Here is a 72,089-nt window from a genome sequence, read left to right on the forward strand (position 1 = left end):
CTCTACCATGTCAGCATGACCAACCTCTATATATATATACTGATGATCCTCCTCTACCATGTCAGCATGACCAACATCTCTATATACTGATGATCCTCCTCTACCATGTCAGCATGACCAACCTCTATATACTGATGATCCTCCTCTACCATGTCAGCATGACCAACCTCTCCATATACTGATGATCATCCTCTACCAGCATGACCAACCTCTCCATATACTGATGATCCTCCTCTACCATGTCAGCATGACCAACATCTCTATACTGATGATCCTCCTCTACCATGTCAGCCTGACCAACCTCTCCATATACTGATGATCCTCTACCAGCCAGCATGACCAACCTCCATATACTGATGATCCTCCTCTTCCATGTCAGCATGAACAACCTCTCCATATACTGATGATCCTCCTCTACCATGTCAGCATGACCAACCTCTCCATATACTGATGATCCTCCTCTACCATGTCAGCATGACCAACCTCTCTATATACTGATGATCCTCTACCAGCCAGCATGACCAACCTCCATATACTGATGATCCTCCTCTACTGTACCATCATGACCAACCTCTCCATATACTGATGATCCTCCTCTACCAGCATGATCAACCTCTCCATATACTGATGATCCTCCTCTACCATGTCAGCATGACCAACCTCTCTATATACTGGTGACCCTCCTCTACCATGTCAGCATGACCAACCTCTATACTGATGATCCTCATCTACCAGCATGACCAACCTCTCTATATACTGGTGATCATCCTCTACCAGCATGACCAACCTCTCAATATACTGATGATCCTCCTCTACCATGTCAGCATGACCAACCTCTATATACTGATGATCCTCATATACCATGTCAGCATGACAAACCTCTCCAGATACCTCGACCACGGCACTGGCACCATAACCACGGCACTGGCACTGCAAGCTAATACATGTGTCCAAACTGGCTGAGTCTCTGGACTCAGAGTAGTGCAGCATTAGGCTGGGATACTATGACTTTTCTGGGGATGACTGTGCCAGCGCTTTCAATGGAAAGAGACAGGTGAATCCGTTGAATAATCTGCAGAAGAACCATAGAAGGCTTTTATTCAGCTTGTTTTTGTTGCTGGTAACAGATGAGCTCCAACAGGAGAGGGAGTCCTTCACATGCATTATGGATGGCCATGGTTGGATGAAGTCAGTTGATGCTGTGTGAGCCAAGATGCTGCAGAAAATTATGGGTGCTGATAAAGTCCTGGGCCCTCATTCATCAACGTGACTTACGCACAGATATGTGCTTAACCTGCGCGTACGACCATTTCTAAGCAAAGTGTGGGATTCATCAATTTCAACTTGAACTTGACTTCGTGCTTATATTTACGCACAGCTCGGAGCATGCGTAGCTGACGCCCAGTGGTAGAATATGGGGACTGCAGACTGACGGCATAGATCAGTTGCATGCATTAGTTTCAACGCGGAAATAATCTTGACTGACGTGTTCTGTATGACCCCCGTAATTCATTATAGTTCATTGTGAAATAGCGATATTAGTGTAATTATTGTCAAACCCTAAATAGCATGTGGAATAGGTCTTTCTCTCCGAATGAATGCAGGTTTATATATATAGCGTTATCGGGTGCACTGACTGCGCTCGCTCGCAGGAACTGTTTTCAGAGATAGCATCAGATAGGGATGAATGAATGAATGAGGGGCAGTCTAATTGCAGAGAGAACATAATATTAACTAGAGTCCACTACCCGAGACACCTCCTTCATTTGTACCGCAATTTGGGACCCAAATTGGAGCTATGAGCTTAAAAGCTTTTCCGTGCTTATTTGAGAAGGTCCAGCTGCAGAGCCGGAGAGACAGACAGCAGAGAGACAGACAGACAGACAGATAGACACTGTTCCACAGTGTGTGTGTGTGTGACCACTAGTCTCCTAGTAGAGACCCCCCCCCCTCTGGACCACCTCCCAGTAGAGACCCCCCCCCCCTGGACCACCTCCTAGTAGAGACAAGTTTTCTGAAATGTATGTTTATATATGCAAATGAGGCACTTCCCCATTAAATATGTGGACATTTATGGATGCAATAAGGAAAAATGAAGTAAAATGAACAACTAAATGTGTGTTATTGACGTTTTATTGTCACTAGTTTCATAGAAGACATGTTTAGGAAGCAAAATATAACAAAATCTCAAAATCAACAAAAAAAGTATATTTGCCTATATTCACCTGCAGTGTCTCGCCTTAATCCTCATCTTCGTCTTCTTCCTAGAGAAGTCTCTATAGGAGGTGGTCCAGAGGGGGGGTGGCTGAGTCTCTACCATTAGACTAGTAGTCACACACACACGCATGCACGCACACACACACACACACACACACACACACACACACACACACACACACACACACACACACACACACACACACACACACACACACACACACACACACACACACACACACACACACACACACACACACACACACACACACACACACACACACACACACACACACTGTGGAACAGTGTCTGTCTGTCTGTCTGTCTGTCTCTCTGCTGTCTGTCTCTCTGCTGTCTCTCTCAAAATAGTATAAGTGCTATCTTGGCCCTGAGAGTTGCTCTCCGGCTCTGCAGCTGGACCCTTCTCAAATCAGCACGAAAAAAGCTATAAGCTTATAAAACGATTTAATATGCTAAACTTCGTTTTAAATTCCTTAATTCACTTTTGTTTATTTCATAAAGATTTTCCCGACATAATGCTACCTGCCCCGACCAGATCCGTGACTCTGTTGCGATACAGATGAATTATCTACTCAGAAAGCTTATAAAACGATTTAATATGCTAAACTTTGTTTTTAAATTCTTTAATTCACTTTTGTTTATTTCATTAGGATTTTCCCGACATAATGCTACCTGCCCCGACCAGATCCGTGACTCTGTTGCGATACAGATGAATTATCTATTCAGAATAGTATTATAAAGTGGCTATCTTTTATGCTGTTGATCACTGCTGGTATGTGCGTGCAGAACCTTTATTTCAGCGGGGACTGTAGTATTTATTTGACGTTACTGTACAATATATGTGTATTAAAAGACGGAGCTGTCTTTTATTGTATTATAATAATTATTAATATTAAAAATAAATTAAGAAAGGCATTCTTATTCCAGCATGCATTAATGACACTAACGGGCAACGGCAAAACAGTGGTTAATGGTCTTTATTAGTGTTTGCGGTGTCCAGGCAGCAATGGTCTTTTAGAAAGTTAATAGATATAATATCCGACAGTGTACAACACCCTCGGTTTAGTCCATTCTTCCACATTTCATGGGGGTGTCCATTACCGTATATGGTTAATCGGGGCGGTTTTGGTATGCAAATACGTGAAAATGTGCACGAGCCTCGGCGCAGGGCCAAGGTGATATTTATCATGACAGGTGTGCGTAGAACCTGCGTATGCACGTGTGGTAAATCGTTTCTTTTGTGCGTGCACGCATTCTAAATTCTGTGCTTACGTGTGGAAATAGAACATTTTCTACGTCACGTTGATGAATGAGGGCCCTGGGCCCTCATTTATCAACAATTCTTAGAAAGTGTTCTATTTTTGTTTTTAAGCACATAATTTAGAATGTGTGTACGTACAGAAAAATCGGGATTTATCACACGTGCATACACAGGTTCTACGCACACTCTTTTTTCACACACGGTTTTACGTATTTGCATATAGCACCGCCCGTAATTAACCATATATGGTCATGAAACACCCCCATGAAATGTGGAAACGTGGACTAAGCCGAGCGAATGCCTGGGACAGGCTGACAGACATCTATTAACTTCCTAAAGATCATTGCTGCCTGGCAGCGCAAACACTAATAAAGACCGTTAACCACTGTTTGCCATTGGTGTCATTAATAACCATGCTGGAATATTACTGCTTTTTCTTTGTTTCCTTCGATTAATACCCAGGGATTAAAGTTCTCCGTCAATTTCATTCCAAATCACAACGGATTTTCCGTAAATTTTCTACCTGCATATGATTTGTAGAGGCATACAATCTATTTTGATGTCGGTATTAGGTAGCCTATATAAATCATAATACGAGAGCATATACAAGAACCTTTCTATTCACATAACTGCATTTGTGATGGAGCTTAGACAGCTATGGGTGGTACAGTAACAGTCTATTGCTCGATCCATCTCCAATATCACGATGGACCGTGCCGGTGGCCAAAGAGTCAGACCCGAGGGTATAGCGCACTCTTAATATTTTTTATGTTCTGTCGGCAATTAGACTGCCCCTCATGCATTAATTCATTCCTATCTGCTATCTCTGAAAACAGTTCCCCGTGGAGCCCAGTCAGTGCACCCCATAGTATACCGATAACGCTATATATAAACCATGCTGCATTCATTCGGAAAGAAAGACTTATTCCAACTGCTATATTTATAGGGTTTGACAATAATTACACTACTGTCGCTATTTTCCAATTAACTATAATGAATTACGGGTCATATACAGAACACGCCAGTGTTGAAACAAATGCACGGAAGCTTATTTCCACGTTGCAATAATAATATTCTACCACCGGGCGCCAGGTACGCACGGTCGGAGCTGTACACTTTGCTTAGAAATTATCGTACGCACGGGTTACGCACATATCTGTGCGTATGCACCATTGATAAATGAGGGCCCTGGATGCAAACTCCAAAGTAGACATTGAACGCCTGCCTCCCCCCAAGGTCTGTCTCATCCCACATGTACAGCGAGCCAACTTCAGAGTTGCCTGCTACAAAAGAGCAGAACAGCCAATATGCAAGAGGCCCAAAGCCTATGATCAAAGTATGGACTGGGAAAAACAATGGGTGAGGAGGTGTTAGAACCTGTCTGGACGGTTGGACCCATCCTCCGTCCTTCTCTTGCTGAGGTACTGGCCCTGAAAGTGGAGACAGAAGAGCGAGAAGCTCTTGATAAGGAGGCAGATTACGCAAAAAATAACATGGATGAGGAGGATGGAGAGTACAAGTGTGATGAGGCGGAGGAAGAGATGGAGATCGAAGAGATAGACTTTGACAATTGTTTTAGTGATGATGATGATTAGTAGTTTAGGGCACAAAATACAAATAGAAAAAAATACTTGAATGTTGTGACAAAAGATATCCAGTCCATGATATCCAGTGCATATGAAAACATATAGTTTGAACCTTAACAATAACTAAATCACTGATCAAAATCGCATGGGAAAATGTGTCAATTTGTCTCTATAGAATTGTTTATGCAAAACTATAATATTTAGGGCATAACAGCATGGAGACAATCTTTATTATAATATTATTTCAAATGTTAACCTAAATCGATCTCGTCCAATGCACTACATTTTAGAAAAAAGGGAAAATAGAGATGTGATATACATTTTCTTTCAGTGTTTTTTGCTTTTTCTGTCCTGAAATTTAATCAAGATGTGTTTGAATCTTAAAAATAACAATTGTACTGAATTCATTGGGTCAAACTTGTTTGGGAAAATGTTTTAATTTGTTTCTATATGTTGTTAACTTCAAAAGTGATGCTGTTTTTTTTTCTTATTTTTCAGATTTCCGTTCAGGATAGGTGTAATAAACGGTTAAAAATAAACCCCATGGGACATTATTTCAACCTGTTACCTGTTAAAATCTTAAAATAGACACTTCAAGGATTAAGAAAAAACAGGTGGCAGAAAAATCCAGACTATGCAGGTGGACCTATGTTTCCATCTAGACTATACTGGCTTGACGAGCTATTTTACTCAAGTGGAAGGATTCTGCCCCTCCTTCTCACTCACGTTTGAAAGTAGAGAAAATCCCCTAGGAACAAAATGTAGAGCTTTTTCTTTTTGAGAGACACACTACATTAATCTTTGAATAGGATCCCTCTTTTATTTTTTTAATTATTATTATGATTTATTATTGTTATTTTCCCCCCTCCTGTTTTATCCACGTATCTTTTCTTATTATTTCTTGACTTATTTACTCATTTACTATCAATGTATATGATACGCATTTTCTCTGTAATGTTGTTTATAATTTTTATCTTAACTCATTGGCTGCCAGCTATTAGCCTTATCCTGTGGTAGCTACCTTGTTTGTAGAGCTAAATCTATATTCTATATTATAGCTATGGATACAATACTATAGTCATTTGACATTGAGTTTCTTCCGCAAAAAAGAGATAATTTTTCCATCCATACAGTAGAAGCCCTCGAGAATCACGTCCCCACTGCCACTCATCTACCACTCCAATGTCACTTTAGAACTCACTCAGGTGTTAATTTTCGGGGGCTGGTACTTAATTTAAGTGCTTCCCCAGGGAGGGGGTCGGGGGCTACTGCCCTCAGACCCCCAAGATAATTTTTATATGGGCAGTCTGACTTGGCGTACTGACCATATATTAGTGTTGCAATGCATGATAAATAAACAGTGAAAAAATCTAAGAAATCGGATGGGGCTGGGACATTTGGGACGAATAAAAATGTACGATGAAAATCTCCCCAGCCGTGGAGGTGTGAAATCTGGCCCGGTCGAGAACAATAGGAGTCACAAAATCAGAGTGGTGAAGTAGTGGCAGAGTAGCAGTAAATGCCTGACTTCTAAGGGCTTCTACTGTACGTTCCCGTGTTATGAAATGCTTAGTTATGGCAGTATACGTTGATTCGATTGTACACATTGCCATGTCTTGCCTGTATACGCTATTATCCCGAAATCAAATCTAGATCATAGCTATTATGTTCCATCATGAATGCATGAAAGGGGAGGGGGGGTTGTTTCTGATTATTTGATTGTGAGTAACGGCATTCGCATTGAACACTAAAAACGGTTATCAGCAATCGGTGTAAAAGCATTGCAGGATCAAGCTAAAATTGACGTCAAATCGCCCTTACCTGTGGCCGGGAGTAATCCAAAAAGAAAAAGGAGAGAGAGAGAGAGAGAGAGAGAGAGAGAGAGAGAGAGAGAGAGAGAGAGAGAGAGAGAGAGAGAGAGAGAGAGAGAGAGAGAGAGAGAGAGAGAGAGAGAGAGAGAGAGAGAGATAGAGATACCACACTCACCTAACACACTCCATGACTTTGTACAATTTATTTATTTAAATATCAATATATTTAAACCTTGTTTGATGTGTGGTCTCAACTACTGAGTCAGAGCCAAGAGCCACATGGAAGAGGAGGAGGAGGAGGAGCAGGTATTCTTGTTTACCAGAGAGGAGATCCGGTACAAGAATCTAGTTTGTTGGTTGACTTTTTTTATTACATTGGATGCCATTTTGTCACAGGAAAGATTTGCCTCTAGGATGGAACCTATGTATGTAATTTCATCTTTCCTTGTGACAATATTGGCACCCACTGTAACTGAGAAGCCGTCGGTCTTGCTGAATTAGCTTTTTGAACAGAAGAGAATGGACTCTGCTTTACCCAAGTAATGATAGTTTGTTATCAGCAAGCCAGGTGCAGATTTTGCCTAGTTCAGAGCTGAGGGTTTTTTCAACCTGTAACTTGTTCTTGTCAGAGACCAGCAGGGCTGAGTCGTCCGCAAACAGGAACAAGTTGCAGTCACAAGCTGACGACATGACATTTGCATAAATTAGGAACAGTAGCGGTCCTAGTATGCTTCCTTGTGGAACACCACAGCTCACTGTGAGGGGGGGGGGGGGGGTAGGGTACAGTTTACCTCCACCATGTTCAGGTTACAAATTTCAGAACTATCCCTTTAAGACAACATTTTGTGAAACATCCCATATCCCTCAGGATCTCAATCACTCACTCACTCACTCACTCTTAACCAACTAATCAGGGTTAGAAAATTCTAAATGATCCCATTCACCTGTTAAGCCCTAGCCCCATTTTCTGAAAATCCACCAATAAATCCACACCTAAGTAAACGGACGATTGCTCCACTTGTACAAGGTCCATTTGCATGTTCTTGGTATCTAGGGACATCTATGGATCTCATGGAATGTATTCCCAGTGTCCGAAATATTGTGTATGTTACTAGGCTTGAGTAAATTGTGATGAAACAAAGGAGAATATAAATTATGATTTTATATTATGAAACTGTCACTGAGCTTGTTCAGCACCTTCTTGAGATCATGTGTACAAAAACTCTAAGCAAATGAATAAAGGGAAGATGATTAAACAGAATGTTTTGTACAGTACTGAATTCTACCATCCGGACACATGCAATTTGAAATATTATTATAGAATATAGAATATCAGGCCTATAAATTACCTTATTATAGCCAAATTGCACATCTACAGTATGGATCGGGCCAAATCTACTTGTTCCAATGGCAGAGTTTGGATTTAGTATCACCAGGCATGCAGCAAGAACTGTGAATGAAATCTACTGTAAATACAGTCCGTTTTATTTGTATATTATTATTATTATTATTATTATTATTATTATTATTATTATTATTATTATTATTATTATTATTATTATTATTATTATTATTATTATTATTATTATTATTATTATTATTTTATTATTATTATTATTATTATTATTATTATTATTATTATTATTATTATTATTATTATTATTATTATTATTATTATTATTATTATTATTATTATTATTATTATTATTATTATTATTATTATTATTATTATTATTATTATTATTATTATTACTATTATTATTATTATTATTATTATTATTATTATTATTATTATTATTATTATTATTATTATTATTATTATTATTATTATTATTATTATTATTATTATTATTATTATTATTATTATTATTATTATTATTATTATTATTATTATTATTATTATTATTATTATTATTATTATTATTATTATTATTATTATTATTATTATTATTATTATTATTATTATTATTATTATTATTATTATTATTATTATTATTATTATTATTATTATTATTATTATTATTATTATTATTATTATTATTATTATTATTATTATTATTATATTATTTTATTATTATTATATTATTTTACAATCGGATTGCAACACGGATGGTTGCTAAACGTTCACAGAAGGTAGACAAACTAACTGCACTCCAATCTATGCCAATAACGTTCAGTTGTGTGGTAGATAAACCCGAAAATTAAGAGAAATAAAGAAAATGCATACACGAAATGTCAATGCTCTGGACGTCCTCTCCTCATATGACTACAAACCAAATTGTGACGCAAATTCAAAATGGCGGATGATCGTTAAATTATGAACACATTCCATGAACTAAAATCACACTAATAACACTTGAACCTATTGGTAAACAAACCTATTTTTGAAAATATACACTATGATGCTGTTTTGACAGGATTAGGGTCTTCACTCTTGGCTACATTTGAAAACGCAACATTATGTCATACAGTCTGGAGAGATTGATTTATGACGTGATGTCATAGGGCTAAAAAGGTTAAGAGTAACAACAGATGAGGTACTCAAAAAACTGAGCGCCCTCCAACCTAACAAGGCCACTGGCCATGACAACATCCCCTCCAAATTCCTCAGAGACTCAGCAGCCGCCATCACCCCAGTCATCACACACATAATAAACCTCTCCATAAAACAGGGACACGTCCCCAAGAACTTCAAAATTGCGAGAGTGACCCCTCTGCACAAAAAAGGCAGTAAATTAGACCCAGGCAACTACCGCCCTGTTTCTATCCTTACCTCCATCTCGAAAGTCATGGAAAAAATTGTATACGAACAGGTCGAAAAATACCTCGCGGAAAAAAATCTAATCTACGAATTCCAATCTGGCTTCAGAACATCCCACTCCACTGACACATGCCTTCTCTATTTAAACGACCACATCAAACAAGAGGTGGACGCGGGCAAATACTGCGGCATGGTCATGCTGGACCTACAAAAGGCCTTCGACACTGTCAATCACACCATTCTGATTGACAAGCTAAAAGCAATTGGTTTTGATAGTCTATCAGTGAGCTGGATGCAATCCTACCTGGAGGGGAGAGAGCAGATGGTGGAGGTAAACGGTACCCTATCCCCCCCCTCACAGTAAGCTGTGGTGTTCCACAAGGAAGCATACTAGGTCCGCTACTGTTCCTAATTTATGCAAATGACATGTCGTCAGCTTGTGACTGCAACTTGTTCCTGTTTGCGGACGACTCAGCCCTGCTGGTCTCTGACAAGAACAAGTTACAGGTTGAAAAAACCCTCAGCTCAGAACTAGGCAAAATCTGCATATGGCTCGCTGATAACAAACTATCATTACACATGGGCAAAACAGAGTCCATTCTCTTCGGTTCAAATAACAAACTCAGCAAGACCGACGGCTTCTCAGTTACAGTGGGTGACAATATTGTCACAAGGAAAGAAGATATTACCTACCTGGGTTCCATCCTAGAGGCAAATCTTTCCTGTGACAAAATGGCATCCAATGTAATAAAAAAAGTCAACCAACGAACTCGATTCTTGTACCGGATCTCCTCACTGGTATACAAGAATACCCAGAAGACTCTGGCAGGAGCACTCATTCAAGGGTACTACGACTATGCTTGTACCTCATGGTACCAAAGCACCTCAAAGGCGCTAAAAACAAAATTACAAACATCTCAAAACAAACTGGTCAGACTACTGCTTGACCCTAGAACCCACCTCACCCCTGCCCACTTTGACAACCTAGGATGGCTTAGAGTAGACGACAGAGTACAGCAACTTGCAATGGGCCTGGTCTACAAGATACACTACACGACCAAGGTACCCATGTACATGTCAAAATACTTCCCAAAGGTCAGTGAATACCACGATGACAACACCAGAGGGAGCTCCACAAATCATGTTAAACCCAGATTCGGCTCAAACAAGGGACTAAACACATTTCGCAATTATGCCACATCAATGTGGAACGCCCTACCCAAAGCTGTAAAGGAATGTGAATCACAACCCACTTTCAAAAACAGTCTCAAAAAACACCTAAGGGAGACTGCAATTCGAAACTGGCCACTGTAAATGTCCGAACACAACCCCCTCCAATGTACAGTAAATTACCAAGGATGGTCTTGTCAATATTCCAATGTACAGTTATATTTCGTATTGCATCGCGTCCCGCTCTGAGCCTTACGAGATACTCCTATCTCCTGTGATACCTAATGTATCTCCCACGAATAAAAACACATGCACCCCACCTGTATGGGGCCCCGCCCCTTATGGTGGCACCGCCCATATAACCATGACCCTGGTCATGAAACACCCTTCCTCTATTTTCGTCCCAGCGTATTGGATGCGTGCACCATACGAGCTAGCGGAATGAAAAGATTAAGGAAGATTAATAATGTTGGAAGCTTACCGGAGGTTGCTGGCCCCTGGCATCTTCGACGCATGTTTTCGGCGACACGACGGGCCTGTGATGTTCCTCGTTTGATGACTGCACATCGAGGTTCAGCTGTACAAGGCTGGCTGTCGGGCCAGCTTGTACTCAGGTAGGCCCTGTGTCTTCAGGCATGGGTATTAGTGTTAGTAATGCTGGTTTGTTTTGTTAACACAACCATGTTGTGTGTTGGCGCCGGGGGCAGGATGGTTTGGTGAACGTTCTCTGCAGGGAACGGTTTCCAAGCTGTCTTGGGCGTGCTGCTAAAACATCTAAAGCTATGCTAACATGCTATCGCTACTGCCGCATGCTATTACTACTGCTAATTGCTATGCTGTTTTAATGTCTCCGCCGTGAGATGTTGTCACTCTCCCGCCTCTTGCCCGGTTCATCAATGAAGGTCAGTCGGTAGCTGTTGTGGGGTTTTTGAGTTCTATTTACCTTTTTCGGGTAAATAGGTTGACAACGGGGTAGGTCGTGGCTAGGTTCCTAGCCAGGTATTTTACCTTGTGTTCCGGCGGGGTTTGTTGAACGGTGTTCCCATCTGGGTTGGCGTCGGGTAGTGGGGCTATGGGTCCAGCCGACATGATAAACATGTTGCGTGTCTGTGCACAGGCAATTGTTGTCTTGGATCCCACATTGCCTGGCGTTAGGCTGCAGTAGTATAAGGGCAGGGCCGCCTGGGAGAAATGTGAGGCCCTGTGCGTTTTTAGACGCGAGGCCCCCCATCTCCTGGGGTGGCCCTGTGTAGGGGGCTATTGTTTCGTTTTGTCACTCTGCTATGAGAAGGTCTGTCTTGCTACAGCTTTCTCTCCTCTCAAACCATTCATACTGACGGTCAATCGGTATACTGGGGGAGTAGTGCGGGGGGGGGCTTTGTTTACCTTTTTTGGTAAATGGGCTAAACTAGGGCTGGTGTTCTGTTGTGAATATTTTGAATGAAGACGGGTCTGGTCCGTCTCCCCTTAACTTTGTGTGTATGGGTTTGCTCATTCTACAGTTTTTGTGGTTTAGCTCTTTTATTCATTTAACCTTTGCATGGTGCACACCACAGTGGAGGGTGCTGTTTGCAATCACCACTGGTGCTCCATGTTAACGTCAGTCCTTTGTTTTTGATATATTGAAACAATGCCCCGCCCGGCCGACACCTTGGGTGGGTCGGCCTGGTGAGTGGCTGGTGGGCTGTTAAGGCTTGTACCGCCACGGTATGGAATTGGCAACGATTAGAACTGTGTTCGAATTGGTGTTTTTTCTATTAAAAAAAATGGTGTCTGGTGGAGGGGCCTTGGGGCCAGCCGACGTCGACACATCGCGCGAGGTTGTTGACGTTATTAGCTTTGACCCAGCCGCAAGCTATAACCGCTCAGGGTTCCCCTCTCCGCAGGGGATTTTGGTCTTCTGCTGGAGCGCGGGCGGTATTGTCCTAGGCCCTACACCGCCTCACACCGCGCAGCCAGAAGAAGAGAGAGCACGGCCTCGTCAGCGGCGATGACGGGGCCCTCGACAGGCGGCCATGTTTTTCCCCCGCCAGAGGTATCCTGGGCGTTGATTCGACAGGTGTCCACAAGGCCGACAGCCTTGGCGGCCGAGGGATCGGCCATGTAGGATGGGTTCGGCTTGAACAAACAAGCCGTCACCGTCCTGCCGCGAGCAGCCCGCTCTCCGATCACTCCCTTCCCCAACACCAGCGGAAGAAGTGGGCTCTAAAAAAGTATGATTGTTTCCTTTGGCTGCGGGCCGCGTGCCTTCGTTGATGCGCGGGCGGCCCCCCTTTTCGCTTCTCATGGGGACAGGGGCTGACACCCAGTTGATGGCTGAGCCTGGGTCTGTCCGTGAGAATGTTGTGCTGTCAAGCGGCTCCCACACCTTGAACTGTGTTGGTTGAGCCTGGTGTTACGTCTGTCAACTTAAGTGTTGTCAGCAGGGGGGCTCGAAACATTTTGAGGCACACAGTGCGGGCTTCCCCGGCCTCGCCTTCGCCAGGCCAGGTATCATGTTGGTGCTCCCACTCCTGAAATATTGGCAAGTGGTCGCAGCTCACATGGTTTGGGGTGGTAGTAATATCACTGCAGGGCTACGGTGTGTAGGAACCCATGGGGGCCTTACACCTTGCATGTCCGGCTGCAGAACAACTCCTTCAGCATGTTCTGGAGGGGTGTTCAGTGGGGGGGCTTTTTTGATCGGAAGCCCCCCGTATCAGACAGGCCCTTTCTGTCGGGGTTCCCCCTTGGGTGCGATTGCCTCGTGGGTGGTGTCAGGGCAGGTGTTCCGACACGGAACGCGCTCCTCGCACGGTTCCAGGGTTGTCTTCGCACAGCGGGGGGACCGGGCCAACTATCTACAGTTCCTGGCGGACCTGCGCCACGTGACGGCGGGTGCGTTGGGAGTGTCGTCACATATGACTACGGCAGTACCATATGTCGAGGTAGATGGAGAGAATGGTGAGGCGGGGACTTGTGTTTACACAACCCCACCCGTTTTCAGGTTTGGTACAGACCCTGTTGTCGGGGTCTCCAGCAGGGACAGCTCTGGTCGACGAGATCCAATCTCTGTGGACGAAGCAAGCCATCGTCGTGGCGTTCTCCTCCCGGTGTTCTCTGCCCGAGAAGTCGGGAGGGAGGGGTGTAAGACCCAGGCTGGACCTGTCCCATGGGAAGGTTCAGCATTTTTTGGATCGTCTCCTACCTGTTGAACACTGTCAGGTGGGGGTCTGGTTCTCCTCCATAGACCTGTAGGATGCGTATGCGCATCCCCGATCTTCCATCCTAGGGCTTACCTACGCTTCCTTTGCAGGGTTAGCGTATGAGTACCAGAGGCTGCCGTTCGGTTTTCTCTGGCTCCCCGCATCTTCACCAAGTGCGTGGAGGCCGCACTGGGGCCTCTGCGTCATCCGGGGTTACGGAGTGTTCTGCCCTGATGACGTTCTGGTCCTTCGCGGTCAAGGTGGATCGTCAGGTCTCGTACCAGGCAGGTCTCTACCAGCCTGGGGTTGCTGTAGACTGGATGTAGAGTATTCCTCTTCCCAGTCAACGGTTGGAGGGCTATGGGCATCCATCTCAGAGCGTGTTGTCAACACGCTCGGGAGGTTCCGTCCTAGGACGGTTACGGCGCTGTCTCACATCGCGTTTTCACCGACGCCTCCCTCGCTGGTGATGCGTCGGGCCAACGCAGTAGGGGGCAGCTGGCAAACCATGCTGCCCGGTCTGCGCTACGTTCAATGTGTTGGTGTTGAAAGCGGTCCTTCTGGTCCACAAATGGTGTTGATCAGGACGGACGATACGACGTCAGTGTCGTGTATCGACAGACAGGGAGGAGTACGCTCCCCCTGTCTGCACCAGGCGGCGGGCGGCTGGCTATGGGCGTCCTCCATCTGCGCGGCCTAAGGGCTCCCCACATCCCCGGCAGGGAGAATGTGGGTGCAGGTGTACTGTCGCGGGGCGGCCCTCATCCTGACGGGTGAGGATTGTGTCTGGACATGGCCAGGCAGGTCTGGGACCGATGCCGTGCCGCCAGGGATTCTTCCCCATACATCTGTTAGGTCAGTTGTTGGGACGGGTACGTTGAGGGGCGCAGGTTCTTGATCCTGATGGTGTTACCATCTGGAATGCGCATGCTCCCTCCACTGTCGCGCTTACGCGGGCAGATGACGTATGTTCCAAGTGTGGTGTAAGGCGGGGGGCCGGGACTCAGTCTCCTGCCCCCTGGATGCTGTCCTTAGTTACCTCCAGTCTCTCCTTGATAGACTGTCGGCTTCGACGGTGAGGGTATATGCAGCAGCTATATCCTCCTATCATGGGGGGTTTGAGGGGATGTCTTGTTCAGCCACCCTCTTGTGAAGCGTTTCCTGCTTGGCGCTCGACGCGTTAAGCCGGTGCAACGCTCCTTGGCTCCGACTTGGGATCTTCAATTGGTCCTCGGTCGGTTGTCCTTGGCCCCGTTTGAGCCGCTCGAGCGGGCGCCGTTGGGACAGCTGTCCTTCAGGACCGCGTTCCTTCTGGCTGTCACTTCCGCTAAACGCGTAGGTGAGCTCTGTGCTCTCTCGGTACGTCCAGAGTGCCTGTCTTTTCGGACCGATTGCGGTGTCACTCTGCGACCTAATCCTGCTTTCGTGCCTAAGAATATCCGGAGTTCCTTCCGCTCCCGGGATATTGTGGTTCAGGCGTTTCGTCCTCCTCCTCACACTAGTGAGTTAGATGCAGGCCTTCACCTGTCATGTCCAGTCCGTGCTTGGGGATTTACCTCAGCCGTACTCAGGATTTCAGGGTTACCGACCAGCTTTTTGTCTGTTACGGTGGGGCTCGTGCTGGTAAGGCACTGTCGGAGCAGCGCCTGTCCCATTGGTTGTGCGAGGGTGTTACCCTCTGCTACACGTTGGCTGGGCAGGATCCCCCTGGGGGCGTCAGGGCGCACTCCACTCGTGGGGTGGCTGCCTCTGCCGCTCTCCTGGGTGGGGCCTCGGTGGAGGCCATCTGTGCTGCAGCTTCATGGTCCTCCCCGGGCTCCTTTGTAAGGTTTTTCCTCATGGACATGACCGGGGGTTCTGTCTCCCAGGCGGTTCTGGGGTCTGTGGCCTTTCCTGCTTCCCGTCCTTTGGTCGGGTAGCAGGAGTCACACGTGGTTCCGCCTGTACGGTGTGTTCAAGGGGTTCTGGCTCCCTCTTGTTCGCATTCAGGTGGAGTTGACTGCGCCCCCCCTTCGTTAGGAAGGATGGGGTGACAGGGCTCCCCGCACCCCTTGATGTGGGCTTACGGGTCCTCAGGGGGTACATCTGTCGGGTCTCGCGCCCGCTATTCCCCATTATCTCGTAAGGCTCAGAGCGGGACGCGATGCAATACGAAATATAACGATAGGTTATGTAGATAACCTAGTTATATTAGTATTGGCTAAGCGTCCCGCTCTGCGCGCCCTGAGTTCCCTCTTGAGGGATCTTTTCCTGGGACGGGTTTTGGCGAGGAAGGGTGTTTCATGACCAGGGTCATGGTTATATGGGCGGTGCCACCATAAGGGGCGGGGCCCCATACAGGTGGGGTGCATGTGTTTTTATTCGTGGGAGATACATTAGGTATCACAGGAGATAGGAGTATCTCGTAAGGCTCAGAGCGGGACGCTTAGCCAATACTAATATAACTAGGTTATCTACATAACCTATCGTTTTGTTTGTACAGTTGTACAGTGTACCCCACCCACCCCACTCCTACCCAACCTCCCCCTGCACCCCCACCCACCCAACCACCTCCAATGTACAGTCCCCCCCCCCCCCCCCACCTACCCAATCCAATGTACAGTTTCTACGTCAAATGTATATACTTTTTTTTCTGGACTCTTTTGGTATCACAAACAGTACTGTATTTGCAAATCTGGTATGTCATAAATGTATAGATGTAGCAGTACTGTCTATCTGTATGTCATGTATGTCATATATGTTACGATTAATTGAAAATGGGTGTTACAAATAATGAAATCAGGAATGTCCAATCGTTGCTTTTCTTTTGAATCAAATCTTAAGGTCCTTTATTTTCTATTAGTTACAAATTCTAATTCAGTTCAGTTCGTTTTCTTCCAGTTCAGTTCAGTTCAATTCAAAGTCTCTTTACTTTCCTTCAGTTCAGTTCAGTTCAGTTCAAAGTCCTATTACATTTAATTTCTGTGTGCTCGAAGAGCACGCCACATATATTACAGCTGGTTCCAATGACAATCAAAAAACAATTCAGCACAGCTGCAGTGTTTAGGAACACGTTGGCAGGAGCTGTCCACTCTTGTGTGGTGCTGAAAGACAAACTGTGTTAGTTTTGTTGGTGAACAAGCATTGCACTTTCATTGTCATTAAAGAAAATAAAACAAATAAGACAAAACGTTATCACCAATTAACTATGTGTGTGTATTATATTTTACTTTATGAGTTTGAAAGAAAATGTATATTATTTATAATAATAGTTGCAACAAACTCCGGCCGATGAACACTGTTCATCAATTAATCTCAAGGTTATACAATAACTGTATTGGCCGTCTGATCATTTTTCTTCCTGGTAACTGTATTGAGCAACTTCTAGTTTTGCCATCACGACCTGGGAATACTTCATGTATCCTACCCATTTTCCAGAGTTGTCTTGGCAACATGTGTTCGTTTACCAGTACCACATCACCTTCCTTCAGTGGTGTTGTTTTCTTTGTGGAGGATGCGTGAGCAGATCTCAATTCCATCAGGTATTCACTTCTCCACCGATTCCAGTATCTATTGACGAGACGTTCTCTGTACCGCCATCTCTTGTTCATGTCCTTTCGAGTTCCTTGTTGTATGTTTGACTCTTTTACAGTCTGTGGTGGTAGTGTCGTCAGTCGGTTTCCTACCAGGAAGTGAGCTGGGGTTAGAGGTGCCACCTCGCTTTCGTGGTCCACTATGCATTACCTCTTCATGCGCATGTTTTATTTCCAGTTCTGTAAATACGTCATGCGTGGGTAGAATAAACGGATGCTTTTGTCCATATCTGAGGCTTGATTTTTGCAATCTACCTCCAACTCGCATTACTCCATTATCCAAGAATGGGTTTAGATCTTTAATCTTCGAGTGCTTGTGAATATCCGTTCCCTTTTGCAATTCCTTCATTTCTTGTGGGAAGGCTCTCTTTTGCGTTTCAGCAATCCAGTATAACTCTGCTGTGTTCATTTCCACTGCTGTCAGTGGCCCTTGGCGTTTACTTTTATTGCGCGAGTTATGCACAAATCGGTTTACCCATGCAGTAATTCTGAGAACTGTAGTTAGCCTACTGTAATTTTCAAGCGGAATAATTGCAGGTTCTGTTAGGTACGTTTTCGTTTCGGTCACAACATGGTACTGTTTGACAGTCTCCTCAAGGGGCTCTTGTAGGCTATGCCCGTTGGTTTCCTTTTCTATTTGACGTGAAATCGTCCGATGTCGTTCTCCACGTCATTCCCAGAACCTTGACTGGGGCATTCTGGTCCGATTTCGTTTCCTGTAGTTTGTTCTGTAGTTCAGGTGAATTAGTTTTCCATTTACACATCTTCATCGCGGCCTTGTCCATGATTATTTTGGATTCATTATACAACTTGTATGCATCTTCTACTGTATCCGCTCCATTTATGAAATCATCCACATAAAGAGTTTCTCTTAATGCTTTTACCGTAGAGGGGTAGGTTGACTCCAATCCCTCCAGATGATGTCTGATCGTTGCTGACAGCAGGAATGGGCTGGCAGTCGCGCCAAATGGAACCCTTGTCATCCTCATTATGCATTCATTATATTCGTTTTCATTCTCTGTATGAGGTGTCTTGTCTGTCCACAGGAACCTCAGTACGTCTCGATCTGTCGGGTTTATTGAGATCTGTAGGAAGGCCTTTTCAATGTCCGACATGAAAGCAATTTTGTGTTGTCTGAATTTCAATAGTACATTCAATAAATCAGGGTTCAAATTGGGCCCAGTTAATAGACAGTCATTAAGTGAGTCACTATTTTCATCATGTGACGATGCATCGAATACAACCCTGAATTTCGCCGTTGCGCGTTCCTCCTTCACAATAGCATGATGTGGCATGTATTATACAACGGCATGCAAATTTCTCGATTCTGATTGGCTGAAACAGTCATTTTACACGTCTTTATTGGCAACAATCCACGCTGCTGGCCCAGGACCCGCCCACAACCGACCCACATCACATCACTCCGCCGGATCACAAGAAGGTGGCCAAAAATCTTTACAAATGGATATGTTAATGGCGACTAAACGACTAAATATGAAGCGATTCTGTCAAGGGGAATGTGTTAGCCCTTTAAACAATGTTGGATGATGTAATTGATGGGTCTTGAGTCAATCTAGAACAAAAGAAAAATCGCGGATTGTTTGATTGATTAATTGATAGATTTAAATTTCTACTTCCTCCCCACTGACTGCACTGCAGCGTTCACTCTCACTGTCCGACGCTGGCGTACCCACAAACACACACACACACATACACACACACACACACACACACACATACACACACACACACACACACACACACACACACACACACACACACACGCACTGTGACACACGCACACACACACACGCACACACACACACACACACACACACACACACACACACACACACACACTCCTGTCTGCAACAGCGGGGGAGTCAGACTGAGAGAGAAGCAGCGCTGTTTTAAGTGAGCATGGTCTATTGAATTGATTGATTGGTTGATTGCTAATTTTATTACTGTACCCCTGGTTTCCAACTGGTTAAGTTTAGGCTAAAAGAAATAAATAAAAAAATAGGGCGAAGAAAACGTTTTTTTCCTATAGGGCAAAGAAAACGTTTTAATTTGTTTTACCTACTTTATATTCTGCATCTGGTAATAAAATTTTCAATCAATCATTCCAATAATACACAGTTGGATGTGTTAGTTGGTTGGATGCACTTCAAGCTGCTTCCACATGAGGCAACTTCTCTCAATCATTCCAATAATACACAGTTGGATGTGTTAGTTTGGTTGGATGCACTTCAAGCTGCTTCCACATGGAGTTGTGGGAACTACTTTTTCTGGCGGATGGTTTTTTCAATAAATCTTCGATTAATGTGTGTTTATTGTATAGAAATAAGGTTGGATGAATCTGGCAGTTGTATAAAAGCTTTACACCACGTGCAGTCGTGATTTGTGACCAATAAACCATGCCTAGGGGGGTCTAACGACCCTCGGCTGCGCCTCGGGCCTAACAACCACCCCTAGGCATGGTTTATTGGTCACAAACCACTCCTGCGTGTGATGTAATGCTTAAGTACAATGGGTTACCGGTGATATTGGTTTCGACTGGTTCAATGATTTTCTTCTCCAAGTAGTCATTGATCACCTCATTGTATCTTGTGAAGAGTTTCCCATCATGTTTGAATCTTCTCATCAGACGTTGAAACCTGTTCTCTGCAATTCTGTAGTTGGATGACAATTTCAAATTATCTGTGCGCCATGGTAGTTGCACTTCATAACGTTCTCTGTTGTGCGTAATGGTTTCTTTGAATTGTTTCAGGGCAATTTCTTCATTGGCGCTCAACTTCGTTTCTAGTTCAGGGTTGATTCCCAGGGATTCTAGCTCCCAAAATAAGCGTAACTGGTCAGACAGTGTTTTATTATCTACATTGACATGCATCAATCCGACGTTGGTTATAGTGCTGACGTGCATTGTAGTTACCGTTCCTTGAATGAGCCATCCGAAGCTGCTCTCGGCTGCCACTAGTCCATCTTGTAGTCTTTCAATCTTCCCAGAGACCACTTTCCAATAGTAGTCGGATCCGATTAATATTTCCACGTCTTGATTTTCCATTCCGTGGACCTTTACGTCGGCCAACAGCATTCCTTTTCCTTCCATCTCCGTGCGTAATGGCTCTCCGGGTACACTCATTAGTGACGTGCACACTTGTGGTGATTCCAGTAATTCAATTTCGATTGTTTGGCCATTTCTTACATCGGATAATTTTGCCCGTACTTTATTGCAATGCACTCGTTTTGGTTGTAGGCTGCCAAACGTGTGTAATTGTATTACCTCGGAGCCTATTACCGGTAGATTTAGTTTGCGTGACAATTCTGTCCTTATAAAGCTACGTTGACTCCCACCGTCCAACAGGCATCTGGTCAATTTACTCCTGGTTGCGTTTTGGCCAACCAACCACACTGTTGCTGTTTGGAGTAAAACATTGCTATTATGGCCTGAATTATATCCGACGGTAGTATCAGTTTGTAGGTTTGTGGGTTGTTGCGCTACGCGGTGTCTTGGTTCATAAGGGCGCATATCATGTGGTTGAGCGCATACTACTTTGTGGTGTCGCCGGCCACACTTCTCGCATGAAACCTGCGCCTTACAAGTTCTGGCCATATGTCCTGTCCCCAAACACACAAAACAACGTCCTTGTCTTTTAAGGAATTCTCTTCTTTGTTCGACTGTATTTTCCGTGCAGTGTTTGGATATATGGTTGGCTTTGTTGCAAAATATGCAGTTCTGTGGTGCTCCCGTATATAATGCAGCGGTAGACGCTCTATAGGCTGCGGTAGGCCTATGTCTTTGCTCATAATTTTGTTTGTCAATTTGTGGGTTCAGATCAATCAAGTTTGCCGTTCCTTCTCGGCTTTCAACTTCTCTTTTCAGGAATTTCATTAGGCCATCTACTTCCAACATGTCGTCTTCCTCTCTTTGACGGCTGAACACGAGCGTTATGCTCTCTGGCACCATTTTCATTAGGATAGGGCAGAGTAAGCTACCATACATTTCAGAGACGACTTGAAGCGCTGACAGACTTCTGACTTGTATTTCGATCTCATCATATAGTTTTCGTAGGTCGTTTGCACGTTTAACCGGGGTCAAGTTTAATAACTTATTCATATGGGCATTGATTAAAAGATCTTTTTGGCCAAATCTGTTTTCCAACATTTTAATCGCAGCATCATAATTTTCATTGGTTAATGCGAGACCCGTGATTGCGTTTGCAGCCCTCCCCATGAGATAAGACTTTAGATAATTAAACTTGTCAGCCTTGCTGAGGTCTGGGTTTCTATGAACTGCCATGTCGTACTGGCTCCAGAACGTTTGCCATAGGCTAATTTCTCCGTTAAATTTATCAATGATCAGTCTCGGGAGTTTGACTGCAAAACCATATCCCTTGTTGGAGCACACTGATGAACGGTCATCTTCTTTTCTTCTCATAGCCTTTTTCAAATTGGTTTTACGCACACATATATCCTCTTCATATCGTTGCACACCCTGAAGTTCATCTTCAAAATCCTCTTCCTCAATTCTGTCTTCAATTCTGTGTTCAAGGCTTTCAATGCAATTTCTTTTTCCACAAGCATGTCCAGCATTTCTTCATAATCCACGTCCACATCTTCTAATGACACTCTTGTCTTCTCATCTATTACATTGAGTAATTTTGTTATCGCAGTCCTTACCACACCTCTTTTCAGAAGTAGTTTCTTTAGTTGTGTCTTGGACATCGCTGCTGTAGGCATTTCTGTACATTCCCTTGATCCTTCTTTGTCTTCAAAGCACTTCTTTTCTTTGTTCCTCCCTGGTTTCGGCACCAGCTTTTGTTACAAAGAATGAAATCAGGAATGTCCAATCGTTGCTTTTCTTTTGAATCAAATCTTAAGGTCCTTTATTTTCTATTAGTTACAAATTCTAATTCAGTTCAGTTCGTTTTCTTCCAGTTCAGTTCAGTTCAATTCAAAGTCTCTTTACTTTCCTTCAGTTCAGTTCAGTTCAGTTCAGTTCAAAGTCCTATTACATTTCATTTCTGTGTGCTCGAAGAGCACGCCACATATATTACAGCTGGTTCCAATGACAATCAAAAAACAATTCAGCACAGCTGCAGTGTTTAGGAACACGTTGGCAGGAGCTGTCCACTCTTGCGTGGTGCTGAAAGACAAACTGTGTTAGTTTTGTTGGCGAACAAGCATTGCACTTTCATTGTCATTAAAGAAAATAAAACAAATAAGACAAAACGTTATCACCAATTAACTATGTGTGTGTATTATATTTTACTTTATGAGTTTGAAAGAAAATGTATATTATTTATAATAATAGTTGCAACAATGGGGGACCCTGATGTAAACAAGACGAAAGTCTTTCTCTGGTCTGCATCCCCTTAACAATTGTATGTATTGAGCTGTACTGTACTGTACCCATTCTGCAATCTGTTAATAAAGTTTTCAATCAATCAATCAATTTCAGTTTCAGTCAAGAGCAGCAATAGACTATCCTTCCAGACACCATGTGTCATCGGCACTCTAAGGCTCAACGCACTAAAGGCCCTCTCTTACAACTGCTCTCTTCCATGCATAACATAATGTGATCCCCTTTGTAAAAGGGCATCCTAATTAACGATTACTGAGATGGGTTTTATTACATGTTAATGTGACATTTGTTACGCAGCCCTCGAAGCTAATAATTGTACCAACAATGTCCTGGCTAGCCTCCCCAATCACCTGTGGACATAGAACCAGTGGCATAGGGGAGGCCCCTGCACCCCCTGCGGTGCGGGGGAGCCCCGGAGCTTAGGGGGCACCGCCCCCACTGTAGGCTATCCTCTTAGATTTCGTAACGTGGGAACATGTTGCTAGGCACCCCGTCCCGTCATGTGTACGCTGTAGTACAACAGTGTATCATTATAATTATTTGCTCACCTGCGATAGGGCTAGCCGGCTGATAACTAATGTTCATTGGCAGGCTGGGCAGCGTTCAAAACAAAGCGGGAAGTGCCGGTAAAAATGAAGAGAAAATACCCAAGCGGTGCTCAGAAAAACCAGATGAGAGTGAAAGCCGAACAGGAGACGGCAAAGCTACCAAAAAGAACATCATTGTTCCAGCAGGCAGCAAAGGTAGACTCACTCTAACGTTACTGAAGATGCATCGGCAGTAAGCTCCCCACCCAGCCCGGCCACCGCTAGCAACCCCCCGGTCAGCTCTGAGTCCAGGCAGACAGCAGACAGACAGCCCAGCCAGGCCCCCAGCCACGCTACAGCCGCCCGGACAGGTTAGAATAATAGAAAGTTTTATTCGCCATAACCAGTACGAGTAGGCTACAGATTACATTGCAATTGGAATCTAATCCGTAAATTATTTTAGTACATGGTTTAAATTGTGCGCATAACGCGTCATAAGTTCTATGGTAGATAAGAAATTACCATTATCTATATCACCTATTTTCTCTCACTGACTCCGGAAAGCAGAGTTGAATATCGCTGCTGGCGGGACAAAACCTCGTAACTCAATTTTTTTTTTTTTTTTTTTTTTTTTTTATCAACTCAGTAGATCATCCTCCACGTGTGTGTGGTTTTACAAAGTCTACACAATGGGAAAGCATTAAACCAATCATCTGTCTAAACCTCGTAACTCTATTCGCCCTCAAATCTGTGTTCGTTTTTTTCATCTGCTGAAAAGTTGGGTTTTTGGAGTTACAAGGTTTTGTCCCGCCAGCAGCGATATGTCATTTATGACAGGCACGCTAGGCGCACCTTTCTGTCTTAGTTACCCACACATGGGGTCCTGATGTTCAGTTGGCTACTAGCCTACGATAGAGCCACACTCGTATTGCCGATGCTAATAAAGATGCTAACGTACTCTCCTGTGCTGAATGATTATTTATCTCAAGCATAAATACAACAGCCAGTGTTAGTGTACTAACATCAGTTATTGTGGTTAGGACCTCGGTCCAAAACCCCAACTCTCTCGTAAAACTATCAGATGATATTTGCGCGTCAATGGTGAGATTATGTTTCCGCCTATAAACAAACGACACATGCTGCCAAATGACAGCGAGATAATTCGTGTTCTTTAATCTTTTTAGAGAGACCCTGCCAATCATTTATTCCTATTCTCCACGCTTGGTGGAGGTGATGGGCAGACGGTCTGTCACCGAACAGCCAACACAAAATTATGTTGTGTCTGTCCACTATGTTTGTTACTTTTGTTATTTTCCCCACTATGTAAAGCGACCTTGGGTCTTTTGAAAGGCGCTATATAAAATGAAGCTATTATTATTATTATTATTATTATTATTATTATTATTATTATTATTATTATTATTATTATTATTATTATTATTATTATTATTATTATTATTATTATTATTATTATTATTATTATTATTATTATTATTATTATTATTATTATTATTATTATTATTATTATTATTATTATTATTATTATTATTATTAACGTTTCTAGAATTGAGAGCCAACGCTCGCGCAGTCTATATTTAAAGAGTGTTGGACTTTGCGCAGAAGAATGCCAGGAGACGTGCTCATATAAAATAATAGGCCTACTACAATAGAAAGCAGCTCCTGACTGCATCCTCTACTATGTAGCCTATAGGATGTGTTTTGTTTGTTTTTTTGTAGGCTACTTTTCTTGTATACAGAATTATGTTATGTGAACCATTCCGTTGTGTGAACTCAAATTATGATATGGCTATAATGTTCTACATACCTTCATGTTACAAAAATACAAAGCAACTTGTATTTGTCAATGAATGATGCCTGAAAAAATAAACATAAAAAAAAAGCTTTAAGTGGGATGTCTATCCCATGTCACTTTATTATTGATTTAGGGGAGTGGGCAGGGCCCCATGGTCCGACCTGCGGGGGAGCCCCAAAATATTGCGCAACGCCACTGCATTGAACACTAAGTCCAGTCCCCAGCCAAGTGTCCTGCTTACTATATTACCAGTAGGAGTAGAGGAGTAAGTATATTATCAGCTCAACAAGAGGACGAAGGTAATTTATTTTATGGATCAATTTCACCTCAGGTGAGTGGACCTTTTTTACCCTTTTATTTTCAGAAGATGAGCATTGTTGGGGAAATGACTGTAAAACTGTAGTTTATCAAACTACCAGCTACTTCAAAGGTTAAACCAAATCTTAACTACTCTAAACAAAATAAAGTTTGTCAAACTAATAATGAACTAAAACGAACTAAATAAGTAGACTACATTCCAACTACAGTACATTTGGGGAAAGTATGCTGTTGGTGGCCCTTACAAAAAAAATTAAATCATGGTTTCTCTCAGCACAACTCCATCCCCTGCGCGTTCTTCTCTTGCCAACTGTCCCCAGCCTAGTTGGAATTAGGGCATTGTGGAACCGGGAGCTTTTGGCTGTTAAACAATGCAGCAGCTGGACTGGAGAGGAGCTCAGAGGACCAGTCCAGACCAGCAGCTCGATTGGAGAGGAGCTCAGAGGATCAGTCCAGACCAGCAGCTCGACTGGAGAGGAGCATAGAGGACCAGTCCAGACCAGCAGCTCGACTGGAGAGGAGCTCAGAGGACCAGTCCAGACCAGCAGCTCGACTGGAGAGGAGCTCAGAGGACCAGTCCAGACCAGCAGCTCGACTGGAGAGGATTTCAGAGGACCAGTCCAGACCAGCAGCTCGACTGGAGAGGAGCTCAGGGGAAAAACAGCCCAGTGCAGAGTGTGTGGTTGCTAAGTTGCTCTGTCGGCTTGTCATCATGCCTTTACAAGCGTCAACGTTTTATTTATCATCTGAATTTGGCAATACAAGCTTAATATTCAACATTAAGATTTAAGTAAGCACAGATATTGAGCATCATTTTGTTAAATGTGCAACACTAGTTCCACCTAGTGTCACATAGTCCCCCCTGAGACATATTCAACCCTTGTTCCACCTAGTGTCTATAGTCCCCCCTGAGACATATTAAACCCTAGTTCCACCTACAGTAGTAGGGCGGGCCATACTTTTTTTTTTTCGGAAAATCAATCGAGTGGGGTGTCTAAAATACGTGTTTTTTTGTGGGGAATTCAAATATGGGATTATTTTTACAATCGGATAACTCCTACCTACATTGTTTTGGATTTCAAAATGGCCGATTTGACCATTTTTCACCCCTTGGCCATACATGGATGCCAACATGAATCTTAAGGAAATCCTAACATGCAAGGTGTCTAAATGATGTGTTTCTTAATGGGGAATTCAAATATGAGTTCATTTTTGGGATAGGATACCTCTAACCTACATCATTTTGGATTTCAAAATGGCCGATTTTACCATTTTTCACCCCTTGGCCATACATGGATGATAACATGAATCTGAAGAAATTCCTAACATGCAATATGTCTAAATGATGTGTTTCTTAATGGGGAATTCAAATATGAGGTCATTTTTGGGATAGGATAAATATAACCTGCATAATCTTGGATTTCAAAATGGCTGATTTTACCATTTGAACCCATTGGTATTGTATTACAAAATTGCAAAGATAAAAAATATATGGGAAATCATTTATAATGACAAAGCCATCAAATTTATTAACAAGTGAACTGTATATAACTGGATACAACTCCAAAGATCAATAATAATAATACTAACAATAATAAATTGTATTTGTAATGCACACAAACACCTAAGTGCTAAATCTCGATTTCCTGACTTCTTGAACTTTGCCAGGTTCCAATATCTTGATTGGACTCATTCTTGGATGGCAAGATCTCCTACTGTACTGCTTTAGCCACCAACCTACAAACACAAACTTAAAGTCAACGTCAGCCATAAATAGGTGAGCTCTTTCCAGAACTACTCAGCAGAAACCTCTGTAACCATTTTAACAAACGTCTCAATGTAGCCTATTGAGAAAATCCATGGGGCTCCATCAATCATCTATCTTCTTAAATTTGATCAGGTTGCACAAGTCCTGCTTGGATTCATTCTTGGACATCAGCCTCCTGCTGGTCTCCTGAGCCCTGATCCCTCCATCCCTTTTTTCTTATGAAAAGTACTTAGCAGAGGCCTCAGTCACCATTTTAACAACCCTCTCGATGCTTTGTGTGTGGCAAGGCCAGTCGAGAACCTCCATGGGGGTGTTGATGAAGTTCTTCACCTCGGAGGTGCTTAGGGAGCAGGTGAGAGGTGGCTCTGACACATCTTCTGACCAGCTGATTAAGCCACCAATGCTGGAAGCGTCACTATTGATGTGAGGTGTTCTTCTGATCCTGACACAGGAGTCTCCCAGCTGAGTGTCTGGATCCCCCTCTCCCCTGATGGCCAGGATTCTCTCCACCCCCTCAATTCTCTCTTTTTGATCCTCAGAGCACAGCAGTGTTTGGAGGATGGCTTCACTGTGGGCATACCAAGCAGATCTTCTCACAGTTGGCATCACAACATCCAGCACCTCCTTCCTCTGAGACTTGAGGCAGTCCAGCTGAAACAGGATGTGCCTAGGCCCTTCGATCCAGGAGTGCTTGACCTTCATGTTGAACCAACATGGATAATACACTCCAATGATGAATTCCACAATGCATTGTAGATTATTCAGGTTCTTTCTTTTAAGTTGATGCTTTGACACCCAGAGCCTGAGGAGTCTGTTTGCTGTGGTGAGCCAGCGGCTGTGGTTTACCGGTCCAATCTCCAGCAGAGCCAGCCTTGCAGAAAGCACTCCATCCCTGATTGCACAGACCAGCTTATAGCCATAGTGTTGATCAGTTGAGAGATCTTGAATGATCTTCTCAGGCAGCTTGATCAGCGGAGGGCCAAGAAAGATCCTGGTGAAGTTAGGATTGATCTCCAAGTCTGTAACAGAATCAAGGAGCTGTCCTATTGGCCCAGACAATTTGTTGTCTGACAGAGTAGCCCCATCAACTTCAACAATGAGACGGCGCAGTGGAAGTTCACCAGTGTGCAGGTTGCACACCAACCAGACCAGCTTTCTCCCCAGGTGCAGCTCCAGCTTCCGCATTACACCTGCCTTCACTCCAGTGTTGACATTGGTCGAGTCTCCTCCAATGGCCCACAAGGTCTTATCAGAACCTCTCTCTTTCAGCCAGGCAAACAGGACCTTAGCAATCTTCTCTGCATGGGACTCCTCTTTAGTTGCTTTCTCTGGTGTAAAGTGGAACAGATAGTTGCTGCCAGGCTCACTAGCAACACTATAGTGTTCTTCCTTGATCTTTGCAGGAAAAGATTGGTCACTGCCCTCAGCTTCCATCATCACATTGGTCATGTCAATCCGCCCATCAAAGAGGATACAGGAGATCCCCCCCTCTTCCCTGCACTTCTCCTCAAACTCTTCCCCCAGCTCTTGCATCAACTTTTCTTGTGCTCTCTTAACCTTGTTCTTATCAATCACTTTACTTGTGTCATCTTCTAAGATGAGTCCTGCATCAATCAGAGCTGCAGTTGCTATAGCTGCAGTTGGCCTTAGACCTATGCCATACCTTACACTAGCAAGGGCGATGTTTGGAATCTCATCATAATTTTTCCGTAGCTTTGCTGAAGCTGCAGGGTCAGTTTCAGGAATGAGCTCAACTTCAGGGACTGTAAGGAAGCTCTCAAAATCCTTCCTGGCAACCTTGTCTGCTGCTGCAAAGCTTTCTTCTTTGCCCCTTCTCCCTTTCTCTGCCTTCTTTTCCATCCCCTGCCTTTCCAATGTTTTCACCTGTCTCTTGTGCTCAGGCAGATCAGCTCCAGCCATTTGGTGTGGTCCTTTACTTCCAACCTTTTCCCTCTGTCCCTTGATGTAGGCAATATCTTTCACAGGAATCTTTTTGTCTTTGCTGCAGCAACAGTTAATGTTCAGATTCATGTTGGCATCCATGTATGGCCAAGGGGTGAAAAATGGTAAAATCGGCCATTTTGAAATCCAAAATTATGCAGGTTAGAGTTATCCTATCCCAAAAATGACCTCATATTTGAATTCCCCATTAAGAAACACATCATTTAGACACCTTGCATGTTAGGATTTCCTTCAGATTCATGTTGGCATCCATGTATGGCCAAGGGGTGAAAAATGGTAAAATCGGCCATTTTGAAATCCAAAATTATGTAGGTTAGAGTTATTCTATCCCAAAAATGAACTCATATTTGAATTCCCCATTAAGAAACACATCATTTAGACACCTTGCATGTTATGATTTCCTTCAGATTCATGTTGGCATCCATGTATGGCCAAGGGGTGAAAAATGGTCAAATCGGCCATTTTGAAATCCAAAACAATGTAGGTAGGAGTTATCCGATTAGAAAAATAATCCCATATTTGAATTCCCCACAAAAAAACACGTATTTTAGACACCCCACTCGATTGATTTTCCAAAAAAAAAAAAGTATGGCCCGCCCTACTACAGTAGTGTCTATAGTCCCCCCTGAGATGTATTCAACCCTAGTTCCACCTAGTGTCTATAATATAATCCCCCCTGAGACAAATCCAACCCTAGTTCCACCTAGTGTCTATAGTCCCCCATAAAAAAATATCATATAACCAGCATGTGTAGCAGGGTGGATTATCCCTGCTTTATGGGAGTGGTTGTACACGGCCACCTGGAAGCGAGAATGCAGCAGAGCTGAGTCCAGCTGGATCCACGACTGTAGGCCAGGAATGTTGAAGTGGAGGTCGAGCAGCAGGAGTGGATGAGACCTAGGATTCACTGACCTAGGGATGGTACTCTGGTCCTTCTTGCCCTCCAGGGCGATCAGCAGTAGCTCCCCACACACCCACACTTCCCCCAATACTTCCTGAGCCCTCCCACACCTGATGGCCGTAAGATGGATGATATATTCGCTCCCCAAAGCAGTACTCTTCCTTAATGATGAGTGGAGACCTTTCACAATAAAATATAGGCAGGGGGTGGGGAAAGGGTTAAACAATAATGAGCATTACCCGGAGAGAAAAGGGTTAGACAAGATGCACATTAAAGACACACACACAGTGCTCCCATTTATGTCTCCTTTACTGGAAGTCTGATTCAAGATACAAAGGAATTACTCAATTAGGAAAGTTATTCCCACACTGGGCACCTAGTGCTCTCGCTCTACAATACACATGGAGGGAAGCTATTCCCACACTGGGCACCTAGTGCTCTCACTCTGTACTACAGACACAGTAAGAACCTCTTCCCTTTAATGGTTATCTACTGTTCCGTTTCGCGGTAGGTGAGCACAAGGTAAGTAGTAAAGGAGTTCAATGGGAATTTTATAAAGAACCACACATTATTATTACGAGAAATTAACAGTGGGCCCACATTAGCAAATAAAAGTCCTATCTAAGGCCGGCTTTTTCCCCAAAACAATAAATGGTTGGGGCGCCCCTAGACACTGCTGCCAGCGTTCGTTCAAAGCACTGTTTATCTTCGCCCTTAGAGAGCCTGCACCACACAGTGAATTGTCTACGATAACGTTTCAGCACTCGAAGCGCCGATGTCCTTATCAGTGGCGAATGCTTATGGAAGCCAACGGAAGCCAGGCCTCCCTATCAAAATATGAATTAATATGAAATATGAAATATGAAAAAAAAAATATATATATATATATTTTTTTTTAATATAGTTTACATTCTTTTTCATCTGTGCATCTGTGTTATAATTTTTTATTTAATTTTTTTAAATGTCTCCCTCTTCTCCTTCTCACTCTCTCTAACACACTGTCAGACTCACTGTGCTCACTGCAGCTAGAGGAGAGGCAGGGGGTAGGTGTCTTTCTCCAGCCTCAACCATGTGATTCATGTATGTAGAGTCCAAAACCGATACTAGCCAATCAGATTCGAGCTGACTGCCACACCTTAAAAGTTTAAAACGGGGCTGTGAGCAGAATAATTAGTCTGGCATCCAGTGGTGCAGTTGTAATATGGGAACTGGTAACACGCCACGCCACGTGCACGCGCACGCGCGCGCGGGTACGTGCATGCGCACAGAACTGATTTATACACACACACGCACGCACACACACACGCACACACACACACACACACACACACACAAGCGCATATACGCAAGTGCAATCTTTCTATCATACAAGCTCTTCTTGCTCTCTATTTGTGTGAATGTGCGCATGGAAAGCTGGCGCGCAGCACAGACGCTTGATTCAATATCATAAGCAGGTAGACCCCATCACGAATTCCGAGCCACATTAGTATTCACCTCCACTGCCTGTGTCACACAGAATGAAGGGGGAGATGCATTCAGATAGCCAACACCCAGACACTTAGTCTACCTGCGCTTTTTGTTATGTAAAACGGTGGCCGGGTACTTAGTCACAACGAATGGATACAGCGCATTTTTGTGTGCGCGTACACGCGAGTACACATCCGTGCGCGATCGCGCGTACTTCTGCCTCAGTGATCTGGTAACACGGCGTGTAACCGCGTGTGACCACGACTGCACCACTGCTGGCATCCCCTCTGCACACCTCCCCTCTGCACTCTGAAAATTGTTTTAACCCGTGACTGCTCCCACGGGCCGAATATTGCCCCGATCCTCGCAAGATTAAATCCAGGGGTACCTCTCGGCGTGCCGAAGCTTTTCCTAAATCACTTCCATCATCGAAAACGAGGGCAAAAGGTCGGCTCGCGACCCTGAAAATGTTGCATGGTTTTAAAAACGCTGTATTAAGTGAGCCTATTATGGGATCCACGCAAGCTTTCTATCATGGAAACATCTGGGCGTCCCTCAACCTTTACTCATTCACATGTAGCCCCGAAAATGCTTAGAAAAGGAAAGCCGAAAGCGTGGAATAAACTCGCCGAAACGGAAAAGTGTCCCACGGGCGCGCCGTGATTCCAATCCGCGTGAAAATATTCACGGCCATAGAGGAGACCGTGGGACACCTTTTTGCAACCGAATATGTATCTCGAATTTGCTCCCACGCGGCGCGCAAAATCGTGCAAAGAAGAATCGGACCAAAAATGAACCAATGCTTAATGACCCTGATGTAAACAAGACAAACGTCTTTCTCTGGTCTGCATCCCCTTATACAATTGTGTGTATTGAGCCGTACTGTATTGTACCCATTCTGCAATCTGTTAAATAAATAAAAAGAAAGTTTGACTGGCCGCCGAGCCATACTGTAGTGTACATGGTGACTGCTTGACTTAAAAAAAAATAAAAAATAAAAAAAATATTAATAAAAATATTTAATAATTATTTTTTTAATAAATTTTTTTTGGCTTCCCCTGTTATTTTACGCACGCGACGCCACTGGTCCTTATCCAAAATGGCGGGCCTGCTCTCACCACCAACCGTCCGGGTGGTAAGATGGCAGCCGGGCAATCCCGCGATACAGGCAGCGGGGCGGGGTAGACGCTGGGCAGGTGAGCTGCTGGGGCAACGGCTTGGAGGGGCTGGAGGAGCGTGCAGTGTAGTGACGTCCTCTGCTGGGCTGAAGAGGTGGGCCGACACGCGGGCTAAACTGTGGTGCTAGCCTAAACAAAGCTAAGCTGTGGGTCGTGGTGAACCCCCCTGCTATGACGCCTATACACAGCTAACGCAAGGTGGACAATATCTACCACCTGGTCTTCGGCATGTGCTCATCCGCGGGTGCATTCACAATGTCTCTTCCGCATTAACCAAACGCTAAGCTATCGCATACTTCTAGAATAACCCGTTGTGTAACTGAGTTTATCTCTTGCGTGCTGAATCTCCGGAGCTCCAGTCCAGTACGTCTTCCTCCCTCTGTGGAAAACGATGAAGAGGAAGCGCCTCCCTTGGCACCGCGCTCTGAGCCCGTACTTCTTCACCTGTGCCTCCCTGCCCAGCGTGACCACCAGCGCCCCTGGCGGCACCTGTATTCTGTCACACTATGACGCGTCAATGTTAGGATAGGGAGAATCAAAGAGAGCAGCAAGTTAAGTGTCAATGTCAGGGTAGGGATGATCAAGAGCGGTCAGCCGGTTACACAACGTCCTCGTGAACACAGGGAATGCAAAAGATTAGCGTTAGACACCTTGAATAATAGTCATACATTTTCGGGTGTCTACACATGCATAAGAAGTCACCTGTGGGACAGGGTTTTGCAAACCCTCAATGTTTACCACCCATCCTGTGTAATTGATCAGAATCATTATAGAACAGGGCAATTGCTTGGCTCCTGGTATTGCTGCTTGTAGCATTGTTTGGAGCTGTGCCCGTTAAGAGTGCATGGTCATTTGGAATGTGTGCCCATTCAGAGCAGGGCAATTGCTTGGCTCGTGGAAGTGCTGCTAGCAACGGTGTGGTGTGGAGACCCGTCGTATTGCTGCTTGTGGCATTCTCAATAACCACTCATCTGATCGTCTCACACTCGACAGTGCACTTTCTTGGGTCCTCAGTAATACACACACCAAACACAGTTTATTGCTATGGCTCCATTAAAAAAATCAGATATTGATTGAAAATTTGTGTTTTTAGTCAATGACAATTGGATGGGTTTCAGCTGACCTGGCCGTGATGGGAAGTTGGTTCCACGGGGCCAGGACAGAGAATACCCTGCTTCGTTTCAATGACCTCTCACACAGGAGCCTGAAGAGCAGTGGTCTCAGGTGGGTGGAACATGCAGAGCATAGGAATCTTGTGGGTGTGTAGTTAGAGACCATTGACCGGAGGGAGCCATTCCCCTTGTTGCACAGAATGCCAAGTCAAGAACCTTGAAGTGGATTCGTGCAGCAATGGGACGTGGTCTCTTCACATGTAAATTCTATATTTTCACATGGAATTAACTTTTTAATTTTTTATTTTGTTGACTTTTTTCACCTCTGAGGACAAAACATACTGTGTTATTTCAACACAGAGTTAGGGTCTTCTACCATGGCTACCACTGCAGACTGTTAACACTTTGTTTGCCGTTCACGTAGAGCTACGTTTCTGTGGCCCAGCGGTTGAGTGCCGGAAACGTAGATCTACGTTTTTGTCTAGTTTTTCCTTTTATTCGCTATTGCCATTCATAATCCATCGAGGCACCTTGTGCATGCTGTACTGAATGTGTCTGAGATCGCAGACGGTCAATACCGCCGCCTAATGCCTTGCGGCCGGTATTGCACTCCATTTGAAACGATGTTGTTTGTTTTCTCGGCCGAGCTGCGGCGTGGGGGTGGGGTCTTAACACTCCGGCAAGACAAGCGGTCACCACGGTTGCCTCGATGAGTTCATCCGCCCGCCTGTTCATGTGCAATGCTGGATAACGTGGGACAGACTACCGCAACCAGTATTTGGAATGGCGATCAGATAATTGGACTATTCTTTTTGCAGTACATCAGATACAAGGTAATGACTATATATTACCAATCTTGCGTTGATCCGATATTCTTTTGCCCGCGATCGAAGCATGTCTGTGTGGTATGTGTGTGTGTTGTGTCCCGTTGGTCACATCACGGCACGGATGGGCGCCCCGCTCCAAACCACCTTTCATGCGTGCATGATGAAAGATAATACCGATAATCTAGCGTTGATTTCAGATTGTTTGTTGATCCAAGTGAGGAATGGCAACGTGTTTATTGAATTACACAAAAATGCTGTTTTCGCATCTTTTTCTGGGATTGCTCAGAATCACTCAAACTATACTCATATTCACACCACAGTATAAAACGGAAATGTATAGATGAAAAAAATCTGTTTTTTGCACGTTGACCGGAAGAAACCCACTGACAATCGACGGCGTTATTAGATCCATAACTATAATATAAAATATAGGTTTAGCTCTACAAACAAGGTGAGCGCTTACATGGGGTTAATGGGCAGCAAGGCCTATGCACTTCCCGGGAAGGGGTGGGGCACCCAATGTGTTAAGGTCTCCTACCATGGCTACCACTGCAAGGTGTTAAGGTATCCTACAATGGCTACCACTGCAAGGTGTTAGGGTCTTCTACCATGGCTGCCAATACAGAGTGTTAGGGTCTTCTACCATGGCTACCACTACAGAGTGTTAGGGTCTTCTACCATGGCTACCACTGCAAGGTGTTAAGGTATCCTACAATGGCTACCATTGCAAGGTGTTAGGGTCTTCTATCATGGCTACCACTGCAGAGTGTTAGGGTCTTCTATCATGGCTACCATTGCAGAGTGTTAGGGTCTTCTATCATGGCTACCACTGCAGAGTGTTAGGGTCTTCTATCATGGCTACCATTGCAGAGTGTTAGGGTCTTCTATCATGGCTACCAGTGCAGAGTGTTAGGGTCTTCTATCATGGCTACCAGTGCAGAGTGTTGGGTCTTCTATCATGGCTACCATTGCAGAGTGTTAGGGTCTTCTATCATGGCTACCATTGCAGAGTGTTAGGGTCTTCTATCATGGCTACCACTGCATAGTGTTAGGGTCTTCTATCATGGCTACCATTGCAGAGTGTTAGGGTCTTCTATCATGGCTACCACTGCAAGGTGTTAGGGTCTTCTATCATGGCTACCACTGCAGAGTGTTAGGGTCTTCTATCATGGCTACCATTGCAGAGTGTTAGGGTCTTCTATCATGGCTACCATTGCAGAGTGTTAGGGTCTTCTATCATGGCTACCACTGCAGAGTGTTAGGGTCTTCTATCATGGCTACCATTGCAGAGTGTTAGGGTCTTCTATCATGGCTACCATTGCAGAGTGTTAGGGTCTTCTATCATGGCTACCAGAGCAGAGTGTTAGGGTCTTCTATCATGGCTACCAGTGCAGAGTGGTAACTCTGAGACGAGTGTACTCCAAACGTGGGCACGACAGAAAGCAAAAGTTGAGGGAAAGGTGAGTGAGAAAGAGTGATTTGTCATTTGAAAGGTCATTGAGTTTGACCTGTGAGTGTGCTCTATCATGTAATGACAGATTGGAAGACAGAAATTTTTTTCTGAAGTGTGCAGTGAGTGAATAAAAGGTTTGGTTCAGATAAAGGCAGGAAGTGACTCAGCTGTGGTTTTTAGACAGTGCTACTGTGTCTCGTTCTGCTGCATAAGTGCTTTTATTATTGATCCTGTGGCTTTAAGCTTAATGAAAAGACAAGGAACAGAGTAAACTCCCCCCACTTTTATGTAATAACTAGTGCTGTCAATAGATGATTTTTTTTTTTACTAATTAATCCCACAATTTTCTGTAATTAATCTAGATTAATCTAGATAAAAAATAGCATTTTTCTATTTAAGACTAGGGATGTCCGATATTATCGGCCTACCAATATTATCGGCCGATATCGGCATTAAAATGTGATATCGGAAAATATCGGTATCGGTTTTCAATTTTTTATTTTTTTTAACATTTCTATAACCTTTATTTACCCAGGCAAGCAAGTAAGAACAAATTCAGATTTTATTTATTGTCAAAAGTATGCATAATGTTGTGTTAATTCCACAACAAGAGATATGTAATGTAAATGAAATTATTCCATTTTGGGGGGGGGGGAACCCTGCATGTATCGGTTGATATCGGTATCGGAAATTAAGAGTTGGACAATATCGGTATATCGGTATCGGTAAAAAAGCCAATATCGAGCATCCCTACTTAAGACCGAAGCTTGTAACAGATATTTACTTGAGTAAAATCATGGAATTGGAGCGGCTGGGTGGCGCAGCGGATATTGCGCTTGTCACCCATGCAAGAGACTCCGGTCTCAAATCCCGGCGTCAGCATTGCCTCCGGCTTGGGCCAGTCATCATACTATCTCAATTGGCAGAGGTAGCGGGTGGAAGTCGATGGGTGGGGATTGGACGTTGTAGTCAGTGACTCCTACAGGTCGGTTGGGGGACGCCTGCACAGCAGAGACAGGAAGTAGCGGGGGTAGTGTGAGCCTCCCATGCGTTACACCTCGCCACTGAGAGTCTGCGCTGTCTGGTGAAAAGATGCGACAGGCTGCCTCCTCGTGTACCGGAGGGGACACGTGATGCAAGGCTTCTATCCTCCCTACGACCGACCAGTGGGGGGCATAGTCGAGCAACATTCAAGACAGGGGAGGGGAGAATTGGAAATACGAAATTGGGATGGGAGAAGAAAATAGAAAAATAAGGAGAAAAAGTAAAAAAAAAAAAGCAAAATCATGGAATTAATGTAAAATCAACACAAAGAAAGTATATTTAGATTCAAAGACTATTTTAATAGCTTTCTTTGAATACAGTTTCTCTCCTGTGAAATACAAATGTTCAACAAAACCATCAACATTGACTCAGCTAGACCTCTTTCTTATATCCGCGGCGCTAAAATTGAAGATTTTTCACTCCATAGATTAATCTAGATTAATTTATTTTAATGCTTTAAATAATTTAAATTAATCTCCAAAGTTAAAGCATTCATTTTGACAGCCCTAGTAATAACGCATAGAGCCATTATTTGCTCCATGAGTGTGTGATCATTTTGTTGGGTAATGTCTACTGTGTGTATGTTTGTGCAATGTGAAAGTGTGTGAGAGTGAGTTTGTATGTGTGTACTTGTGTATTTGTGACTGTGTGTGTGTGTTTGTCAGTGTGTGAGCAAGTGTGTTTGTCGTATATTTCTAAATGAAACATAAATAAAGCAACTATAAATGTACCAAATGATAAAACAAAATGCTGAGTTGCAAGAAGGAGCAGGAAAACACCATGTTGGTTGAAAGAGGGTAGAGACAGTTGACTCCCCCGACCAGGTGGCTGACCTTTAAGATAATCAATGACCCCTCAAGACTATATTGAGGTAATCAGGAAAGGAGTTTGTTTATTTTAGTGTAAGAGACCCACCGGCCACTGTGAGAAACCCCCCCCTGTCAAATAGCTCCTACCGCAAGGCCACAGAGGTCACTAAACCAAATAGCCTTGTATACGTCAAACAGGAGACCATTTGGCATTCTCCCCCACCTAGATTGGAGATAGAGATTGAGTAAAACCCCCGTTCCCAACAGCACATTTTAACCCTTAGAAGTCAACGGGGCCTATTGCTCCCGTGGGCGGAGAACAAAAGAATTAGAATCTCTCACAAATGCTCAGGAAGTCCCGTTTTTCAAAAATCTGTAAAAATAGCACAAAGACAATTTCGAGTGCATAATAGTGTAATCTATATGTATCCTTACTTGCTAAACATAATACGACTTGTAAATATGTTTAATTCTTGCTCAATTGTATAGTTCTAAATATCCCTGTATTCCCCCGAAACTACAACGCGTCACGTACATGCACGCGCGCACACACACACAGCGCATAGGTGTTAATCACTGAGTGATCTAATATGCATATTCTTCAGCGCGAGAGGGGGGGGGGGTTGTGTTTCTCACTGTCTGTCGTTGATAATATAATCTGAAGAGGTCCTGCATTATTATTATTATCATTCTCGAGAATACACGCGGACCCGACGGAACGTTAACTTATGAATAAAAAGTAGTCTAACATGCTTTTCATCCTCGCCCGTGTATATACCCACGTCGCGCTAAAACATCAACTACTGTATGAGTAGAGACAGAGTGCTTGTGTGTACGAGTTATGATGAGTTATCTCGCAGTTTTCTAGAGTAGAAAGGTGCGCCCAGTAGAGCACACACACACACACACAGAAGGAATTTCTTGTACAGCGAGTTGGGCGTTTTATTTATTTTATCACTTGTAGGCTACCATAGCGAAGGCTCATGGCAGCAACGTTAGTGGTTGAAACGTGATTCGAGAGTGATACCAAGTGGAAGGAAATATATCCTGTCATCAGTGCGTATAGCAGGTATCCTCGAAATTCTCCGCTATCTCCTCTGCAAGCTCCTGTCTGTCCGCCTGCACTGCTCCAACTGCCTGTGTCTGTCTACTGCTTTGGTCCAATCATATTCAGAGTCCCGTCAGAATCCCGCCCCCCCACCCACAGTCTGCGAATCAGAGGCAGAGTAGGGCGGGTCTTCACGAAATGCATGTTGTCTCTTTCAACGGGTTGGAGTCAGAGCGAGAGTTGACAGCGCATATACAGGTAGTCTAATCTGCAGGTACTGTAGCGAGTAGCATAGTTTTGCCAGCAGGCAGTTAGTAGAAAAATATGGCATGTTCAAAGATGGCCAGTAAAATAAAAGTCAACAGTGAAAATCGCTGCAATAATAATTCTCTTTCTTTCTTTCTTTCTTTCTTTCTTTCTTTCTTTCTTTCTTTCTTTCTTTCTTTCTTTCTTTCTTTCTTTCTTTCTTTCTTTCTTTCTTTCTTTCTTTCTTTCTTTCTTTCTTTCTTTCTTTCTTTCTTTCTTTCTTTCTCTCTCTCTCTCTCTCTCTCTCTCTCTCTCTCTCTCTCTCTCTCTCTCTCTCTCTCTCTCTCTCTCTCTCTCTCATTCTAGAGAAATACAACCACAAATTGTTATTGGTTTGCTTCTTTTTCTTACAGTACTATATATACTGTACTTCACTGTATATACTGTACCATCCACTGTACTGAAACATCTCAATATAAGTAATCATGGTATGCTGCAAAAGGTGATATGGTATGTGATATGGTACAGTACTGTAAATACCATCTCTCTCTATCTCTCTCTCTCTCTCTCTCTCTCTGGCTTTATTGAGGAAGGGCACACCTCTATCAGCTGAGTAACAATGTTCATCAAAGTGTTGAGTGCTACAGTGTAGGTTAGTATATTAGGACAAGTGCATACCTACATGTATGACCTATATCTATCTACTACTTTTGGATATGAGCATTTTTTCAATACCCAACTATGTAGTGGCCGCTTGTCGCTAGGCTAGGCCTCCTGCTGGGTCCATTCACTGGAATAACAAAGGAATGACTGGGCCTTTGCTCCAGGTGTGAAATGGTTCTAGTGACAATGATCACATTGAATTCTGGGAGTGTAGTTCTCTCATCAGATAGCTGAATGAACTTGGATCTAGTTCAAAGTCCTATACTGAAAAGGTGTTAGGATTTTACCAGAATGTTTGATAGGACATTGATTGAAAACTATCGTCTCAAATTTGACAATTGATGGCTTATTTTGAAGGTATGAATCTGTAATTTTATATTATGTAACAAAAAAAAAGGGGGAAATTCTCAGGAGGAGGAGCTATTTAGGTTAGACTTCTAAGGGTTAAAGGGAAGTGGTGACAGCTGGCACAAGGCCTAAAGATAGTAGAAAACCGTTGACCCTGTCTAACCCTCCCCCGGGCCAACAAACACATTCTGCAAGCAGAAAAGGACACCAGTCACCCATTAACTATAGACTAAATAACAAGTTAACCAAGAGTAAGACATAGTTTGTAAATTAATGTTAATACTGAACAAAATACTTATGTGATAAAAATAGAGCTACAACCTAGATTACAGATTACTTTAGAATAGACAAATACAAACAGTAGGATGTAACATTAAATAGACCATTACATGAGTTACAAGGTGGACATAACTTAAAACTATTAGGATAACGGAAGTCACAATAAAGAATAAAAAAAACTCTTAATGCTAGAAGATAAAGCTATACAGTGTTGGTCAATGGTGGGTCAGAAGGACAAAGTATTCTATTGAAGGACGTATATGCTATTATCTGTGAATCAAGAGCCAGTCTTTCCAAGTTACACTGTGTAAACATTTTGTCACAAGAAACATGAGGATGTGTTACTCATTGAACGAATCCCCTCATAAGGTAATGATTAAACAGCCCGGCAGATTCTATTATGAAACGGTTGTGTCAGCAGACCAAGGCTGTGTCAGGACGTGTCACTACAGAAGGGGTTCCGGCTAGAAGGAATTTGGCCAATGGAGAAGCCTGAGCCCTGGGGACACGTTTCCGGGGGCTTTGGGGGAAGTTCTTCCCTTTTTAAGCAGGGCTGATGGAGACGGACGACACACACACACACCCGCAGACAGGAGAGGAGCGAGGAGACGGAGAGGGATTCCTGGAGGGCGAGCCACACAGAAGGAACCTGGAGACTGAGAGACAGACCTGGAGCGCTGAAACCTCCACCGACAGAGGGAGACTCACCAAGCCGGCGACTCGAGAGCCGAGCCGGAGACTCAGAGCCACTGAGACCCGATGACAGAATCAAGCGCTCCCAGCTTGGAGAATCACAGAGACCAGGGTTGCCGAGACAACAACCATACCACCCCAGGAGAAGAACGCTCTGACGGCCGCAGCTGATCCGAGCATGGATCAACTGCCTCATCAAAGAGACAATTAGATATACCAAAGAGACGATGTACTTGTTTTGATTCATAAGCTGTGGTCCATTAAGAAATAGAAATAAACACCGCAGTTTGTTTGATGGGACCACCTCGTCAGCTTCTTTCCTTTAATTGAACCGAACATCTGAAATACCAAACAATGCAGAGGAGAAGGGTAATAAAAAGACTATACGATCACTGAACTTAGATATAGGTATAAATGAAGATAAGATACTTCATGTTCATCACTATTTGTAATCGCAGAGACAAATCGCATCGGCGATCCTAAAGAGACAATGCATGCGTGTGTGTTCCGGTGTGTGTGCTATACTAACCGCTGTGTGTACCACTAAAACATTGAGTGTTGTTGCATGCAGAATAAAGACCTCTGCAACAGGTCCTGCATTATTGCATTATTATAAGTGTGTGTTTGTGAGTGAGTGCACATTTGTGACTGTATGTATGTGTCTGTGTAATTCATCTTGATGAATGTTTCTAGGTCTCACGTTTCTCTTTTCTCTGATTATTTAGCATTTCTATCAGCAGCACTTAGATACACTGTAGGCTGTCGGTCAGTGAGGACTTATGAGATTCAACACACTAAAGTAAGCCAGCAGACGACTGCATGGTGATGGTGACAGGGACTTAATACACTGTTCATTCATGAATATCTATGAGCATAGCCTATAATAATCCAGTAGAATTACTAAAACAATCTAAATGATGCAGTTACTGAAGAAGAAGACGTCTGATCTAAGATGGGCGACACACAGGAACACACACACGCTTGACCCATCCCGTCGTCCTTCCCCCCAAGGGCAGCCGGGAGCAGACATGGGCTGCGGCGTGGGCTGCGCCCAGGGGACCAATCCAATGTGATCTTTGTCAGGGACGCAACAGCGTTAGCGATCTGTGGTTTATGGGTTTATCTGTATGGGGGGGGGGGGGGGGGGACACACCCTTGAGAGCACTTGGAGAAGATACAAACTCCACATAGAAACGCCCAGGAGATACCCCACCTGGGTACCTGGCAAAACCAGCAACCTGGTCCCCAAGGGGGAATCTAACCCAGGACCTTCTTGCTGTGAGGCGCCAGTGTTAACCACTACACCACCACTCTGCTGTTTAAGTCAATTAGCCTGTATGCCTACCAGCAAATCCCATGTGTGTTGTTAATGATTGATTATGATATTAGATAACAATAACATTTATTTTCTTTAACACTAGCACAGCCGACAAGGGGTCAAATCACCTCTAGGCATTTTCAATAAATGTATCCTCGTCACTCGGTCGAGTTCCAGCTCTGTCACTCAATGACTTTTCCTTAAAGTACCCGTTTTATCCGGCACAGTTTCTGAGATTTCTAAATGACTTCAGGAACATTTTATTAGGGGCGGCTGAGTGGCGCAGTGGGCAAGGTGCTCGCCACTAACGCAGGATATGCTGGTATCGAGCCCAGCTCTCTGCGTTGCTACCAGCTTGGACGGCCGTCATACTAACACAATTGGCAGTGTTAGAGGGTGGGAAAGCCGGTGGGTGGGGATTGGACGTTGTGGACAGCAACTCCTATAGGTCGGTTGGGTGACGCCGGTATGGCGGAAACAGGAAGGAAGGTATGGCGGAAACAGCATGAGCCTCCCACGCGTTACTCCTCGCCACTGAGAGTTCGAGCTGTTGCGGTGAAAAAATGCGACAGGCTGCCTCCTCGTATACCGGAGGGGACACGTGATGCAAGGCTTCTATCCTCACTACAGCCGACCAGTGGGAGGCATAGTCTAGCAACGTTCAAGACAGGGGAGGGAAGAATTGGAAATACGAAATTGGGATGGGAGAAAAATAGAAAATAAGGAGAAAAAGGAAAATGTAATTAGAATGTTATTCCACATTATGGGCCGTTGGAACAGACAAAAGTCACAGCACTTTGCAAGCGTCTAGCGCAGGGCTGGCCAACCCGTGACTTGCGAGCCGCATGTGGCTCTTTCCCCCGTCAATGTGTGGCTCTTCCATACATTTCTTTTAGAATAATAATTATAATATATATATATTTTTTTATTTCTTAAATTTTTATTTTATTTATGTCACTCAAACCTACATTTCATTGTGTTAAACCTCATATTTTTATATTCAGATGTAATTATATAGTTTACACTGTTTATTTTTCTCATATTTCTCATATAATTCCCTGGCGGGAATTAGTGGCATTTTCTCCATGGCTGTGCTAGTGTTAATAGGACTGAGGGAAAGGAGGGACGGGGGCTAAGTTCAGTGGATGGGACACAACCATATTCTACTGATTTCCCACAGTATGGTTCCAACGCTAAAGATAGCTAGTTGGCACATTTCAAGCTGCTAAATAGTTCAAGCATAGATAGACCCTACTACTTGCAAATAGTGTCAAGCAATTCCTAAAGCGCTTCAATACCAATTTACCACATACCTGTCTGCCTCAAAGTAACCCATCACACTGACTGTCGAGTGTATATGATGCTGTGCATGTGTGCTATACGCTTTCACTTTCAAAATAGCAGAAGACCGGGGGGACGTTTAGAAGACATCGCCCGGGACTCGGAGCACCAATCTCCTGAACTGATATTTTGATTCAATGTGTTCGGCAGAGCAGGCTGTGTGCAAACAGGAATTTATTTATTTATCTTAAAAAAAAGAGAGAGAGAGAAAAAGGGCACTTTCTCTCTAGGAGGTAAAATGGCAGGTGCTCAATCACCCTTTGAGGTCTAAGAACAGGATTTATAGGCCAGATTGGAGTGCACCTATGTTCTTAACTCAATGGACTCCATACCCAAATAAAGTCAGGTTAACTCGCCGATGTTTGAGCAGCAAATCCGAGAAAAGTCGGGTTTTTATCGTTATTTCTTTTATTCGATATTTCCATCCATTATCCATCCAGGGAGCCTGGTGTTATCATAGGGAACGAGTCTGAGATCTCAAAAGTGCAATACCGGCCGCATCCTACCAGGTGGCGGTATCGAGCACCCTTGTGTCTTGGGCTGTGCATCGATCTAAAGTGATTAAATGACTTTAAATTACTAAAAAAGTGATTTTTCCATGTCGGGCAAGGGGAGCGGTTGTCCCGATCGGCTTGAGGAGCGTCAAATGCTCCAGATGGATGATGTGTGGCGGATTATGTTGGCGACATGATCGACACCAATACTGGGACTCGCGATCAGATAATTGGAATATTCTTTTCGGGGTACATCCTAGTCAAGGTAAGGGCTATATATCAATCTCTTAAAGCATGCCTTCATTGCGTATGTGTGTAACGCTAGTCCATAACGTATTCCGTTGGTGACGATCAAAGCATCAAAAAACTACCCCCCCCCACCCTTTCATGCATTCACGATGGAACATAATACCTATCATATGCATTTGATTTTTTTATTGTAGCGTGTGTAAGGATGGAACGCCAATGCATTATATAGTAATATAGTATAGTATAATACACGTTGCGGTCTATTATTTACCAGCCTCCCAGGAATTACCCTAGACCGCTCTAAAACCATACTTATATTCACCATGGTATAAAACCTGGAATGTATGGATGCATTTTTTTTTTTTTTCACATATTGAACGATAGATACTCTATGTCAAATGGGCCATAGTATTGTATCCATAGCTATAATATAGAATATAGTTATAGCCCTGCAAACACCGCCATGTATTCCTATACTTTAAAAGGCTGGCCTTTTAACCACACATTACACGTATCCCTCTGGCGCTGATTGAGTTAAGGGCTGAATTTGTGAGAAATCATTGGTGATTGCATTCACATCAAAATGGTAAATGGCTGCATTTATATTCATATATATTTATATTTTATTTATATTTATTATCAATTCTACATCCTCAAATTTAAATAATAATAATAATAATAATAATAATAATAAATATGACAATATTTGTATAATTAACAATTATGTTTCACATTTATAGTTATTGAGGTAATCATAAAAGGTGTCCTACTGTCTTTGTGGTTAAGAATGGCAGTTATGTTCTAACAGGATGTTCACCAATGCCGGGGTATGAGTCTGTTAGAAATGATTGTGCAGACAGGACAATTCTGTCCTCAGGGCCACTAATAGATGGTTGTTGGCTAATAAGGGACCGTAAACAACTGACTTTAAGAGGAAACTCTGGTCAACGGGCAGCTGAGATGTGTGGTCAGAGGACTGTAAAAGCGGTTGACTCCATGGCACATTCCACCAAAACGGTTCAGAACAGAACCTTATCAGATGAGATCAGCAGCTGTCTTAAAATGACCACGTTGCAACAGACGATGGGTCAGCACAACAGCCCCCAAATAGCTAAATGTGTTTATACAGGACTACAGTTCAAAAGAGCTAAATCTGACTCTTTTCAAATAGCTGTGTTTAGAGAAGACCACTGTTAAACAGACCTCTGATACTGCAGTGGCCCCCAGGGTTGTCACGACCAAAACAGCTGTGGGGGACAGAGACACACAGCTAGTGTCCAAAGCCCTGCCTATAGAAGGCAAATAGGGGTAGTTGGATTAAGCAGAATATCTAATTAATATTGGCAATAAAGAGACTCAGAAATATTGGAGAAATCTTCACCTTATTACTCTGAACACTGTATACCAAAGATGGGTTAATATTGTAATGGTAAACTGGAATTATTAACTAACTTCTATAGAAGCACTATAAGATAAAAACAAATAAGGTCAAAAACGTTACTCATTCAGTGTTTGATGACTGCAACAATTACATGTTATTGGAATATAAAGAAACCTTTTAAATTAATGGAATTATCCAAAATGCTTATCTGATAATCAAATCTGTTCAGAGATTTCATGAGTATGTTTAGTAGGAGGAAACTAGAGACAAATGTTTAACAAGAGATGACATGATATAATGCAAAATAGTCCTTTTTAATCAATCAAGAAATTGTGTTACAATGGTAGCATTCTGGCTCACATTTCAGAGATGGCCCCCGGCTGCTCTGGTTGGCTGTATCTGTGTCTGTGTCTGTGTCATCGAGAGGAGGGTCAGCCAGGAGGCTGGAGACTTTTGTTTATAAGGACAGTGGTGGAGACAGAGGGGAGAGAGACGAACAAAAAAAGAGAAGAAGGAAAAAACAACACCATCCAGAGATTGGACTTGGGCGATGATGAAGGCCTGCTCCTGCTGCTGAAACTGCTAAAGAAGAAACTTTTATACGACCAGAACTTTGTAACTAAATACTTTTGAATACTGGGAAATCCAGAACAAGTGTGTATTTGCCATAGAGAATGCTTTGAGACAACCGTTTTGCCAGGATGCCTTCAATAAAAGCTCTATTATTGATACCACTCAAATTGCACCGGTGTGGGACTCGATTCATCTGCACTTCTACATTTGCACCTGACCGGTGGTCGCCCACACACGTAGACAGAAGTACTGCCAAATATACGACATTATATATAATATATATATAGATAGATTATATGAGGCATCATGATATCCTAAAATAAATAAAAGCACTACACAAACACTGCAAATGTCAGTGAATAAATCTGCATCACAACAATGTTTCCTGTATCGATGATGCTGGCAGGATGCTGGCTGAACTCCATGACCATGGTGTGGTTGGTCTTTATCCCATTTGGGCTCACGATGTACAAATCGTAGTTGTCAGCCCAGCTGAAGATGGGGCCGATCTCCCTGCTCAAGCCAAGCTTCTTGTGGTAATCTGACAAATTTGGCCACTGACTTGCAAAAGCACAGCACTTCATCATAGGACCTTGTGATGCCGTGTTCATTTAGAGTATTGATGAGTTCTCATGCTTGTGGTGCAGTATATAAAAGACTATTAGCAGGTTTCAGAATTTTTGTAAAATGTTGTAAAAAAAAAGTGCAATAGTGCAGTGCAATAAAATAGTTCTCATCTACAGTACAACAATCACAGTCTGGATGCAATTCGTCCAATAAGCAGTGTATTAACCTCTTATCCATCGGGCAAAAAATGGGTCTAGTTTTGCATAACATGCCTGACGATTGCATACCCAAATAATCTGCGATTTATTATTCAACCACTTATAGCACATGCATGAGTCTGGTCTCTTTTGAAAGGTAACATTCTGATCATTCTTCCAACAGGAATAATCACTCTGAGTGATAGAGTTACAGAGGTTTGAACACACTGAAATAAAGGTTTTGTTTACTCACATTGTTGTTTACTTTTTTGTTGTTTTTGAGTTCCAGCTGAGAGGTAGGAGCTGGAAAACAACAGTTCCATACCCTGAAGTCTTATCTAGTATACAGGTCCAAAGTTGGTAACAATCCCACAGAGAATTTGTGTTTTAAATGGTGGCAAATTTTACTTTACAACAATGTATTGGTTGATCCGCAAAAACGTAGCCTGGAGCCGGCAGACAAGGGCAAAGTGCTGCAATGTGCGTGCACATGCGTGATGTCCAATGCTTAAGTGGTTAAGAGGTTAAAAGGCTATGGTGAAGAGGTATGTTTATAGCTTACTTTTGAAAATAAATCAAACTCTGTCTGTCTTTAACCAACTAACTAACTTGCTTGATCATAATAATTTATTAATATAAATGTCTAGACTAGAGGATGTAAACCATAATACAGAATAATATTATTCCCAAAGAATAAAATTAAATATTAAGTGATTTTCCTGATGTCATTGTCAGATTGTACATTTGACCTTCATTTTGACCTTGACTTTGACTCCATATCCAGAAAATAACTACACAAATGGACTCTGTGCCCTCTGAAATGCCTAAAAAGAGGTATTACACAACCCCTCTAGTCTAGGTCAAGGAGATCAAAAGTAAAAAATCTGCCAAAATCCATAATGGGGGCAGCAGCCATCTTGAATTGTCAGAAATGCTCAAATCTGCACAAGTAGCAACCAATCTAATTAGGCTTTTCTTACTATATAGAACACATTTCCATGAAAAAACATTGTGTTGTGAGGGCTGCGTCTGAGCAGGTACCTCAGCCTGGTAGCTCCCCCTGGAGGTCGCGTCCCGACGCACATGCAACCTTAGAAGCGCTTGGCCCACACCTGTAACTAATCTACAATCAGAGGCGGACGGAGGGGAGTATAAACGCTGACTTGCCCTGAAGACAATGCGAGTTCGTTCTACCAGGAACAGTAGGTTTGCGTTGTACTATTTGACTATTTTGTCTATAGGCCTACCTGTGGAATTGCATATTTGAAATTACTGGCTGGTTGTCTAACCCTCATCTTGTTTTGATTCGCTCATTGTATTTACGGGCTGGTAAACTAACCCTCGTTTCTCTCTCTCTCTTTTGTCTAGTGTGGGGGCGCCGTTCCCGAATCACCCCACACTCGTGTTTTTTTCCGCTCGCTTGACTGCCACTCGTGTTTTTTTTCTCTCTCGCCTGTCCCTCGTATTAAGACACCGGACTCCCGACTATTCCCAGGAGTTGTTTTAGAAAACCCTGGCCCACCACATATACAACACGGTAAGACGCCATTCTACATTGTTAAACACACACACATAGTCACCAGCTTACCGACACATTGATTAATTACATACATCATATCCCAGGCTTCCGCCTGCCCACACTACACCACCACAGTCGTTTGTTGTTCTGTTGTTTGTTTTGTTATTTTGTATAAATAAATACACGCCGGTTGGCGCTTTCCCCTTTGAATCTGTTGTGTTTCGGGTCCCGTTCCTCTGTTCCCATAACACATGGCAGGGTCTCATATGGGACACACATTGACTGTTGCCATGTATATGTTTGCGTGGATATATATTTGTGTGTGTGTGTGTTGATTCTACCTAATTCAAGCATCAAAAATCTTCAACTCGTGCAAAATGCAGCTGCACAGATACTAACTAAAACTAGAAAATGTGATCACATCACACCAGTTTTGTCCGCCTTACACTGGCTTCCTATTCAAGCCAGATCTGACTTTAAAGTGCTACTCATCATCTACAAAATTTGTAATGGGCTCGCACCGCTCTATCTATCCGATCTCATCTTTCGATACTAGCCCGCTCGTGCTCTGCGCTCACAAAATGCGGGGCTTCTATCGATTCCTAGGGTTAAAAAGAAATCCGCCGGCCACAGAGCCTTTGTCTACCGCGCTCCCTACCTGTGGAACAAATTACCTGCTGTCGTCAGGGACGCCTGCTCTGTCGAAGCTTTTAAATCCCTGCTTAAGACTCATCTTTTCTCTCTCTCCTTCAACCTACCCTGATCTCACCTGGTCGGGGACTGACCCTTTGATTAATCTGTTTAGTTTAGTTAGGATGTCTATTTGCTGCCATGTCTGCTTTCTGCAGACATGGGAGAACCTTTTTAACCTCTGTCTCTGTCTCAACCGATCCCATGGAACAGCTTCATTCCGCCTTCTGTCTGGCCTGCAGTGCTGAACCTTACCTGCTCCGCCCTGACCAATTCTGAGTGGTTTCTCCTGCCCCCCGGGGCATACGGCCCTGAGCTATTGTCTTGTATCTCATCCTGTATCCATACGCTTGCAGTAGTTCTATCTATTACCCAATTTCACAATTTTCTTATATACTATGATTCTACTGTCACCATGTATGCATACAGTATGCTCACTACATGTATGTATTGCTCCATCTCCGCACACTACAAACATGGGAACTCTCTAAATGGTGGAAACATTATTGTGTGTGTGTGTGTGTGCATAATGTGTATGTGTATTATGTGCACAATCATGCAAGTGTATTGTGTGTGTGCGTGTGTGTGCACGTTTGTGGCTGATTTATGGGTTAGCCCAGTGCAAATTAATGCAGGTCTGTGTGGGTATTGTTTCTTTTTTGTTGTGCCATTGACTTATCAGCCAGAGGTCAGCATGGAGCAGACAGTCGGTAAAGTGGCCTTTTATAAAGAAAAACCTTTTAACCCTGGTCTCCACAATACAATACAGAACAAAACAATCCTCTCCAAGACAATGACATCAATGGAGATCACAGCCTGGCACAATAGCAAGCATGTAGCAAATCAAGGGACTTTCTGATGTAAAAACGAAACAACAAAAAAACAAACAATGAAGACTTCATTAAGCAAAATGAGCATCACAGCATTTTTCGATGCATGTTGGTTCATGATTGGTAATCCCTGCGGTGGTGGCCTTATTGAGATCCTAATTGAGGTACTGCTGCTCTCGCACACACAAACACACAAACACACACACACACACACACAGACGTATTTACATACACACAGACATCCATACACACACAAAACACACACAGTACACACTATTACTACCCCCACTTCATCTTTCTGGATGTAGCGGAACATCCTTGTTTTTTTGTGTGTTTTTATCCTGGGTGGTATTTTTACATTTGTCTGTGTTCTCCAGCGTCCTGTGGGGGAGCCGGCGCTCCTGAGGCCCCAGCCGTGGTAATGATGGCTTGTTTAGCGATTGCTTTGTACTGCAGCTCGATGCCACGCTGACAGGGGAATGAACACACCAAGAATCATGACTGCCGTTGGAAAGAGTTTGGACCCCGACAGAGGCAGGTTTGTGGAGATTTGAGGTTCAGGTATGGGGAATTTAAACATTTAGTTACATCCGCATGCATTCACTCAAATGCTTATTTCTGTGTCTGTCAGTAATGGAGATAACTCCAGCATTTGTTATCAGATTTGGTAGGTTGACAGTCAGCCACGGACCTGAACTGTTGCTAAAAAACGAATTTGGTCAAAAATGGTGCAGATTGAGATTAACGGCATCAGTGTATAGACTATAGGACCAGGATGGGGACCGACACAATTTCTGACTGAGGGAGATTCACACAAGGTCTAATAGAGAGGTGAAGTCCCTGTAATAACTAAAGCCAGAACACAGATGCAGACACAAACAAGCAGAGACAATGCGGAATCAGAGAAAACCCAAATGACGGGTATATTTAATTAGAAAAGAAGAATAAGGAAACCACTGGGCCCTCATTTATCAACATGGCGTACGCACAGATATGTGCTTAACCCGTGCGTACGACCATTTCTAAGCAAAGTGTTGGATTTATCAATTTGAACGTGAACTTGACTTTGTGCTTATGTCTACGCACAGCTCTGAGCATGCTTAGCTGACGCCCAGTGGTAGAATATCGTTACTACGGCATATGCGCTCCTCAGTTCATGCATTAGTTTCAATGCGGAAATAAGCTTTCGTGCATTACTCCTGACACTGGCGTGTGTTCTGTATGAACCGTAATTCATTATAGTTCATTGTGAAATAGCGACAGTAGTGTAATTATAATGGGCTCATGCGCGAACAAGAGGTTGGCTTGCTTGTTTGGCAGGGGGGGCAGATGCAGAACACCTAGTGTAACTGCCGCTGTGTCATAGTGTAATTCAAGTTAAGCTTCAGTATGATGTCATATAGTAGAACCGGTTAGAACAGGCTAGAACCTTCCAGAACTGCGCTCCACAGTGTATAAATAGAGAGAACTTACAAGGGTTCTCTCTCTCATTTCTCAACCACCATCAACCACCTAGCCCCTTTCGTGACTGTGATGCACCGAGTGAATCCACAGTCACTTGCTCCTCAATAGGAAACCAACCTAGATTTACCCTGAATGACTGGTTCTGACCGAACCGTTCGTTATACAAGAATCACAGAGACGTTTAAAAGGTACTCACAGTTGCAGGAGGGTTTCGGACAGAGATACGGGATGGTTTGAAAGCTCGGCGTTGCTAATAAACATTTTAAATATTTTTTATAAACTGGTCAACACTGCATTATTTCCGGCGTTGTGTGCATGATGCGCATGCGCTGTGATCACACCAGGCAACCAACGCCGGAAATAATGCTGTGTTGACCAGTTTATAAAAAATATTTAAAATGTTTATTAGCAACGCTGAGCTTTCAAACCATCCCGTATCTCTGTCCGAAACCCTCGTGCAAATGTGAGTACCTTTGACATTTCTCTGTGATTCTTGTATAACGAACGGTTCGGTTAGAACCAGTCCTTCAGGGTAAATCTATGTTGGTTTCCTATTGAGGAGCAAGTGACTGTGGATTCACTCGGTGCATCACAGTCACGAAAGGGGTTACAGAACGCCCACCTCCACCAAACGCGATTAAATATTGTTTCAAATAAAAAGCGACATACTATTATTTTGTGTCATGTTTCCAAATAAGATTGGCCACAATGAAATGCTTTCTACTTCAAGTTGTTGATTAGAATAGATTACCTCGCTCCATTGAAACTTCACTGAGACTAACAGTAAAAGACAGTATTTTAATAATAATAATAATAATAATAATAATAATAATAATAATAATAATAATAATAATAATAATAATAATAATAATAATAATAATAATAATAATAATAATAATAATAATAATAATAATAATAATAATAATAATAATAATACTAATAATAGAGCTTTATTTTATATAGCGTCTTTCAAGAGACCCATGCAAGGTCGCTTTACATAGATAGGGGGGGGGGGAATAACAAAGTAATAAACATAGTGGACAGACTATGTAAATATGATGATGGGATTCAAGTTCATGTTTGTATTTATCACATAGGCAGGCTACACATGGCGTATAGGCTACATCATACATGGCAGTGAGATTCATTGTTCAAGTTTCAAGTTTCTTTAATAGTTGTCATACAGAAGTACAGAATACTTTTATACAAAATGCTTCTTACTGTTACGCTCCAGAGACTGTGCAAGACAAGATAATTATGAAATAAAATAACATAGTATAGCATGTAAATTAGAAGTAAAAAAATTAGGTCACAGTGTTCAGCATAGACATATGTACAATGTTCGATGCAGAATAGACGTAACTGAGTTACCATATAATATACAATAATATGCAGTGTACTAATATACAATACTATATAGTGCAAGGCAGAAATGGGATGAGGTGCAATTTAGGTACAATTTACAGTAGGTGTATGAGTTGTAGTGCAAATCCTTTATCAATAAATATAAAGTGTGTTTGTGTGATCTAAAGTGTGGAGAGTGGGTGCTGCAGTGTGTTCTTGTATATGCTCTCGTATTATTGTTTATATAGGCTACCCAATACTGACATCAAAATAGATTGTATGCCTCTAGAAATCATATGCAGCAGGTAGAAAATGTACGGAAAATCCGTCGCGATTTGGAATACAATTGAGGAGAACTTTAATCCCTGGGTATTAATCGAACAAAACGGAAAAAGGCAGTCATATTCCAGCATGGGCTTTATTAGTTAATATGGTCTTTAAGAGATATCATATCCGACATCACCGTACGTGTACATGTCTGTCAGCCTGTCTCGTATTTCTCCATAACACGCAATTCCCTCGGGTCAGTCCATTATTTCACATCCCAAGGGGGTGTTTCATGACCATATATGGATAATCGGGGCGGTTCTGGTATGCAAATACTTAAAACCATGCACAAGCTCAAGCTTAGGAGCAAGGTGATATTTATGAAGACAGGTGTGCGTAGGACCTGTGTACGCACGTGTGATAAATCCTGTTTCTTTTGTAGGTGCACACATTCTAAATTCTGTGCTTAAGAACGAAAATAGAATACTTTCTATGAAAACTTGATAAATGAGGGCCCAGGTCTCTAGGCAGTCCAGGGAGTGAACGAGTCTCAGGGTAGTGACGTATATTATAATAGCCAAAGGTAGTTATCTAACACAGTTTGCTGAAGGAGAGGAGAATGATAAAATGAGGTTACCCCCAGACTCCAATAGCGAGGGGCAAAATGAGTTACTTCCACAACAAAGGTCAGTTGTTTCCCATATTTATTGAGGTGGAGAGTTTGGTTCAACACAAAGGATTAATCATTTGACAAATATGGATACATGGTTTTAGTTTTCTGGTCCAGTGCATTGACCTCACAGACTAATCAGACTAACATTTGTTCAGTCTAACATTCAACAAGTACAAAATATACTCGCATATTTCACATGTTTGTCATTTGAAGAATGGGTTGGAGTGAGGTCAAGATCCCTATCTTGCCTGCTCCTAAATTCCCCGTGGGGCTTTTTATACCCGTTATGACATCATCTCCTGTCACACTTGCCTGGCCAATCAGAGGGACATTAAAACATTGTCTCCTCCATTTAGGTCCTACCTACAAACCAAGAGTGGCCATTGGTTTAAACTGTATCTCCTAATATGGTCATGTATGTGTTTTCAAACCTGGTTTCCTGCTCACGGTGGCATCTGGCTTCCTTTGATCAGAGCCACTCTTTTTATATGTTACAATAAACAGTTCTATTGCCTAATTTAATACTAAACAACCCAAACTTGAGTCAACCTAATCCTTGTTAACAGATGGTTGACAAAATTTACATTGATGTAGATAAACCTCTTGACTCTTGATTGTTGATTCTAATTATCTATATATGTGTGAGGTTTTTGTCCGTTGCTCACCTACTCGCTCTGTTCCTTTAAGCCTACTCGCTCTGTTCCTTTAGTTTTCTGTTAATCAATTGCATTCTCCTCACCTCACTAGCCCCCACCCTCGCGTTCGTTTGCTCTTCAGCAGCCACACCCTTGGACTACCTGTCATTATGTGTTTGATTGGTCTGGTGCCGAACACACACTTCTAGTTCTAGTATCAATTACCTTCACGCACCTGATGGGTATTCTAATTAGTTCCCCTGTGGGCTTTAAGTACCTCGCTCTTCCCCTCTAGCCTGGTCGGGTCGTTCCGTATCATATCTCTATCACCAAGACTCCTTCGGGAGGTTCTCTGTCTAAAGGCTCCTACGGGAGTTTCGGTTTCTGTCTGTTATGCTGTTTTCATCTCCGGCGTGAGATGCGCTCAAGCCTTCGCCTCCTGTCGCCGTTTGCCTGGAAGGAGACACTGGACTGCGCTCTCTAAACTTCCACGGGAGGTATTCCAGTGTTCCACTTCAGACCTCCGCGCAGCAGACGTCCAGACGCGCATCCAGACCTCCGCGCAGCAGACGCCCAGACGCACATCCAGACCTCCGCGCAGCAGACGCGCTCTTCACTCCAGACGCGCATCCAGACGCACATCCAGACCTCCGCGCAGCAGACGCGCTCTTCACTCCAGACGCGCATCCAGACGCACATCCAGACCTCCGCGCAGCAGATGCGCTCTTCACTCCAGACGCGCATCCAGACGCGCATCCAGACCTCCGCGCAGCAGACGCGCTCTTCACTCCAGACGCGCATCCAGACCTCCGCGCAGCAGACGCGCTCTTCACTCCAGACGCGCATCCTGACGCGCATCCAGACCTCCGAGCCAGACGCGCTCACCGTACCGGCGCGTACTCCAAACAGCCGCGCACCACTCAGTATTCCGCTTGGACAACCCGTTCCCCGTAGCGACGCGCTCGCCCTGTTTGATCCTGCTCTCTTTACGCACAGCGCCTGGGTGAGTTTTGCAAGACTGTCTTTTGACCCTATCATTTTTCGTGTGTGTTAAACACTGAAGAGTTCCTGCTTTGTTCAGACTGTCACTCACCCTGTGCCTGCTTTTTGGATTGTTCATTTGGGATAAGATTTGCTTTAACTTTGCTCACTGTGTGATTTCACACCGAAGATATTTTCACCTGGATTATTATTGGGACATCGCTTAGGCCTACTGTGTGTATTCACACCGAAGATATTATCACTTGGATTATAATTGGGACTTCGCTCACTGTGTGTATTTGCACCGAAGATTCTATCACGTGGATTGTTGTTGGGACATTGCTCACAGTGTGTATTTACACCGAAGATTCAGTCACTAGGATTATCTGTTTGGGACAAGTCACTTCTCCTGTCACCTGTCTGTTCCCAACTGTACTCTGAGCTAACCCGCTCTCTCTCTCTCTCGGTCCCGTTACCACCTCGGAGAGCTGCCGAGAGGATTCTGCAGAGCGGCTCTGATGTCACTGTCAGATTCCTCAGACGAACCTTCCCGGGAGAAGCTGCAGAGCAGCAACATTCTTCTAATGCTTGTATCCCAGGCTTTGTCTGTTTTCTCTGTCCCTGTAAGCAGCTCCAGTCTTCGCCCTGTTCCTAGTCCTCCCTGTCCAGTCCTTCCAGTCCTCCTAGTCATCCTAGTCCTGCCTGTCTAGTCCTTCCAGTCCTCCCTCTCCCCAGCCCGCCTCCGCGAGCCTCTGTCCCTGGTTCCCCTCTCTTGTCCTCCTAGCCCTCCCTGTCCAGTCCTCCTAGTCCTCCTAGTCATCCCGTCCAGTCCTCCTAGTCCTCCCTGTTCCTTCCCTTGTCCCTTGCCCTGGTCCTGTTCCCTTAGCCTTCCCCTTAGCCAGCTCGCCTCCTAAAGGCACGGTGCCTTTTTCCCATTTCTTGTTTTCCAGTAATTTTTGTTCTCCCTTAAAGGGACAGTGCCATTTTCTGTGTGTTTCATTAAATGCCCAGTTCTTGGCTTACTCTCATACCTGTCTTGTGTTGTGCGATTGGGGTCGGTTACAAACCATAACAATATGTTTCTTATTCCAGTTGAGAATGTCATTGATTAGTAACCGTCTTTGTTCCTGTCTATCAGTGGCGGCTGCTGACCAAATTTCTTGGTGAAGCACAAATTATTATATTATATTATATATTAAATTATATTTTTAAAACATCCCCAAGGCTGCAACACCCCCATTCCTCCCAGGTGTCAGGCTCCTCATTCACTTCCATTAATTTTGGGGACCATGTTTAAATATCATACTTCTGAAGTATAAACAAACTATACTGCTGTGACGATTTCAATAAAATAGACCATTCTGAGTCAATGGTACATGCTTGTACAACTGTACAAGCAAAACTGTACATTGGAATATCTAACATGTATTTACCACCTTCCTCTGCACAAGGCCACAGATGGGTTTTATGTAACACAAGGACAATTACGTGGGTAATTCGAAAGTAAACGCACGCATTTCAGCCACACACATGTCACTGACACACTGGACGCAGCGGCCCAATATATATATATATATATATATATATATCAGTGGCGAAGCGTACCGGAGTTAACCGGGCCTTCATAATATTATATATTATTAATATTATATTCCAAATAAAATAAGTCCCTCGATACTCTGTGCTGCTGCTGCTGACTTGAAATAAAATAGACCGTTCTGTGGGCAGTCGGCCCGACACTAAACAGCAGTCTGTTATAATCACATTTGTATGAGCTAACGAATTCCGTTATATTGGACATTTGTATTAATTATATCAAGCGAAGAATTGAGAAAGCAGAGAGAGACGGCAACATTATCGTGTGGTTCAACGTTGCGTGATCGCTGAAACCAATGCCGATCTCCGCCTCCCAGCGAGTTGTCATTATTAGACATGCATGGTGACTCAACAACGAAACAAATGTAACTATTTTAATACAATTCAAATTGTGCTTAGAGGGAAGTTACGGTATGCAAAGAAAGATCAAGTCAAGAATTACCAAATGAAACGCACAGCAGCCCAGCCAATATTTCAAGACAGACATATATTTGTGTGGAAATAAAATGCGCAGCGGCAGATCAATATAATCAATATAAATTAATTTGTTTCACTCACCATTTTGACGTGGTTCACCTGAAGACGAAATCCATCCTCCTGTCCGTTTGGGTGAACTTTTCAATGACCCGGTCATACAGCTGATCAGTCCTTTTCAGATCCAGGAGCATTTCTTTTTCAATTGACATGGAGGATAATGCAGAGAGTCGGGCTTGTCCGGTTGTATTCCTCGCATATGTTTTAATGCGCTTGAGGGCAGAAAATGTCCTTTCCACGGTTGAGGTGGTGACAGGGATAGTTACAACTAAACACGTCAGTTTATATAGCTGCTTCATGCTTCATCCTTCTGGGGTTGGGCGGCCTTTTTTGACAATGTCCATCTTTTCATTGAATGTTCTTCTTGAAAAGGGAACTGTTAATACATCCGCAACAACATCGACGGTATCATTTGCTGCTGCATGTTTCAGTTTGTCTCGTGTTGTCTTGCTTGATACTAAGGTAGTCCGCGTTTGCCGTTTTGCGCTCTGATTGGCCGAAGCAGCCAGACTCTAGAATACCTTGGCATCTAAAAGACTACGCCCATTGACTACAGCTCCAAATGTGATTGGCTGATCAAACTGTCACTCCACACCTGGGCTCCTGTTAAGGTTTATTGGGCAGGTCGAGCTAGAATACCCGATGGAGGAAAGTCTGCCTAGAGACTTGTGAAAAGAAATCTCCGATTGGCTGTTATTTTCTCCTGTACAAAAACGCTCTAATGCGCAGTGAATGGGTCGAAAACAACTATGGCGAGTGAAACTGTGCGGTTTTAACAGATTAGCGACACAAACTATTTTAATACATTTGATTAAAAAAAATAAAAAAATAAAAATAAAAAAAGTAATTTTTAAAATTCATATTTTCTTTCTTCTGAGGTTCACAGGGCCTTCTCTGAATACCTTGAAGGCCCTGAGAATTCGCCACTGATTATATATATATATATTTTAAATCCACTCACCATTTGATGTACTTCTTACAAGGAAATAGTGTCCCTCCCATCTGATCACTTGTAAATTAAATCCATCCTTCGATATTTTCTGATGAAACGTTCAATGACCTCGTCTACTTGCAAACAGTTGCAAATCAGGTAGCCCCTTCCGTGACTGCGATGTGCAAGCCAGGGGCTTTTTAATCCTTCATTTGCGTGAGGATGCTGTCGAAATCCACTAAACATTGTTCTGTTGATGCGGGACACACGTTCCATTTTCGGGACTGTCCGACTCCGACAGGCAGGGTGCGATCCACAAGGGGAGCTGGGTCCGCTATAGCTCCCCTAGATCAGGCATCAGCTCCCCTGAATACATGATTTGTGAATATTTGGGGGGGCTCTAAATTACTGAAAATAAATGCTACTTTTGCCATGCATTTCTAATTTTTCTGTAATTTTCTGTATCATCATCGTGTATAATAATAAACGTATGCTATTTTGGATGTATGATTAATGATTTGCGTGTAGTGGCTACTTACTGGGACATAATTCACGGCATTCTAGCCTTTTGTGGTGTTTACTACATCTCCCATGACCCTTAGCGGGGGATGACATAGTTAAAGAGAGACAGACGAGTGAAAGTTGAATGGAAGTGTTGTTTGTGCGTAATAAACTAGTGTTTTTGCATCGGAACACGACTCCGTCTACGCTATCATTACTGCATTCCTACATTTGTGACCCTTGGACGTATTTCGGAGATTATATCGAACATGTCAACTGAACAACAGAACGCAGATCGCAGAACTTTGAACGCAGTTTCACTCAAGCTGCGCAGAGTGCCAACGCTTGGTTCGCGCAAGCCGAAGCCCAATTCGCTCTCAGGGATATTACCGCGGATGCCACCAAGTATTACTACGTGGTAGCAGCCCTTACGAATTCAACGGCAGCGAGAGTGGTGAGTTTGCTGGAAAACCCACCTACACATGACAAATATGTGACTATAAAAACACGCTCTGAGTTTTTTTTTTTTGCCAATCTCTGATTGGATTTCAAGGGTTGACAGACAATGTGGAACGCCAATCAATCAAGTGTGCTCCGTCTCACTACCCGGCTTTTTTAAACTCAAATAGCCTATTTTGATTGGATAATTATATTCTTAAGCCCAACCTGTGCAACTTTTTTGCAGTAAGCGATTGACAGCTGGCCATTACTGCAGTCAGGTCAGAGAGCTCAGAGCTGTCACTTGGAAATGTTTGAAGAAAAACAAAATTCACTGGCATTGTTTTTGTTCAAATTCACTGGCATTGTTCATCAAAACATAAAAAAAAAAAAAAAAAAAAATATAATAATAATAATAATACAGTTTATAAAGTTTAACCTCACCGAGTCCACATGGCTTTTTTACATACAGTTACGACTTTGTATGAGATCTCACGGTGTTCCATTACACATACCAATTGAACACCACAGATACCACAAATTTTTCTATGACAGAGATACATTGGGAGGTTTTGTATCAGGTTTTTATTCACAATTACTAACGTCCTCGTACGAAACCCTTCAACTAGACAATGTCTGGAGGAGGGATATACCAGACCTGGAAAATGACTTTGATTGGCAAGGAGCCTGGGCAAATGTCCGACTTACATCAAGGAACCCGGATCATCAACAAATCAATCTGAACTATATTCACAGGACATACTTGACTCCTATAAGGCTGTGCAAAATGGGGCTTATACAAGACTCCAAATGCTCCCAATGTACAAATGGGGACGAAGGAACATTTATGCACATGTATTGGGACTGCCCACCAGTTAAGGCATTCTGGGAAGATGTGTCCCAACAATTATCAATACTCGTATTTTGGAATATACCTGTACACCCCGCGGTATTGCTATTGAATGATGTTTTTGAGTTTGCAGTGAACCCACAACTAAAAAGATTGGTTTTATCGGGTATCACAGTAGCTAAAAAACTGATTGCATCACGATGGTTTCAACCGGAAAAAATTTGCCGGAAAGTGTGGTTTCTTACATATCTTGATGTGATATATCAAGAAATATCAACAGCAAGAATTCTAGGGCTCAATGAATCCAAAATGTTAATGTGGTTAGAAGTGGTGGAGAGAATAAAAGCTAGCCTATAATGGTGATGTCTGGTTAGGAGTGAGGGATAATGGAGGTACTATCCAAGAGGGGGTCCGGGAGGGGGGGATTTGAGCTGGAGCATATGTGTGTAGGGTTTTAGAAAATAGGTATTCGGGGTATATTATATACTAACATTTATATAATTGTAACTTCGCTGGATATACACGGTATACGGTTAAAATGTTATTATTGACTATTTTTGTTTTATCCTGTTTCTGTACTTGCATATATTTTAACCACCTTTACTGAAAGTTTCATTATACATTGTGTGTTGAGTACTGACTTTTAATAAGTTTTGTTTTGCAATAATAAAAAAAATTTAAAAAAAAAAAAAAAAAAAAAAAAAAAAAAAAAAAAAAAAAAAATAATAATAATAATAATAATAATAATAATAATAATAATAATAATAATAATAATAATAATAATAATAATAATAATAATAATAATAATAATAATAATAATAATAATAATAATAATAATAATAATAATAATAATAATAATAATAATAATAATAATAATAATAATTATAATAATAATAATAATAATAATAATAATAATAATAATAATAATAATAATAATAATAATAATAATAATAATAATAATAATAATAATAATAATAATAATAATAATAATAATAATAATACAAATATATATATATGTATATGTATATTAATAATAATATATATTTTTTTTTCTGTAAAATACTAGTGAAGTACTGCCTCACTAGTTGTCATGCAATAACCTCCACTGCTGTCTATGTAACTTGCACTCAGGGGTGTAGCTCCAGATTCTGGGCCCCAAGCGGAATTTTTTTTGGCAATTTTTTTATTGATGAAAACGCATAATATGGTTTTTACCTATACATTCGGATCAGCAGTTCAGCACCTGCACTGTTGGTGGGTGAGCCTAGTAAAGGATGTCGCATTGCGTTCATCTTCAATGAATGGACCAATGCAATAGTCTATCAAAGCCCCCCCTCTCTCTCTATATCTCACACACACACACACACACACACACACACACACACACACACACACACACACACACACACACACACACACACACACACACACACACACACACACACACACTGCCGTGCTGGGCCCTTGGAATCATCCTAAGCTACCCCCCCCCCCCAGCTACGCCCCTTGCACTACATGGTTGGACGGCCCCTTTCATATTCACCCAAAACCCACAACGTTAGCTCCAGCCTCAAACAAGATTTTATAAAGTAAAACATTGTGGCGTTGGGGAAACGCCGTTTGGGGCAAAACCCAAATTTATGGGTTAAAACACCATGTTTATTTTCCATAGGAAGAGAGAAGAGTGTTAGAGGGGGTTGCCTGGCCCGTGGTGAACCCCAAGGTATTCCGTGAGGGAAAGTGGGGGGGGAGCCAATCCAGGCATGTTGTCCCGGCGGTCATCACGCTATGGGCAGCCATCAGTCTTCTTTGTCTAGGGCAAAAATGACTAGGGTGAGTCAGACTAACCTCCCCATGTGCTGTCAGAAGCCTCCTTTTGGGTGGCTGCTGACAAGGCCTGATGAGTTCCTGGTGTGGGTGCCGATTGCCATGCTGCCTGTTTCTCCCATCTCTCAGCTGTGGGGCTCTATGGCCTGGTGAATCCCTCATCACAACATATAAAGATTTGTTTTTCATGGCTTTGAGCTAGCATGTGAATTGTTGTTAACTCTTCACTGATAAAGTTGTAGATGGTTTTAGTAACTAAAGCTAACTGCGTGTGCACGGGCGGAGGCAGAGCTTAATTGCATCTCTGCAGAGTTGGGCTGACACTGGTGTGATCAACTCTGTCAAATAACTGAACACCATTTAAATCAAAATGTGTTAAAATTACACTTTGGGAGTGAAAATCAACTCTTAAATGTTTAGTCCTGAAATTTCAAGTCTCCAATTTTTGCTGTGTGTACAGTATAATAACAGACATTCTACAGACATATTCTGAATTAAATAATTATAATAATACTGTAATAAATACAACAAAATATGGCATTCAACCGATATTGGTTGAGAGATAATAACAGAGAGACGCCGACAGACCACAGAGGGCCCGTCGGAACGATACATAAATTGCAGCATTCCAAAGCAATTTGCCATCATTGTTATTCATCATTTAAAACTATCTGTGCCATTCCATTTTCAATAAAAGAATTATGCACATCCAAAGCAACTCATAATAACACACAATAATGTATTGTTAAATATACAAATGTTTGATAACCAACAAGAACATTTTGAGACTTTGCTCCTCCTGGTGGCATATAACAGAACAGCACTCAACCTCTAAATCATCGGCACCGTGGTCAAATGGTAACCATTCCTAATGGCTGTAACTGAACATTGCACTACTTGTATTGTCTTTTATACCTATTCTTATGTCTGCAATCTATGCATTGTTTTTGATTCTGTCAACTATATGCTGATTTTATACCTATGTTCAGTTTATACTAACACATTGAGTGCCAGCCACGAGAAATCGCATTATTTCATGCCATGCGTTGAGTGCCTGGGACGAGAAATCTCGTTATTTAATCGTTATTGCTTTTATTAGCGATATCTTTACATTTTTCATCATTCTAACCTCACGTTATCATTGGGACTGTCTATGAGCTCGAACAGGGAAAATATGGCCCCCTATCGTCTCCCGGATGGTAATGCACCCATTGGATTAGACTGAATGGAAATGCATGAGAAAAGAAAACTCCGGAATCCACATTTTACTTCTCAGGCATGTAACCCGAGATGATCGGATTCATTGTGGACACTCAGAACAGTGTGGAATATGTGTTTCAAGTACCTAACGTTGGATCAATAAACGCGATCGATATTTGGAATGGCGATCAGGAATTGGAATAATATTTTTGTCTGATGTGAGGTAAGGAATCTATGTTACCAGTCTTGGGGTAATCAGATGTATTTTTCACATATAGCTCAACGTGTCTGTGTGTGTGTGTGTGCGTGTATGACGTTAGCGCTGACCAGGAAATAGATCATCGATTTTTCAGCCCGCTTCTCTAGCATGCATAAGTACACATATACTATCAATAATCTAGCGTTTATTTGAAAACGATTCATGTATTCCACTAAAGGGCGATTATCACGGAATCTTATTTTTTTCTGGAAATTTCCAAAAACGTCAGTTTTTCAAAATGGTATAAAACGGAAATGTATCGATGAAAAAACAAGCCGTTTTGTACATGTTGACTGCAAGCAAGTCATTGATAAGCGACGGGCGTATTAGACACATAGCCATAATATAGAATATAGAAATAGCTCAGCGAAAATCATGAAATATCAGAAAATCGGTCTAAAAAGGCTGGCATTCAAGCGATAAATCGTGCGCCCCTGCTGGTACTCAAAGTATGTATTATTAATATATTGGAAACAAATCTATGCATTGTCTGTAAGTCTCGACGTCATTGAAAATGAGGGTGACTTTAATTGTCCTTTCGAGAATAAATAAAGGTTTTGGCCAAGATTGCAGTGACTGTTCTACGTGCACCACCGAGGCCATGGATCATCTTCTTACCATCATCTGTCCGTGGTCTGTCAACGTGGTTCAGACGTAGAGTTCATTGCTGGTTTAAGTTCTTCTATTCTATTCACATAATATGCTTACTACATATATCTATTCTATTCACATATATGCTTACCACTTGTATCTATTGCTATGTCCGCCCATCACAATCACCCAAACTGTCTAACGCCTGTCCCATCTCCCTGTCTCCCTGTGAGTGGCTGCCTCGGAGTGATGACCGGAGTATTGGACGTCCCGTGATGAAGACCGGGAGGATGTGACCCTATCTGCACCGCCCCCTTGCCTCAAATAGATCCACTATCAGCTCTATCTTTAATCTTTCAAAATGTTCAGTTGCTATCGCATGCACTTATCTGTGTTTCACTACACATATGAGTGCATGCCTACCAACTGTTCGCCTGTTTTATTGCAACACTATCACCGACATCTAAGAAGGGAGAATCCCCCCTTGAATGGCCCTTCTAAGGTTTCTCTCCTGTGGTGCATTTTTTCCTATTGCTAGGTTTTAGTGAGTTTTTCCTTACCTTCGCGTGGGGTATGTCTGGGAGTGTTGTATTTATTTATTTAGCATTTCTTTGACATTTTTTGGACTTTATAGTGTTCTTGTTTTGTTCTTGACTTATTGTGATGTTTCTTCTTGACTTGTTTAAAGAAGACGTGTCCGGCCCATGAGGACATAAACATGTGTTGTCAGGCCTTGTCAGGCCTTACAAATAAATTTGATTTGATTTGATTTGGTTTGAATTGAATTGAAAACTCTTGGCTGAAGAGCTACTTGGAAAACAGACAGCAATGTGCAAATTAATTACCCTGTGTCAGGATTTAGAAAGATCCCCTGTGGAGTACCCCAGGGATCGGTGATAGGTCCAAATCTTTATCTCAAGCCGACGTGAGTACTGTAATGCACTCCTTACCGGCCTCCCAAACAAAACACAAAACGACTCCAACTCATTAAAAACTCTGCAGCTAGACTATTAACTACAACCAAGAGGAGAGACCACATCAGTCCAGTGTTAGCTACATCGCTATGGCTTCCAGTAACATTTAGAATAGATTTTAAGGTCATCCTCCTTACTGTATATACACAGCACTAAATGGAACAGGACCATGCTACATTGCCAATTATCTTGTCAACTACAGTATGTGCCCCCAAGAATATTATGATAATCTATGGTTTATTGACGGTTCCCAACCACAGCCAAAAGGAAATCAGTGACGCAGCCATCACAAATTATGCACGAAAACTATATGGACATTAGGGAGGCTAGATCACTAAATATTTTCAAAAGTAAGCTAAAACATATCTCTTTACATTTTCATACACTCTTTTGCTTGGACTCATTGCATCCAGACTGTGATTGTTGTACTGCAGATGAGAACTATTTTATTATACTACACTATTGCACTACTTTACTTTACTTGCTTTTATTTAGTCAGAAACCTGCTAATCGTCTTTTATAGATGTGTATGTAAAAAATCTATCATAATCAATAAGAAATATATTGCAATCTTATAGATTGACAGAAATCTATTAGAATCTTTTTTTTAATGTTTTAATATAAATTATCTGCTTCTATAATTAACCCTCTAAAGCCCAAATATAGAAAAACATTAGCAAAATGTGTTCTCTAGTCTATAATTATGCCAATTCTATGCTCATTTTATGCCTATATGTCTATTTTGTGTCTACATCACTGCTGTGAAGCACTTTGGGCTGCAATTCAAATAAAGTGTATTATTATTATTATTATTATTATTATTATTATTATTATTATTATTATTATTATTATTATTATTATTATTATTATTATTATTATTATTATTATTATTATTATTATATTATTATTATTATTATTATTATTATTATTATTATTATTATTATTATTATTATTATTATTATTATTATTATTATTATTATTATTATTATTATTATTATTATTATTATTATTATTATTATTATTATTATTATTATTATTATTATTATTATTATTATTATTATTATTATTATTATTATTATTATTATTATTAGTAGTAGTAGTAGCAGTAGTAGTAGCAGTAGTATTATTATTATCCATAGAATAAAGAATATCTGAATGGCTTTCATCAGAATTCAAAGAGGCAACTGAACTGTGGGTTGATGTGTCTCTACAGTCAGTAGGAGAGAGACAGCAATCATTGTGCGTGTGCTTGCGTACGTGTGTGTGTGTGTGTGTGTGTGTGTGTGTGTGTGTGACGTGTGTGTGTGTGTGTGTGTGTGTGTGTCATCTTGACTCCTGATGCAAGCATACTCTAAGCTCCATCTCAGACACATTTTCATGACTTTGAGTAAAATCCTCAGATCTTTGTTCTGTGTTTGAACACTGAAATGTTGTAATAATGTGTGCCACCCGCAGACGTAGAGGGAGGGAGGGAGAGAGAAGGAGTAAGAGTAATAGAGAGAGAAAGAGAGTAAGAGAAATAGAAAGAGTGGGGTAGAGGGAGAAAGAGAGAAATGTTATACCTTGTTTTTTTTTACCAAAGCCATTACCTGAAACTAGGGCTGACCCCCATGGCCGCCTAGTTATAGTTGAAAGTGGGGGTGCAAGATTTTTTTTTTTCTTACATTTTTTTTTTTTTTTTTTTTTGACAGGCAAGGTGTGGTTTGGACCCCCTCCATGGCAGATTTTTTTTTTAAATTTAATGAACCTGTACGTGCAATTTCCTGCAATATAGAGCCACCACTAGACCCCTGGCCCTTCTATCCTCTTTGTTTTACTGTGTCCTACCAGTTTTTATTACTTTCATTGCTTTATTATGTTTTTAATCCTATATCTTGCACCATACTGTTTGTTTTTGTTGCTTTCATTGCTTTGCTATATTTTTTTCTTTCTTTTAATCTTATACCTTGCCTCACACTAATTTGTTTTTATCAACTTGCTTGTGAAGCACTTTGGTGTCAGCTGCCGCTGCCTGGAAATGTGCTATACAAATAAAACTGACTTGACTTGACTTGACTTCAATCTTGACCAATAAAGCTGCTCTTTTCACTATAAAACTCACTTTATATTGCAGTATAATAGCCAATTACTATAATAATAATATATTAATATATATATACTGTATATACACTGTATATTGATTTTTCGCTCATTCATTTTTATTAAATCAATCTCCTTTCAAATAGGCCAAGTTTTAATAAGAAAGAGAAAAAAGATATATTTCCATTACCTGTAAATCTTGTGTCTCTTTCTCTCCTTCTCTGCCTCCTCCCTGAGTCTGCAGTGCACAATCATGACATCGATCTCAAAAAAAAAAAAAAAAAAAAATGGAGGCCCCTCGTCACTATAGGCCCACGGGCCGCGGCCGTCGTTAATCCGGCCCTGCTCGTCTGCCATATAGATAGCGTTTACGTTTGCAAATGAAGTCAACGTCATCCAGCTCACACCACATATCTAGATAACGTTAGCTAGCGGCTAGCACTAAAGCTAACGCCAACCAGAGAGGGAAACGTTATTATTATTTATTCGAGGAAACCGTATGACCAGATCGCAATTCGGGACCGTGAAACACTTTTATTGTATTGCGTGGTAGAACCGTAGAAGTTCTACTACCACTCAATAGTAACTTATGTCTAACATAATCCTTTTATTTGAACAACTTACTGGAAAAGCCTGCCTGCCTGGTCTGCCACCAATATTATGACACACTCTGTGCGCTTTGATATTTACACTCAGCCTACCTGCAGCCAGACTGCAGCGCTGTGAGCCAAAAGGTCTACGCGCTGGAGATGGGAGGCACTGGATCAAACCATAATGGGGCAGGGGGGGGGGGGGGGGTTCGCAATCTTTGGAAACTTAAAAACTTGTTATTAAGTGTCATTGCGTATTATTAATTTGATTGAAATTACGTAGTTATGGTTAGATAATATTGATATATTGGGGGGGGGATATATCAATGATCAAAAAGTGAGGGAGCAAAGAGACAAGCTTGCTCCCCCAAGTTCAATACTGGTAGAGCACCCGCTTCGCCTGCTCAATTACGTAGGCGCCTATGCTGACCCCTATTAGTCGAATAGTCGACTAATCGATCGAAAGGAGCTGTAGTCGACTGCCAACCTCTTACTTAGTCGAATACAAAAAAATATGTAATTTTTTTTTATTATTATTATTATTATTTTTTGTATCATTCTTTCCCAAAGAAAAGAGGCCTAGAAGCGTGGCTAACGCTAATGGCACGCATACCAGCGAGGCTAACTGCCTAAGAAAACAGGCACAGAGGCACTGAAAGAGGATTTCTCCCATCTAATGAACACACTAGACTAGACAAGATGTATCCATCAGTGGACCAATTGCATGCTTTTGCAGAGGACAAGAAGCCTTCCGTCGACTCCTTCAGGCATTAAGCACCCCAACATCCCAAATGGAATGAATCTTTTATTTTTTTATATATAAAAAAAATATTATACTTTTATAATACTTTTTCTCAAAAAAAATTCATAGTCGACGAATAGTCGACTATCGGCTAATTTTGGCCAATCATAGTCGACTATCCAAATACTTAGTTGGGGACAGCCCTACCTGAAACACAACATGCAAAAAACGGGTAGTATTCATATTTGGGTTTGTCTGAACCGTAAAGTGTAAATAACCGTGTGGGGCTTTAATTGAAACCGGGAAACATTTTGTGTGTATATAATGCATTATTAGCAGGCGTTTTAGGTCTAAATGGGTTACTTTGGTGAATGAGTGATTAAAATAAGCTCTGCAAAGTGAAAGAGCAATGTGTTGAGAACCACGTCATATTCCATGTTGACAACTTCTTGACACAGGTTGTGCGTCTACTAAACTCATAACTCAAATTTGTACCTTGGACAACAACACACCCCAAAAATACTAACTTGACAACTGTACACTCAACGCTGCATTTTATTTTTCACTATATGCATTTTAATGAATGTGTCCTAATCTCCCTTTATTTATCTGTTCATTCATGTATTCTCTCTGCCATGGCCATTTTCACTTATTGTTTTGTCATTTCAGATCCTGCCACTCCTACCTGTCCTGCAGTACACCTACAGCCCTACCATCACCTGACCCTGTCCTGCAGTACCCCTACAGCCCTACCATCACCTGACCCTGTCCTGCAGTACCCCTACAGCCCTACCATCACCTGACCCTGTCCTGCAGTACCCATACAGCCCTACCATCACCTGACCCTGACCTGCAGTACCCATACAGCCCTACCATCACCTGACCCTGACCTGCAGTACCCCTACAGCCCTACCATCACCTGACCCTGTCCTGCAGTACCCATACAGCCCTACCATCACCCCTGAGTGGAACATGGAAAGCCAAACTTTCTCCCACTGTACCGAAAACCTGTACCGAATACTTTCCTTAAGCCAGTTGTCCTTCCGCGTTCGGTTTGCGCGATCTGATTGGCCACTGATGTTCCTCTCAGCGCCCAATCGCGGCCTAACTTTCAGCTCCACAAGTCCGTCGCATCAACTACCTACCTGCATGCGCTACCTACCTGCATCAATATACTACTAACTATCAACTAACTCGCTACCGCCGTGCATCAATATATTAACTAACTAGCACATCAATATACTAACTAACGCGCTACCGCCGTGCATCAATATACGCATCAATATACTGCTACCGCCGTGCATCGCTATACTGCTACCGCCATCGTTTTTCATTGTTCAAGAGTGGATATATGTTGCAGAACATGCCTGTTAATTACCTTTTAAATATCTGTTATGTGGTTAGGGTATGTTTTTTAAATAAATGCCCAATCTTGTGCTTGTCACCACCTGTCAATCTGTTCTGTTATTGGTCCATGATGGCAATAAGTTGATATAGACTTTATTCTGTCAACCTTGACAATGTATGGTTAATGCTATTGATGTAGACTCATCAAAGTATTTTTAAATGCTTTGTCTAATAAACTAGACTAAATATAGCCTATAGAACAGATTTTTACAGCCTAATCTAAAACAGATTTTTTACACATTGGTTCAAACATGATCACGGAAGGTGACAACCCTAACATGTCATGTTGTGTCACAACAGAATGAGTAGGTGAGTGTTAGGCCTACAGAAAGTGTAATCTATTGATTGACTTGCGCGACCTAGTCAATTCGGTAGAAGAGTCTGGTGGGCGAGATTATGCATGACCATAAGCCTGTGATCTAAAGATTCCTGCCTGTGGCTGAATAATGAAGCCCAAAGTCGTGTCACGCGCAAGAGCATATTACCTACTTATGCGGCATAAGTTAGTTATAAGTTATGCCGTGCTCAATATTAAAACTCACTGCTCGTCCACCCAACGTAAACAGAGCGTTAATATAGAGAGATGAAAACAATACAATACGTTATTTTGATTGATATGAATAGCTAGTTACGTTAATATAGAGAGATGAAAACAATCCGTTATTTATATTGATGTGATGTCGAACTGAAGGACTTGGGCTGTGGAACTGAAAGCTAGGCGCGATTGTTAGGAGTAACGCGATTGGGCGCTGAGAGAAACGTCAGTGGCCAATCAGATTGCGCAAACCGAATGCGGAAGGACAACTGACTTAGGGAAAGTATTCACACGTACCGAACCGTGACTTCAAAACCGAGGTACGTACCGTACCGTGGTTTTTGTGTACCGTTACACCCCTAATATATATACATATATCACTTGTCTGTATTATTTAGGTGGAACGTGTTATCACTATTACCTTTCTTATTCTTTATATGGTGAGACTGATCGGAAATTAAGCATTCCACTATATATGTTACATATTGAATATTGAGTGTAGGCTACAGTGAACGTACCTGTTGCTATGTACATTCACTCTTTTGCTCCACCCATCGATGACCTCATCACTCCACTATGGCTTGACATTAGTACGACTGAATCAGTATACAGGTGCAGTATACACAAGGTACCCTAACTGGCTTGATATACGTTATACGTTGTAGTCCGTGCAGGTTAGGTGGTAAGAGTCAGACACACTTGGTCAGACATTCCTTGTAGTTATCGATTTCTGCCTCTTCAAGTGAATGTCATTGTATTGTGCCTGTTGCTGTATTGTGAAGTATCCTATACATGTGACTGTACAGACAACCACTACTACTAATTTATTCAACAGAAGACCTTGAGATGTCTTTCTGTAGAGAACTGACATTGACAGACACAATGTGTGAAGGGATTTTTCTTCCGCTCCTGAGTGGCATTCACACTCTGCACTTTAACCGTTCTTTAACTCAATTTTAATTATACCTCTAACCCCCTGGGCCTGCGTATCCCCTCTCATTCCTCTGACAGTCTGCCCCGTCCTCCCCTGTCCTGCTATCCCGGTGACAGAAATCGATCGTTAGCATGTCTCTTTATTTGAGGCTGCAGCTGAAAAGGTCTCTCAAT

Source organism: Notolepis coatsorum, assembly GCF_963971535.1.
Source record: "Notolepis coatsorum genome assembly, chromosome: 11".
NCBI classification, from domain to species: Eukaryota; Metazoa; Chordata; class Actinopteri; order Aulopiformes; family Paralepididae; genus Notolepis; species Notolepis coatsorum.